Source organism: Thermobia domestica, chromosome 2, assembly GCF_964235325.1.
Source record: "Thermobia domestica chromosome 2, izTheDome1.hap1.1, whole genome shotgun sequence".
In the NCBI taxonomy this organism is placed as follows: Eukaryota; Metazoa; Arthropoda; class Insecta; order Zygentoma; family Lepismatidae; genus Thermobia; species Thermobia domestica.
The window spans coordinates 323,541,208-323,612,559 of record NC_137455.1 but is presented as its reverse complement, the minus strand read 5'-3'; the positions used below and the strand labels follow the sequence as shown (position 1 = coordinate 323,612,559).

Below are 71,352 nucleotides of genomic sequence, written 5' to 3'. Positions count from 1 at the left end.
CATTTGGGATCTGGTAAATAATTTGTTTAAAGTGGTATAACCTTTTATCTTTGTTGCTAAATTACCTTATTCTGTTGTTTCTTGTTTACTATGCTATTTCTGTTTTCTGTTTACTACTAGCTTGTTATTAGTTTTATTGATGTTATTTCTTGAAATGATTGTGATTTTTATTGTTTTGAAATGTTATTCTTCTAAGTTCACATAATAGATGTTCAAGTTGTTCATTTTAATATAAAAATGACATGAATTAAAATGAAATGCTGCGTAATGTTCGGAAACATTCGTTTAAGTTCGGGACAAATTTTGGGTTACGGGTCATAATTTTTAATTCATTTTCATGTTAAAAGATTTTCGTTAACACATTATTGTAACGCGCCTGGGTACGCGACTTTCAAACACTAAGTACGTCTGAGTACGTGATTTCAGACTAAGTGCGTCTGGGTACGAGATGTCAGACCCAGTGCGCCTGGGTACGAGATTACATTCTCAAAACACGGAGATTACATCCGTGTCGTGAGCCGGCGCAGGCAGTGTGACCACTGCTAGTACTTTCGTATTAATCTAGTACCTTTTATAATATTTTAGTGGTTCTAGTACGTTCGCCAGCAAATATAGTACTTTTCTTCTTTTCTGTGAGTTACAAGTAAAGTGATACTATAACTTATGGTGAGACTAAGTTAAGTGATAAATTAACACATCTTAAATAATTCTGGGACTTACGTGGACAACTGAGACTTGATGGATCAGCTGTTCGATTCATACAGTGAGCTGTTTTGAGTTTTGCTTTTCATATTAAGGGTGTCGGGAGGAACAGATCAATTTATATCGTTTTTGTGCTGTAACTTATAGTTCATTCTATTGGGGAAAATTCGAAGTACAAAAGTGTCAAACTACGAAGGGCTCAAACTAATAAATGACCACAATAAACAATATTAGGCTACATGTTTGGTGATCCATTTAAGCAATAGGCTAAATAGTAGTAATTAAAACTCAATTACTCTATAAGCCCATTTTATATTCCTTGTTTTCTGCCGACATCCTCTATATTTGTCATGCTTGTGTTACTTTAGTGGCTTTACAGTGAGTTCTAAAACGACAGTAAAGAAGGAATTCCGCCATGAATTTTAGTTTGCGGGTGTAAAGTCAAAATTGGGAGAGTGTAAGTGGTTTACACGGTTTGTATCGGATTTTCACAGTAAAAAATTTAAAGTTGAGGGTTGTTTTAAGAATGGGTGTCCCTCCCGTGCCCATAAGAGAGGGTGAGCCACTGGAAACCTTCCAATAAGATAATATCGTAAAACGTCATAAATAGGATCAAACGGTAGCAGATAAAATATTAGTACTTTTCCCAAAATCTAGTACTTTTTTCTGCATAGGTTAGTACGAGATATTTTTGATGGGTGGTCACGCTGGGCGCAGTCACTATAAGACTGCTGCAGTGAAGACGTTCCTTATTGTGCTTTGCATGTTAATTGTAAACATACAACAGCTAGATAAAAATTAGTCATTTAGCGCTATCGGAAGCTGGATTTCCTGATAATGTTTGAACTACACTTACACTTTCGGTAAACTGAAAAAGTTACTGAGTTACAGTTATCGGGAAGCATTGGAGAGTCTGCCTAGTTAACCATATCTTCGGTAAACAGTGTAATTACAGGATTGATATTTTAGACAGTATCGGAAATCTTCGTGTAGGATTCTTGGAATGTATATCTACGACTATATAAGAGAAGTAAAACTGGGGGCGGCTCAGTAAAGAAATCTTATAGTAAAGACGTTCCTGATTGCACTTTACGTGTTGTGGTCATCACTATTATTACGGGACATTGTGAATTGTTATCGGAAAGTAGTAAATTATTTGTCGATAAACTAATATATAAACGGTAAATTAAAAAAAATATTTGAAAAACGGAAACTAATTTTTATCATTAGTGAATAACATTAATTATAGTGCAGTTGTGTTAGAATATTTAATTATATAAGGAAAATAACTGAAAATTAAAACTACGTATTTTATTTAAACAGCGATTGAATATAAACAATGGAAGCGTGCAATCTTATTTTCACCATGCTGGCCGCCCAAGAAGCGCGTGGATATGATGCAGAGGAAGTCTTCACATGGGAAATGCTGACGGAATGCCATGCCACGGGTGTGCGGGTCAACAATGAATTATATGCAAAGCTATTGCTAGCGTTATTCATGCATTTTGGCTGTATACCGGCTATTGTATTGAATAGTTGTAAGTCGCAAAATATACTATTGATTTGTATCGTGTGCGCTTCTTTCGTCAATACAATATGCTGGAAGTAGCGCGTGAAAAATTTAGGGAGTTTGTGTCCGTAGGGAAAACAACCGTTTTAACTGCAGATGATATCGACGAGTTATTGGGTTTCTTCCATGGGCTAGTACGAGTTCTGTACCAGAACACAGTAAATGTTCTACATCGGAACCCACATTGTATGGTGCAAGCAAAGGGGATTTCTTTCGCATTGTCAATAGAACTAAGCACTATCCTTATTTTGGTCTGCGTAGGAGTTACCGTTGAACATTTGCGCACTGCTGGAATCAATGACCCCAAGTATATATTCAATCATTATTTGAATTTGTACAAGAACATACACTATATGACGTTGAGGAAATGTATATCGGTATCACAATTGAAACTGCGTGGAAATTAAACCGGTGTACATGTCATGGCGTCCAAAAAGTAACTGAACCCAGATATATTGTTTTGTACCGTTGAAAATGTCTTAAATAGTAATGAACATTTTCTTTTTGGAAAGAAAGTAGATTTTAAGATCCATATTGCTAGTCCACGTAAGGGAAGGAATCGAAACCGTGGAACGGCCAAGTATGAGGATTATATTTCTCATTTGGAAAAGTGTACCTTCCCGATGGAAAAATTTCTATTTTCTTCCCAAGGATATCATCCTCGGTGAGACTAGGGCAGATCAAAATCGATCTCAAGTATATAAATTGAAAATTCATCCTGAGCGATTATTGAAGCAGGCCGAGAAATTATATGATACTGATGATAGCATTGAGCATCAAAATGGTTGTACCATTGCTGATACGAATAAGTTCCAAAATAAACTAACCCCAGAATATCAAATTCTCATCTATGAGAACAAAATGACTTGAGAGTATATATATCCGGGAATTCATACAGCCAAACGTTCACTATTAACATCGTTTTGGACAAAAAAGGATATTGTCAGTACTGCTTTCAAGGGGATGATGAAGCATAATATCACAAGTGTGAACACGTGTCCTATGTGTGAGAAATATATTTGCCATAATGGTATTAAACGCGAATGTCATGATTGTTTTCTTCGCATGAATGTTGCCAAGCATAAAATGGTAATTGCACGCGGCAAGACAATGTGCGAGTTAGTTTCTCCCGATTGAGGTGATATGGTTAACATGCGAAACAGGAAGTCTGAACACAAATGTGGTGAACATTTCTCCAAATCATGCTACATGCGTGTGGATGGTGACCATCTTTATTTTGTTCAGGCTGCCAAAGTAGAGCGTATTGACAACTTGTACATCTTTGACTTAAAGATGATGTTATTACCCAAGAATGAACGAAGCGAACAAGATCATGTAAATTTCGTGAGCTGTATTAATATGTGCCATAAATGCAGATGCAAAGTTGAATGCTCCCTGCTTTGAGTGGTGATAAAAATGGATCCCATGAGTTTAATTTCCAGGATATTGACGGATTTATTAGTCACATGCTACCAAGTCGGCCAATGTTCAAAAAGGTCATGGTACTTTCTCATAATGGAAGTACCTATGACACGCAATTCTATGCAAGAACCTTAATAGAAAAATACGATCTTGTACCAGATGTAATAATGACAGTAAAAATTATAGAAATGAGACTTGGTAAGATCTATTTCCGTGACACATTTGTATATGGGAGTTAAACTGTCCAAACTCCCAGAAACAGCTTAAGTTTAGCAATATGCGGAAGGGATATTTCCCATATTTGTTCAATACATCCGAAATTCAAAATTATGTAGGCAAATTTGATCTTTACAGTATTTTGATGCACTCAGCCCGAAAAAACGTGGCACCAAGAACGTGCTTTAAGTGGTGAGGAGTATGATCTCCAGTAAGAGATGATGGAATACTGTAGGAACGATGTTAAGATTCTTGCAGAATCTGTGATTGTTTTCGAACTTAATCGAGGAGAAAACTAATGGTATCCAGTGTTTTATCTCGTACCCTACGATTGCAAGTTTGGCAATACTAACCTATCGGTCCTTATATTTTCCAAAAGAGGTTATTCCAATTATTCCGCATTATGGGTTCGATTACCGTGACCGGCAGTCAGAAAGCTTTGAATTGGTTACGGTATTTGGAATGTACCAAAGGGAATAGAATTGAACATTCAGGGAATGGCTTGGAAAAACGTATTGTCAAATATAAAGTCGATGGGTATGATAGTAAAACAAATAGTTTACGAATTTCATGGGTTTTTCCACGGCTGTAAGCTTTGTTTTACAGCGTTGCGCCACGTCAATCTCGATTCAACCTCTAAGGATAGTACATCACTAAAAGACCGCTACGAAAATACCATCAAAAAAGCTAATTACCTCAAGAAACGGTGTTAATCTTGTTGAAATGTGGGAATGTGACTGGGAGCGCATGGTGAAGAATGACAAGTTTGCAAGTTTATTCACACTCAATGTAACGACCTTGTTGATCACCTTGTACACAAGGACGGTTTTCATGGTGGTCGGACCGAGTGCTTCAATGCTTTGTACGAATGTACTTCCGATGAGTTCATTACGTACTATGATGTAACATCGTCGTACCCTTGAGTAATGACACGTAAACCGGTTCCTGTAGGTAAACCAAAACATACAAGAGGTTGGACTTCCCAGATGTGGGAAGTATCCATGGGATGACTAAATGTACCATCTTCCCTCCAAAAGATCTATATTTTCCGGTGCTACCATATACATGTATCGGTCGACTTATGCTTGGCTTATGTCGCATATGTAAGGCGGAAAGTATTGACAACTACACGCATTGCGACGCTGAGCGTGCTTTAACAGACACGTATTGTACCCCAGAACTACATAAAGCGTTAAATGCTGGATATAGAATTCTGCAAATTATTGGTATGGGAATTCGAACTGTGGATTTGAGGACAATTCGGATAGTCTGTTCAAAGACTACGTGAATTCCTTCCTGAAAATGAAGCAGGAATCTTCAAGATTTCCTGCTTGGTGCAAAACTAAAGAAAATAAATACATAACATTCCCAGACAGCACAATGCACGTACAATACCCGTATAGTACATGTACAATTGCACGGATGCAACACTGCATCATCTGTATAAATGCACGGCTGTACATGTGATGCACATATACTTCACAGGTCCTATTCAACCTCACTTGCACAGGACATTGTGCAATGTACATGTACACGTCCTGCACAAGTGATTTACATCTACTGTGCACGTGATTTACATGTAGCACCATTCGATACGCAGTACACAGCTGATTTACATGTAGGACAGAGATGATTTACACGCAGTGCCCAGATGACTTACATGTAGGTCAGCGGTGATTTACACGTAGCATACAGGTGACTTACATGTAGGACAGAAATGATTTACACGTAACACATGTGATTTACTCACAGTACCCAAATGATTTACATGTAGCACAGCTTATTTATATGCAATACCCACATGATTTACATGTAGGACAGAGGTGATTTACACGTAGCACACAGGTGATTTACATATAGGACAGATGATTTACACGCAGTGCCCAGATGACTTACATATAGGACACAGGTGGTTTTCTCGTAGTGCAGAGGTGATGTAAAAGCATATTCGAGATGCAACGAAAAAATTTATATATTTATTTTATATATTTATTTTTGGTGCCTTACGCAGTAACACCATCTATAACACGAAAGACATCACCTTCAAAGTATATCAGAAGTAACTAATAATTGCCAGTGAGAATTTTACTTTTGGAGTTTATTTGCAACGAGCAAAATTATAGGTAGTATCTTTGACATGTTTGCCAAGTAACAAATAACATGTTCTACTGTAATCGGTCACGAAAATAATTTTATAAACCTATGAACTGTCTGATAGTAACATCAGTACAGTGCTGCCACCTGTTGATCTTGTATCCTAGCTCAGTGGATGTTAGGGATTTTTTACAATCATTCAGCTGTCATTCGTCGAAGTCTTTATAACTGCCTGGAGGAAAATCGACACCTACCAAAAGTGGAGGTTATTTTATATTGTTGATGAGAATGGAAGTAAAAAAATGAAAGTAAAAGTATACACTTGCACGGATGTCATAGACATGTGCAGTAGCCGTGCAAATGCACATGTGCACACAACGGCTTAACCCCTTCAGTGCGTAATTTTCAGATGCGAACCGCTGTAAAAAGTGTAGTTTTTTGGGGGAACTTTGGATGTTGATTCTAAATCTGTTTCCAAATCACTTACATCAGAATCACTAATTAATAATTCTTGCTCGATGTCAGCATCGTTGAAATATCGTTTTGAAGCCATTATTGTGCTGTCTGGTCTCAAACAAAACAAAGAATGAAAACTGTATTTGACGAAGCCCAAACTCTATTTTAATTTCTTTCTTTTTCCTCTTCTTCTTTTAATTAATCAACAATTGAAACCAGCTGAGCGCAAACTAGCTAAATATTGTCGGGATAACATTACTCATATTATAGGCAAGTATATTCGCCATACGCAATACAAAATAGCCAAAGCAAAATGAAAGCGTATATATAGAAAGAGAAAACAGGCAAAATTACGCTGGCTACAAAATCCGAATGAAATGACTACAAAAAATTTCGCAGATATCAGGCGGGAAACTTCCAAAACTTTTAGAACAAAGAAACGCGATTTTCTGAAAGCTAAAATTAAGGAACTTGAAGATAATAGTAAAAATAAAAACATCCGGGACATGTATAAGGGAATCAACGAATTTAAGAAAGGCTATCAACCTCGTGCTTATATATTAAAGAAATCTGACGGTACAGTTCTCACTGACACGGATAGCATCTTAAATAGATGGAAAGATTTCTTTCACGATTTGCTTAACACGGAACCAAAAACTAGTGTGCGTGGAGAAAAGGAGATACACACCGCAGAACCGTATATTCCAGAACCCAACCGAATAGAAGTAGAAACCGCTATAAAGAAATTAAAGAAACACAAATCTCCGGGTGTAGATGAAATTCCGGCTGAGTTAATTTTAGCTGGAGGCGAAAAATTGTGGAACAAGATACACAAACTCATTCTCCTTATCTGGAACAAGGAAGAATTGCCACAAGAGTGGAAAGAATCGATCATTTTTCCAATCCACAAGAAAGGCGACAAAACTGACTGTAATAATTATCGAGGCATTTCTCTTCTGTCAACATCCTATAAAATCCTTTCAAATATTCTGTTAGCAAGACTGACCCCATACGCAGATGAAATTATTGGAGATTATCAGTGCGGATTTAGACGAAATCGATCAACTATCGACCAAATATTTACCATTCGCCAAATACTCGAAAAAAGTGGGAATACAATACCCCGGTACATCAATTATTTATTGACTTTAGAAAGGCGTACGACTCGGTTAGGAGAGAAACATTATACAACGTTCTTGCAGAACTTGGAATACCGAGAAAGCTAATTAGATTAATTAAGATATGTTTAAATGAATCCCAAAGTAAAGTCCGGGTAGGAAAATTTTTGTCCACGAGCTTTCACGTCGAAAATGGCCTGAAACAAGGAGATGCGTTGTCGCCATTATTATTTAACTTCGTTTTGGAATACGCTATAAAGAAAATCAAAGATAGCAACCAGAGCTTACAGTTGAACGGTATTCACCAGGTTATGGCATATGCTGATGATGTAAATTTAATAGGGGATGATAGGAGAACAATAGAAAGAAATGCAGAGATCTAATTAAACGCTTGCAGGGACATGGGTTTAGAAGTAAATGCAGAGAAAACTAAATACATGGAAGTGCGTCGGGACCGGAATACAGCAAATTATGAATGCGTTAAAATATTAAATAATACTTTTGCTGAAGTGGATACTTTCAAATATCTAGGATCAATATTAACAGAGGAAAATCATATTCACGGAGAAATTAAATGTCGACTAAAAGCAGGGAATTCGTTTTACTATTCGGTTCAAAATCTCTTGTCGTCGCGAATTCTGTCGAGGAATTTGAAACTTAAAATATACAAAACGATAATCATGCCTGTAGTTCTGTATGGCTGCGAAACATGGTCACTTACTCTGAGGGAAGAACATAGACTGAAAGTATTTGAGAACAAGATCCTGAGACGAATATTCGGACCCAAGAGGAACGGGAATGGGGAATGGCGGAAGCTTCATAACGAGGAACTACTTAATTTATATGGTTTACCCAACATTGTTAGGGTCGTCAAGTCTAGGAGGCTTAGATGGGCGGGTCATGTAGCTAAAATGGAAGAAAGTAGAGACGCTTTCAAAGTCTTGACTGGAAGACCAATCGGAAAACGACCATTAGGAAGACCTAGGCGCAGATGGGAGGACAATATTAAGATGGATCTCGCCGAGATTGGAATACAGAGTAGAAACTGGATGCAGTTAGCTAAGGATAGAAGTCAGTGGAGAGCTTTTGTGAACGCGGCATTGAACCTACGGGTTCCATAGGCCATAGAGTTAGTTAGTTTTAGTTATATATATATATATACGCCACCCACACTGAAGGGGTTAAGCACGAGTAATCACGCAAATGCACATGTGCACATAACGGCTTAGGCACGAGTTATATGTGTGCTTTATCCATGCAAATGCACATGTCCACATGCACGACTTAGTCACGGGTTATGTACGTGTGCATAATCCACGGAAATGCACATGTGCACATACACGGGTTATGTACGTGCTCCATCGATGCAATTTCACGTGTACAGCTTATGCATGTGTTCATCATCCACACAAATGCACATATGCACATGTACGGCTTATACATGGATAGTGCACGTGTCGTACGGGTTATTATGCCCACGAAGGCATAGAGTTAATGGAAGATAACACTGGATTGAACCCTGATCTAAGGTATATTTCTAAAATATTCCACAATTCGCTTTATGGGAAACGGGGACAAAGAACGGACTTGTCGCAATCTGTGATTCTTGACACACCAGAAAAATGTTTATCTATGGGCACCGCAATACGAGGTGCAAAACGTATTGCCAATCGGAGATAAACATCTTATTCTTACGTATCATAATACGAATAATAAGCCTAGGAAATTCTCGAACGTTGTTCTTGCAGCATTCATTACGTCCTGGGCGCGGTTAAAACTGTATGACTTGATGACAAGTGAAGAGCGTGGTAAGGTGTTGTATTATGATACTGATATTATCATGTTTATACAACGCCGTGATGGGAAATCTCCACTTACTGAAAGAAATTAGGACGGGAAAACTAGATTATGTATATAAGATTCGAGGAATCACTTTGGATTATAGAACACGCGAAGAAATTAATTGAGCATTTTTTATTTAGTTCGCGGAAAAATTGAAAGAAAAACGATACACATTACAGGTAGGATTGCCCGTAAGCAGGGATTTGTCATCGTTTCAGGTCCTGAAACAGACCCATCAAAAGGTAGGGAACAAAAGACAAATCCTGACAGCACGACCGAGTACAGGACATTACCCTTTGGGTACTGCGCTTAATGGTTGGCAAATGTGTGAATGAGTGTATGAATGTAATGTAAATATTTGTATATATTTTGTTAAAATGCAAGAATAATAAACATATAGAGAACTGTAAATAAAATGAATGAATGAGGAAAATGGTATGAATAAAAGGAAACACCTTACAATTATACACTCTACCATGTTATTCCCGGGTGTTATCAAATTCTTTAAATCTTTCACAACCCCTCACATCCTAAGATCTACAGCTTCAGGAGTAAATAATATTTTTCAAATAATTTATATTGTAAATAGTATTTTCATATTATGTATATTTTAAGTCATATCGTATTGTATTTTGTATATATTATTGTAGTTTTCATATATTTTATAAATATTAAATTGTATATCGTAAATAGTATTATCAAACATTAAAATTTTATATATTGTAAATAACGTATTACGCATATCATATTTCACATTGTAAATTATATAATAGTGTACATATACAATCAACTATAAATCAATGTATAATAAATATCCTTTTACCTATTTTCAAAATACTTTATTTTTATTTTATTATTTTTTAAAAACATTTTTTCAAATTGCTAATTAATTTTTTAAAATTAACATTACGGCAGGGCCGCCCACAGGGGGAATGTATGGCGCAAACTGCGCCATTGAGAACAATTTTTGGGGGGATTTTACTCTACTTTCGAACTAGCAATTTTACTGTCGGAATAGCATTAAAACACGATTTTGAGAAGCTAATTTTCAAAAATTTTCCGGGGTGAACCCCCGTATCATCTGCTTCGATACTCGATGAAGTACCGCGCAAGTAGCCGTATGAAAGGAAAAGTTGGTTCGTTTTAAGAGAGAAGGGCCGCCCACAGGAGGGATGAATGGCGCAAGCTGTGCCATCGAGAAAAAAATGGGGGGAATAAAAAAGTTGGGGAAGAATTTTACTCTAATGTCGAATAAGTAATTTTGCTGTCGTCAGAATAACATTGGAACACGATGCGATTTTTTTTTTTTAATCTCGAGAATGAATCCCCCTACCCCCTGCTTAGAAACTCTATGAATGAAGTACCGCGCAAGTTGCTATATGAAAGGATGGGCTGGTCGGTTTATCGCTTTGTGTAGGTAATTTACCCATTTTCTGCTGGAAGCATTTATTTATTTCTTATTTATACCATGTACGACACTTAATAAGTAATGCTGTTCAATTGCTACATGATGTATAATAAATGAATTAATGATAATATTTTGTATAGTTTTCTGTTTGTGCGATTACATTTTCCACTTAATTAAAAAGAAGTGAAATCACAAAAATGAGCGCCAAGTTCTGGTGAACAACAGTTACAAACACTCAAGGAATCACTTTCAAATTTAGATTTGAAACTTGCCTATATTGTCTGTTGAAAATTATAAAGTAGTTTGACATAATTGTGAGCTAGTGGTAACCATACAGACAACAGCCAAGTTTCAAATCTAAATTTGAAGTGAGCCAGTGAGTGTTTGTAACTGTTGTCCACCAGAACTTGGGTCTATTTTTGTAATTTCAATTCTTTTTAAGGCCACTCGTACTTGGCTCTTTTACAGGAATGTTTTTTGTTGGATATCACTTCTTTTTGTAGGCTAATTTCGAGGATAACATTTTCTTTTGGTATCAAACTCAATAACTTGTAACTTGCGTCTTACTTTTCATGTACAAGGGAATTATATCAATATTTTGTAAAGAAAAAATAATACTACTAATTGCAAAAAAGAATACCTGTACCATACAGTGTGTGTAGAAGTTTTTATACCCTTCAATATCCTTATAGAACATATTTAGTATTGTACACTACCAAGACTACTAATAAAAGTAATGCCATTTTTATAATTACTACTGCCCCTACTACTACTACAAGCATTCTATAATACTACTACAGGAAATAAAAACAACAAAAATAACAATTACTAGTACTATAAAAACTACTGCTACACTGGGCAATTGTTTTTAGAGGACTTGAGTTTTGAGGAGGGAAGAGATTATTAGTTTTGGGGGGAGTGCGCCATCAGCTTTTGGGCGGATGGGCACCCCTGCATTACGGTATTTTATTTCTACATCCTGTAAATTTAGAGATAATCATGTAAGGTAGTTAATACAACGTATGTGTTTTCTATATAAGATAAAGGAGGAATACATATGCTTCATATAGTATTATGTAAGTTTATTTACATGTATTAATAGTACACTGTTGCCAGAGCTACTGATTTTGCAGGAAATCTCCTGCTTTTTTCACGTTCTACTGATCTACTGCGAACGAAAATGAAAAGTTAACAATCTCCTGCTTTTTCCTTATTTCGAGAAGTTAAACAAATATATTATTATTAATATTGAATTTTCATTTTTTCCCTTTATAAAAAGATTAAATTTCTCTGTATGCATACACAAAGATCTGTAGAGCATATAGTTATAGAGCTTTGCTGTATATAATATGAATACAAGGATACAACTGTACGTCAGCTTCTGTATGTATGATGGTTAGTGATCTTTGACTTACTGTAAAATTTATGAGTACGTGTTGTTTAGATTGGGACTTGGGTTGGAAGAGTAGCTTAGATCACCTCTCCTCGATCGTTTGGGAAAAATCATCTTACGTCATGATCACGAGTGACTGTACCGTATAGCTATACTATCGCTAGGTGCATGATAAGACAATTTCGCACAACACTTTGCTCTTTCACTACGTCTTACTTCACACACATGTGTATCAAACATTATTGATATAAAAAGGCCATGAGGGTCTTTCTACCTCCAAAAGATTACCTAATCATCGGAAAACATGAAATTTAAAATTCAAATTTGTTTTGTATGTATTGTTTTATTTTGAAATGAAAGTAATAATGCATTCTGGACTGCTTGTTTTGACCACTGTCCCCTTAATAGTGGCAAATTTGTTTGCTCTCCCTGGATTTGCACTCAAATGACGCTTCTTTATATGTCTACTGCTTTCTCCTGTTTTTTTATCTTCGAGTCTTCTGCTTTTCCATCTAATCGGTCTGGCAACACTGTAATAGTATAAGTATGTGTATTTTGTAGAAGGAAGAACATGTATACTTCTTATCCGCAAAATAGAGTATCAGTTATCGTTACGTAATCATTAAAGACACGATATTTTGTTTAATTTTAAATTATATCAAATTCACTAAATTACTTTATTAAAAGTAACAAATATTCTAAACAGTACGGTTTACAAATATAACCGTCAGCCATGAAGGTTCGAAAACTCTAAATCTTTTCTATATCATATATGAAGTAACCGCCGAAGAAATGAAAGCAACCAATCAGGAAACGAATTTTTGGCGCCAAGAATAAATGTAAGGTAATTAAACAGTACTATAAGGTAATGACGTCACGTGCATGATCATATGCGATTAAATTAATTCTAGCAAATCACCTTTGATTGAATAAATTAATAAGTATTTGATTAAAAAGGTAATCAAATTAATAGGATTTTGATATCAAATCTAATTATCTTACAATGTTGCCTAATTTACGCTATAAATATAGGGAATTTCAACCCTTTTAGGGTCAAATAGCAACACCGCACTACTACATGCCCGTAATAAACGTGATTACAATTTAATTAAACGGCCGCCATCTTGAAAAGCCGACAAGTGGTCCAATGGCTACTCAACAACCACCCACAGAAGTTTGGGGAGCATAAATGTTAGGGAGGCACAAGTCATGAAAAATTTTAAACTGCTCTACACAAATACATACTAAGGTTTTGTACGCGTGGTAACCATAATTTTAATTACATGCTTTCACTCATGCGACTTACTATTACTACTACTACAACTAGTATATTATTATTATTATTATTATTAATAGGTATTTCAAACACGTTTAGTAATTCATACAAGAGCTAACACTCCTGATATGTGTAGATTCCTGGTAACTTCCTATAATGAAATTCTATCTATTGGAATATGTTTTAAGTAATTTAGCATTTTAGTAGTGTAATGAAACTATTCAAAAATTCAGATTCCGGAAACTTTTGACATTTTATCCCCGTTGATGAGGCTTTATTACCTTGTATGTGTGTGTACAGGGTTCCGTTCCTTTCGTAAGATACGGATACATTGATGCATTCTAAAATTTTGGGTGTACATAAGACCACCTCAAATTTGGGAACCATCAAAACGCAAAATTTGGTAGATGTTCTCTAGGACCGTAATATATACCTCTGAAAATTTGGGTGGTCCATATTATTCACTTTTATGGGTATACAATTGCCGAAAATTCTATGTTTGGAAGTTTTTGACCTACCTTATTCCTTTTCATGTGGGTTTATCACGTTATACAGCTATATAGGTTAGTATATGAGTTCATTCTCTTTTATAAGACCTGACTTCGGTGCGACCCGTACCGGTGGGGGCCCTCGGACGAAAAAGTGTTAAAAACCTTTTTCAGGCCAGCCATCCTCAATGAGGTTTTCCTCATTCACACCGGGCAATTGAAGGGATGGTACTTAACATAGGTCCCAGGCCGCTTATTTCCCTTTCCCCGGATAGTGTGCTCGCCGAGGAATGTCATCCCTCAAACGTTACGGGCTAAATGGCCATAATGCTGACAGCCCAGAAATCTAAATCCATCTTTTATAAGACATGGGTATATTGATTCACTTTCAAATTTTGGGATGGTAACAGAGATCCACTCCTTATTTGGGAACTACAAAAAAAAAATGATAAATGTTCTCTAGGATCTAACTACATACATACACCACTGTAAATTTGGTTGGTCCTGCCTACATCTTTTGAGTAAAAAAAAATCCAGATATCAGTAGTCACGTGATCACTTCCTGATCAAATTTTTCTTTGACGATGCTTCGTTATATATATATATATATATATATATATATATATATATATATATATATATATATTATGGTTAAGTACAGGGAGTCTATTCCCTTTCATAGGACAGGTACGTTGTCGTATTCTTAAATTTGGGAGAGGTATATTCGCCCATCTTTAAATTTAGAAATTGTATTTTAAAAAAATGTAAATCTTTTCTAGAACTCGAATATTCTGTAAATTTGTATGGTCCAGCCTAATCTCCTTCTATGGGTAAAAAATAAAGAAATTTAAGATTTGAAGGTTTTCAACATATTATTTCATAGGACAGGTACGTTGTCGTATTCTTAAATTTGGGAGAGGTATATTCGCCCATCTTTAAATTTAGAAATTGTATTTTAAAAAAATGTAAATCTTTTCTAGAACTCGAATATTCTGTAAATTTGTATGGTCCAGCCTAATCTCCTTCTATGGGTAAAAAATAAAGAAATTTAAGATTTGAAGGTTTTCAACATATTATTTCATCTTTGGTGTATTATATGCTCACATACATGAGTACAGGTCAATTTGCTTTCATAATTCATAGGTACAATGATGCTCTTTCAAAATTTGGGAAGGGTACATAGGACCACCATATAAATTTGGTAATTTAAAAAAAATCAGTAAATGTTCTCGAGACTTGAATATATAACTTTGTAAAATTGGATTGTCCTATTTATCTCCTTCTATGAGTATAAAAAAAATACATATCACATGGTCTGTTATTGACCTAAGTCATCATCCTAGATCAGACTTTACTACAACATAACGTTATATGGTTGAGTACAAGGGTCAATTTTCTTTCATATTATATTTAATACATGCTCTTTTAAAATTTGGAAGGATACATTGGGGGTCCACCTCGTAAACTTGGTAATTGTGAAAAAATATGTATTAGTAAATGTTCTCTCGGATTTTGATATACACCTGTAAATTTGGTTGAACCTGCTAATCTTTTATGGTCTGAAGTTGTCAATAACATTGTCAAATTAACACATTTGGTGGGAATTTTAAATTTTGGAGCAGCAATAATTCAGCCAATCACATCGCATTAAGAATAATTTTCCACAAATGACAGACTATGAGCCGTGATTAAAATACTAAGGTTCAAAAATTTCCAAACAAAATTTTACACAACTTTTCAAGAAGTTGAAACAATATTTGAAAGTGAGTAGCCGCTCAAATTGCACCACAAATAACTTTGTATAACGATAGAGTGAGTCGTAACTATAATACTAGAGTTGAAAACAATTTCCAACTAGAACTACAAAAAAATCAAACAATGAGGAAAAGAAATAAATAAAAAAAAAAAAAACCTTTTCAAAACACTTATGAGAAAAATAAACAAATGTTTGAAAGTGATTTGCCAATCAAATTACATCAGGAATAACTTCCCACAAATGATCTTAAAACTGTCGCAACTAAAATTCAAAATGTGGAATTATTGTTTTATATCAATTGATTTCAATAATTACCTATTAAGTTTCAATTCCTAAATTTATACACCAATAAGTTTAGAACACGAGTTGTCCCAGGTTTCAAAGTGTGATGATATATTAGGTTAATATCCCCAAATTGGAATATTGGCAATTTTTAACTCATGATACGACACAAATTGGAACATCTAAATTTATCCGAGTCCAAGAAAACAAATACGATTTTTTTGACAATTTCAAAATTTAAGAGTGGGTCAAATATACCCCTCTCGGTCTCACGGTATTCATGTCAAATAAAGAGACAATGAAACCTTGTATTCATCCATATAATTATCTTAGTGACTACTAAGCATAACATTAAAAATTCGTGCCTCATGCTAATTAAATTTTCCAGCCACATTTAAAATTCCCGTCAAATATCAAGTATTATTTTTGTCGAATTATTAGCAATTTTATACCATAAAAGGGGATAAGCAGGACCAAACCAAATCTTGAGAAGTATATATCCAAGTCCTAGAGAACATTTATTAATATAGAATTTTTCACAATTTCGAAATTTAAAGAGGTAGGCCAACGTACTCTTCCAAGTTTTACCAACATCCTACAAAAGAAAATTGACCATTGTGCTTAACCATATAACCTTATGTTGTAGTAAAGCCTCACGTAAGAAAATACACAGATATATGTTGTATGAAAGAGAATAGACCCTGTACCCAATCATATCATCATATAACGTGTTAAAGCGTTATCAAAGATAAATTAGGTCAATAACCAATCACATGGCAATACTAATATATGATTTTTTTTTAACCTACAAAAGGTGTAAGCAGGCCAACCAAATTTACAATCGTATATATAGTTCGCTCCTACATGTTTATTAATTTTTTTGAACAGTTCTCAAATTTAAGGAGGACTTATATTCCCATTCCATAATTTAAAATGGTGAATCATACCCCTTATAAGAAATGGACTCATATACTAATGTATATAGCCATATAACGTGATCAACTCACATCAAAGGGAGTAATTTAGGTCAAAACTTCCAAATTTAGGATTTTTGGCAATTGTATACCCATAAAAGTGAATAAGATTGACCACCCAAATCTTCAGAGGTATATATTACGGTCCTAGAGAATATATACCAATTTCGTTTTTTGACGATCTCCAAATTTAAGGGGTGGTCCTAGGTACACGTTCAAAATTTACGAGAAGCACATCAATGTACTCACGTCTTATGAAAGGGAATGGACCTCTATACTCATCCATATAACTACATAAGGTAATTAACCCTCATCAAAGGAAATAAAAATATCAAAAAACGCCGTAATTATTTTTAAAAATCCATGAAAAGGAATGAAATTGATCATCCGAACTTAGAGAGGTACATACCTCAGTCTTATACTAGCATACCTAATTTTTAAATTTGGCAATTTCCAAGATTTAGAGGGGTAATCCCAGGTACTCGTAGATCGTTGTCCTGGGCCAAGTACCATGGCCCCTGAAGCAGTGACCAAGAGGCACAGAAGTTTGCCAGTCACTAGTACTACTGCTATCTATATTTCTTCATTTTGTAATTTCTTAAGAGATTAAAATGTATTTAAAATTATCTTTTACATATATCTAAATTGTATTTTTCCACATAGACAATAAAAGTTTACCAGGTAGGACCAAAAAATTGCTATTTTTCCTCTCACCTTTTTCTATTGTCATTTTCTAATTTTTAAGATTGGGTAAAGTTCACTAGTTAGTGACTGGAATGAAACCAGCAATGTAGCACTTATGATTGTCCCGAAAATAACTGGATTTCGGACTGATAGGTATCAACCGAATTTAACCCCTTAAATGAAATGAAATCTTTGTTTAACGTACCACGATTATTCCCGTTATGCTAAGGGAGACGGATGATTTCGGCAAGTGGGTGGAAGAATTGGTGGAAATAGAATGTGGGAGGAAACGGGAGTACTTAAAGGGAAAACGCACGGACACAATACTGCCTACCACGAACTTACTTAGCCGGGGATCGAAGCAACGACAACACTACTTCTTAAAATCAGACTTTAATCAGCAAGTATTTTGAAACCAGAAACATGATTTAGTTCTTGGAAGTATTTATTATAACGGGTTACAACTAAAAACCTGCACAAAATGTGCGGATTCATAAAATAAAACCTATTGACACAGTCATCTCTATTCTTTGGTATGTTGATAGTACACTCCTTGTCTAATTTACAATATGTTTGCTTTCTTTCAGATGCGAAGTAACTGGTAGAAAATGGCGTCAAAGGAAGAAGCCCTCCGTGCACGCATTGTAAATTTCCATGAAAAACATCATGAATTGGGGAAATCATATTTTGTGAAACACTTTGCTGCTGAAGGTGTGCCAAAAAGATCAATTTATGCGATACTTAAATCCGGAACAATAGAAAGAAACGCAGGAAGTGGTTGAAAGGCAGCAATTATGACGAATAAAAATAAACAAAGACTGAAAAGGATGTTTGACAAGAAAGACAACATTAGTCAGAACGACGCAGCAAAAACATTTTACTGTTGATAACAATACATATCTAGAACATTAAAATCAATGGGAATAAAAGCATGCAAAAAGGAAAAAGTTCCATCTTATACAGACACGCAAATAAAAACTGTGAAATCAAATTTTCGTTGGATGGTCAGAAATTACAAAGGAAAATCGTTTGTTTTGGATGATGAAAGTTACTTTAGCCTTTCTAAATCCCAAATGCCCGGAAATGGCATTTATTATTCCTCAGACAAGCAACACACTCCTTCTAATATAAAATATAAAGGCACGCAGAAATTTGAAAGCAAAGTGATGTTTTATTTAGTTGTATCGGACAAAGGTGTGTCGCAGCCATATTTCAAGCCTAGTGGGTTAGCAATCAATCAAGATGAGTACGTGAAGCAATGTCTTCAAAAGATCTTAGTTCCCTTTATACGAAATAATCATTCTGACAATAATTTTATTTTCTGGCGTGACAAAGCCAGCTCTCATTATGCGAGAAAGACTCAGGAGTACCTCATGTCCCAAAACACCCCTTTTGTGCCCAAAACTAAAAATCCAACTAACTTGCCCCAGTGCCGCCCAATCGAAGATTTTTTTAACAATTGAGTGACAAGGTGTACAAACATAATTGGAAGGCAAAAACTGTTCAGCAGCTTCAAAGAAGAATACGCAAATGTTTAAAAGAAATTGACCCAACTGGCGTCCAAACAGCCTGTGCGTCTATTCCAACATGTTTGCGGACTGTAGCTGATCACGGACCATTTGCAATGTGTCATTAGCATTTTCTTCTCTGCCTATGTAAATACTGTAAATAAACGTTAAAACATAGTTTCCATTTGTCATCTGGTTGCTTTTATCTTACCTCACATTTTGTGCAGATTTTTAGTTGTAACCCGTTAAACTTTATACTTCCTGTGCGAAGAAGGGGGATTCTGCTAGTTAAGTACAGTAATAACTTCACTGTGAAAATATTCCATGTATTTCTTTATTTAATCCAAATATAATCACAGTCAACGGCGCTGACTTTCCAAAATTTATGTGGGTGCATATCAATGGCGGGACGTGTTATATGTTTTCAGGAAAGTCTCCATATTTTTTGATTGATTTCCTTTTACTTAAAATACTTTATGAACACTGTCATAAAGAGCTGTATTATAATAAAGTAAAATATATAGGTACTATAAGGATAAGTTGGGGCTGCTCTAGCCCAATCGTTAACTTGATTGACTTAAACGCAAGAGAAACGGGTTCAAACCCGAGATAAGTTATTGCAACGAATATTCTCAACACACGTAATCGTAACATTAAGTTTATATTTTAAACAACTTACATGATACACAATGATTGCAAGATGAAATTATATTATTAACACGTTACTAAAAGAAAACATCACATTCATAAGATTAAAATAGAAAAAAAAAATCTTCGCAATAGCAAATACTTTTAATCGTATTGCAGAAAGAATTTTGTTGTGAACATGAACTGCAAAATGACTGCTTGGGCGCCTATGCACAAGAATTTTGTTGTGAACATGAACTGCAAAATGACTGCTTGGGCGCCTATGCACAAAATCATTTGAAAAGAACAATTATGTTTTAGAGATTAGAAATTTTAACTTCCATCTCAATGTTTTAATCGCTAATTATCTTTTGATAATGACAAGTGAGAAATATTTATTTTATTTTATTCTATTTCTATCAAACTAAATATCTTGTGGATGCACCGCACCCACAAGAGTATTTGTGTGAGTGCTGGAGCCCCGGAGCACCCACGCAGTCGGCGCGCATGATCACAGTCACGGAGTTATTCATCCTTAAAACAAACAACAAAGTATAATCATAACATTTGCCTGATGGTAAACACGGGAAATTTGCTTGAATCTCGGCTACAGAATCCGAACCCAGAATTTTTTGACTGCAAAGGAAAACACCGACTTTTCTCTCGCTCGGTAAACATTATATCAAAATGTTAAAGAATACTGAATCCTTCAGAAGTGTGTTTCCTGATGAGATAGGTTTTAAGAAACTCAGCAACTGAGTGTAAACTCTAAATAAAGAATGTAACCAGGATTGTAGCACACACACACGTATCACACATATGAATGAAACACATCTATATATATATTATATACACATTTTTATTGAGCGACAACATGTTCGCATTTATTAAAAAAAAATTTTGAACATAGCACCAATACAACAATAGTGCCTTACTTCTACACACTAGACTTTATGTAAAAAAATATATATACACATACAGACAAATTATTCATTGGAAAACAGGTTAAAAAAACATACTTTATTTTTTAAAAAAAACTTTTTGAAATCACTATTATCTTAATTTCACTGTGTTTTACTCTTGAAGATTTACTTTATATAAATACGATATATATATATATCGTATTCAAGTTTAAAATATCCAGCATTGATTATGTTGACATTCATTTGATTTTAACAATTTAAAAAACGCAACTTGAGCATAAAAACTATCTTTAAAAAAGTCAACTTTCGTCTTCAAAACTGTTTTGTTTCTGACAAAGTTTCTTTACTGGGAAATTTCCTTTAAAAAGTTCGTTCTTCCTTCAGTGACTTTCGGTTCTCACTAGGAATACTTGCAGAAGGGGATTTAAAATTTAAATACTGTTAGAACAGGACGTACATATTTATAATGTAGAGGGCGTTTTATATGCCCCGGAAACAAAAATGTATCAATACGTTCACTTACTAACATACCATAAATCATACACCTGACAACTTATACGCCACTAAAACAATTACACGTAAGATTCACCAATCTGTACTAAGGTGGTCACAACAAGTAAGATTTCTATCTATCTCAGTTCAGGGCGGGAACCATGAAGTAGTACATATGTAGGGAGCAAGCATGATGCAACGGTAGACATGTGCGTAACACAAGACAAATGTAAAAACACGCACCAACCTGTCCTACGTGACCACTACAAGTAAGTTTTGTATTAGAATTGGATAGAAATGACCCACAATTTTCAATGCTGTTTCCATGTATTCAGATGACATATCTTTTTCGCCCTCATAAGTTAGTTCCTTACTACTTCCTTTCTGAACTAACAGAATTTACCCGTAAATTTTAACAAAATATCCCTGTATTCTTAATCTGCACCAAGGATGGATTGCTCTCGATGTAGTTTAAATAAAGTTAGAAAGCTTTGCTTGACCCCCATATTGCAATTCTTAACTTACACAAATAACTAATTAGTATTCATTATAAGGTTCGGACTCCAAGTTGAGACCCCTCATGACTAAGCGGTTAGCATACGCACCTTTGGTGTGGGAGACCGGGATTCGATTCCCAACAGGAGCTCATGGGTTTGGATTCCACGTTAATCAGTAGGTCCACGAATCGCTCGCTGCTGAAAGGGACGCTAAACTCTAAATTAAATCAACTCAACTCGGATTCCAAGTTAAGGGGTAAGCTGACATATCCTACAGCCTATGTGCTGATAAGGGATGTTAAACTCTAAATAAACAAGCGAAAATACTTTGCACTGTAAATTTAGTTGATAATGTAATGGGATACACTAGTGATAATAATAATGAAAAATACTGAAGTTACATAGCAAAGTTGGAAGGGTAAGGGTAGAGCAGATTCGAGTTTTTCAGCAGGAGACAATTGGCCGTAAGTGCCGAATACAATGTAAATTCAAAATGAAAATTTTAGTGTGACGCCCCTCGGTTATACCTTGTAGGTTGTTTCTGACGAGAAAGAAAAAAAAGTAATCAGAACTGCGTACGAAAAAAAAAAATATCAAAACTGATTTCTTCTACATGGTTTTAGTTTCCAATTTTATCCCGGTACTTCAATTTTCTCTTCGTTCACAATAAATGTGTCGAACGTAACGGAAAAAAAAACTATTATTTTGCAGCAATGATCTGCCTTCTTTTCAAACAGCCTTTAAACACGAAATGCATCTTTGACCTTCGGTGGGGTAAAATAATGGCACCATTCCCGTTATATCCCCGATTTACTATCCGACACAAAACAGGACAGTATTATTTAATGAACGGTGTTTACAATTACTAACTACATTGTACGATTATAAATAAGGCACAAAATTACCTTATAGTGAAATCATTTCGAAATACGGTAATAGTTAAGAACAGCTACTTCTCATCTCCCGTGCACGAGGATACATCTTACTGTTGCACTACCTAAACACCCTAAGTACAAGGGCAAGAACTCAGTCTATTACCTACTTTTTAACATCCTAGATAGTCATTGAATAATTCCTGAAAGTATGGCGTTTCTCGTCCTTCCCTAAATGGGAAGTACGGCTCCTTAACTATAACCCGAAATACTTCACCACTGCTTCTGAGTGCCTTTACGGAAAACTGATCTTCCCTCGATAGAAGCGCCGCAGTTTCGTAAGATTATCGCTCAGTATACGAGCGAAAACACTTTCTTCTATCCGCTCTGCCAATGGGTTATGAAACAAATCCCCTCATGCAAATATACCTAGGAAATGGAAAGTACCTGGAATAGAAGTTTTCAAGGCGTTAAAGGGACTCTAAGGCACATAAGGTATCTAGTCAACTGACTCATTCTTGATCCAAAAAAAAAGACAGTTTTTAAAAAATACAGCGCTATGCATACCAGAATATTCTCTATCTGCACGGAAGAAATAAGCAGAAGAAGTAGGCTTTACATTTACAAAAATATTAAATATAATTACTTATAATCCATCTCTATCTTCCTCTATGCTTCTCTTCAAATACACTATATTGACAATTTCTAACAGCCTTTTTGTTCGAGGAAACGGTTCAGTTCTTAAGGACAAAGGTTTCACTTTACGATGAAGCAGTACCAACCTTACCAAATCACTAGACGTAAGCTCTGTTAGGGGATACCATACGAACATAACCATTATTTCATAAAATAAAGTACATTTTCTATCTTGAAGTGCTTCTAAGTACTGATTTTTCTTTGTATTGGATTTGAAAATAGCTTCCTCGCGCAGGCACCAGCTGCATTTTCTTTCTTCATCTTCTTGATCGCGAAAATCCATCAGCTCTCGCTCACTTCGGTTTCCATTTTATATACGCAAATATTATGCATATTTGTGCACTATCTTTTCTACATTTCAACTAAATAGTTCGGATGAACAACAAGCATTGGATCTGATTCATCTGGACCTTCTTCCTCATCCAGGCCCTTACGCACCAACGCAATCAACACATGGTCCTACAAAGACAGAAAACAAATTATTTGTACTAAAAGGGTACTAAAGGCAACATTATTATTGTAATTAAATCCTGAACAGAGTTCCCACTCAAACTAAATAATCGAATTCACGACCCAAATTACTTCAATTTCACGGTCGGAAAATTTATCGAATAATCTTTACTGACTCCATAACAATAAAAGCAGCCCGGTGCGGAGTCCTCAGTCTTTTCTTTAAAGGGACCCCGTCCCCCCTCTACTCCAGAAAGCACCGTTCTGCGAGTTGAAAAGATCTATATTTTCTTCCGTTAAGTTTTTCTATTTAAAAACTAAATTAGAGTGTAATGGTTTCGACAACTTAACGTTGTCTTCATCCGACACTAACTCCCTGTCTGAGTTAGTGTCTGATGAAGACAATGTTAAGTTGTCGAAATCGTTACACTGTAATTTAGTTTTTAATAAACAAGTGTATATACTCTGGTCAGAAGTGTTTATTATTTCTAAAGATTTTCTAGATATTTAAAGTTTGATAAGCAGAAATTCACAGTTGGGTGAGCACCCTGTTAAAACATTCAATCACATCATTAAGATGGTTAGAATTATATATAAAGACATAAGGGCATACTCAGGAATATTCCAATCACTCACTTCAAATTTAAATTCCGAAAAAATTCAATTCTACAGTATTCGCTCCTCTCGAGACTGGAAATGAGATAAAAAAATGAAGAATAATAATAATATATGTATTCTCCGGGAAAATTGTGATGTTTCTGAGCGTGTCCTTATACTGTTCAAAGTTGACATATTACTATTACAAGTGGACCCATGCAAGTTTGAAAATAAAAATTAGAATAGAAGTACTCGAGTAACATGCAAAAACATGTTCCTGAACTACTCGTTCAAGTTGTGAATTTGATACTTTTTACTATTATTATTTCCTACATGTTATTGCTTTCATTCTTTTATTCTTAAACCTCCTTGAATAAAACTTCACGGAGGAATTAAAATGATCGACAACTGAAAGTTTACTACTCCTCGTGCCAAAAGATACAAACATTATACATATTCACAATACTAAGTATTCATTGTTATGATGCGTAGACAATCGATGTAATATGAAAAATCTGAATAATAGTAAACTTCAGAGAGTTAAATTTACACAAATATTTTCGTCTGCAAAGTTGCAGGTGTCTTCCTTAGTAAGAATATATTTTACGAAAAAATCGTGAAGACGTTTAATAACACTGAAACAAATGAGAACATGTAACCTACTATAAGCATGTACAAATAAAGAGAACTATTTTAAACAAACGAACGCAATTTTGAAAAAAATGTTGCCGAAATCTCCTTGTAAAATAGTACAATTACCTTACTTCTTCAGCTTCCCATTTTTATAATGTTTGTTACAATGTTATTAGACTTAACGATTTCACACTAAATATTATCTTACTAAAGAAGTCTGTAGCTGGGCAAAAGATGAAAGTTGTAAAGATGAAACATTGTAACTACATTACCAACTTAGGAAATTAAATCTTCGTAAGTAGTTACATGATTTTTTTAAAAACAATATATACTTACGACATAAATAAGTCTATCAATAACTTTTTCTACTAGAGTTTTCCTATCAATGGCTTCTTGTTCTGTTTCAATTTCATCTTGAATTTCACGCAGATACCAATCCACCAACTCACTTCTTCTAATTCCTTCTTGAGTACTTCCTATACAATAAATATTATTTATTAGAATATCAAACAAAATATAAAGTTCACTTACAGAGACTAATTTACTTAACGCATTTATTGCCCTGCCTTGCACTAAATTATTACAGTGCACTAAATCACTTACTAAAACACAAGAGCATAGATATAAGTTGAATCCAATGAACTGAGATTCTTACATTAGTAGTTTGAATCCATCCCATTTTGATAAAACTATATAATTTTAATTTAGTTCAGATTATCCTTAACAACGTGAAAAAATTGAGGAGTGAACATGTCTTAAATGTATAATATTTGGTATTAACTGTGTCCTCCATACAATCACGTTATTTTTTTTTTTTTTTTTTTTTTTTTCTCAATAGCTTCTACAATTTGAATCCAGATTTCTATTCATTAAAGAAAAGTGATCTACATCCTCACTTCTTTGCCTACAGTTACGTTCAAACAATTAGATTCCACAAGTTCTGTCTGTCTTGTTGAATCGTCTATTAAAAGTCAATCAATTAAATGTTAAGTCTTTTCTTAAAACTTAGTTTCTTACTGTCTTAGAAATTATCATTACATCAATTTTATCCCGAAATAACAATGGTATTTATATCTTTTGTGAATAAAATTTTATTGTGCGCCTTAAAATGTTATTTATATCTTATCTTGATAGATCCTTACATCATACAGGGTTCCCACTTATTTGATGAACACGTATTCCCTGACTTTTCTAGGTTTTCCAGATCACGATTTCCAAATTTCCACGTTTATATGTAATGTAAAAATATAATATTTTTTTTCCGACCAAGGGGTTCCTCATCTAAGTACATATACATATAGAGTGTGTGTAGGCAGAGAAGTTTCGCAAAACATTATTTTAAAAAAATATCCCCTACCGAAGAGCCAAGTAAGAAAATGAAATTATATCTTTCAGTGTAACGTCCCACGATTATGCCCTTTAGGTTAAGGGAAACGGATGATTGGGCAAGTCAATGATGATGGAAGAATTGGTGGAATGAGAATGTGGAAGGAAACGGTAGTACTCCAAGAAAACCTGGAACACGATGTCCACCACAAACTTACTTGACCGGAGATCGAATCAGGGACAAAACGCACCAGAGGTAAACACTGAGCTGCCATGTCCCCTCCGGACCGGATAAGAGAAGTTAATCAGACTTACAACGCTCAAGTATTCTGAAAAATAATCTGTACTTAAAATTCCCTAATTTTTCCAGGTTTTCCCGGCCGGTGGGCACTCTGTCTATTTGTATCGCATTGTTTACTTGGATGTTCTTTTGTCCAAATTTAATATTGGGTCCTTTGTAAGCAATGGCGATTTCTTAACGTTACCGCGTTTACCGCCGGCAAACAAAGATCAAAGCATAATTTCTTATAGAAACTTGCTCAAAGTACAAGTTTAAATGTGTCAGTCTTCTTCCATTATGTCCTTGACGGTTCAGTCCAAGACAGAAAACAAACACTTCCTAGCACACAAACACTTCATCGACGAACGTTGCAGGAAATTTGCTAGCACGAATTATATTCACCTCTATGATCTCCTCCAGTACCCTGCAGGCGATCTATAACTACAGCAAGATAATGCTCCAATCCACCGCTCCCGCACTGTGGCCGTCTGGATGAGCACTCCATGGATGTAAGGATGATCGATTCCTTGCCTGGTCCCCAAGGAACCTCGACCTCAATCCTATTGAGCATATCTGGGATATTGTTATAAGGGAGTTACAACCAATCTTCGTCGAGTAAGGGAGAATATGCACTACGGCTCATCAACCCTTCCGAGTTTTGTGGAGTCCAGGCCACCCCGAATCCCTGCCGTCATCAAGGTAAAAGTGGGTGCTACACGCTACTGCACAGGTATCTCTAATCCGATTGGTCACGATAGTGCTTTCGATATTTCAGAGAACATCAATGAAAGGCAAAAATAGAATGCGAAAAATATTATACATTCTAATAATAAACTGCAAACGTCTCAGTCTATGCGTCAAAATAGTCGTAATAATAAACAGTACGCTAATAATGTCGCTACCTGTGCTATCGCTTGCCTGTATAACGAAACATTTGAATAATTGCCTAAACATGGTATAAAGGTCCGGGTGGTCAGTGGACAAAATAAGTGTTAGAAGTGGATAAATCAAAGCTTTTAGTTACTCACGATTTTAACCTATAGTGTACAATGAACCGAAAACATCCGAGAACAACTAATATGTTTAATTAAAACGCTATGGATATAGATTTCTATTGGTGACCGTATAAGACTAATTATAAATAGAGTTTAGATGAAATATAACCTTTCCCTTTCATTATCGTGAATTCTTGTTAATGATGCTGAATACATGTACAACATTCACATGGAATTTTATATATATATATATATATATATATATATATATATATATATATGTCCCAATAGCTACTCACGTGGGTTGCTACCTATGCCTAACCAATACTTACAAACCCTATTTATCACTACCTTCATATATTATCTGTCGTAAAAGTACATATGTAAATTTGATTTCTCATTTGGAAGAACCGAGCAAGTACAGTTTGGGCACTAAGGGTTGCAGCCTTCACTATGAAACTACCATTCTAATATACAAATATGCATCCAATACTTCATAAGTAATAATTGGTTTTAATGTCAGTAATATATTACAATAATCATTATTCAGAAATGAGAAGTTTGTGAAAAGTAATTTTGTATTCACTTGTATTTGAGTTTGAATAATCAGATAGCCTCTTGCGAACGAGATGGCGTTAGTATCCCAAATCTCAAGAGTATATGAATTGCAGCTTATTCATCAGCTGATAGCTGAAGCTGGTAGATGTGCAAAACAGTCCTGGAATTCTTACAAAAGACGTAAGGTATTGCGACGTAAAGATGAGTGAACGTTCCGCAAACCTGCACTACATTTTAGAATAGTTAGATAAAGGCGTAAATACTGCGACGACCCGTAAAGAAATTTGTGCTGTTTATGGATAAGATCAATTATCAACAGCAACATCAAAAGATGGTTCAGTTGCTTTTGTTTTGGAAATTTCGATGTTCAAGGTGCTTTCCATAGTGGTTGATAAATCACAGAAAAAGTGGAGGATATTCTGGCAAAAGTCCAACGAGACTAGCATGTAAGCAATCATGGCATAGCCAATTATACCGAACAGTGCTAAAACCATTTGAAGAAAGCTGGCTAAAAAACCCTCATGTTTGGGTATTACACGATCTGACTCAAAAACATTTACTCAATAGAATCGTAAAATCTCTACTGAAACACAACAAATTTGAGCCATTTCAGAAGCGGAGTGATGAAAAGTAGATAACATAAGATAATGTGCGACAAAGATCGTGGTCGTGTAGAAGCTCAACAGTCTGATGGAAAGCTCACATTCACGCCTAGGAAGGTTATGCTATGCGTTTGGTAGGGCTGAACAGATATCGTGGAGCATGAGCTACTGCTGCCGACCAGACCGATAGACTCGAACCTGTACTGTCGACAATTAGCGCGGGTGCAGCTAGCAGTTCAAAAGAAACGGCCAGAACTGGTCAACAGAAAGGATGTCCTATACCACGCTGACCACACCAGACCAACTACATCTTTACCGATCTACCAGAATTTGAGAGAACTTGGCTAGTAGATTTTAAAGCATTCACGGTATAGCCCGCACCAATCAGCTGTTTCGGTCTAAGCAGAAGTCCCTGAAAAGTATTAAAAGTTAGTTTCAAAAGAAGAGGTCTGTGTAAACTACGTTTCACAATTGTTCCATAAGAAACTACAGAAGTTCTATAGCGACGAGCTTAATATGTTACCCGAGAAATGCATATCATCGAACAAAATGGTGCATATTTGGTTTTCCATAATACTGTTCTCAAATCACAATAAATGTGTTCTTAATTTTGAACTCCAAACGCTCAATACTTCTTAGATATAATAAATTTCTTTATTCCGATACTGCATATTTTAAGATTATTATTATTTTGTGTTTCTATTACTACTGAAGCTTCCATATTTACCTGCACGTTTGTTGTTTATTCAAGTAACTTGGGCAGCTGTATGTACTTAATAAATATATCTTGTATTTTGTGAACTTCAGAAGTTTACTGTGTGAAGTCAGAAGTTCAGGAGTTTCAAGCATTTTAATAACGAATACGTTATGTTAACAGCGGGATTACATGCTATCAAGTAGGATCAAATTTACGCCCTAAATAATCCTTACACATCAAAAGGAAAGTCGTATGATGTAGTTAAAATAAACACGCAATATATGTATGTTTCTTATTGTTAACTACTACTTTTTTCGTGGTGAACATGGGAATTTGTTCCCTTTTACAGAATGTGGCTCAACTGAGAATCCATCTTCATCCATAATGAAGGTATCGAACTTTACAAAAAAAAAAAAAAAAAAAAAAAAAAAAAAATCCTGGAGCAACCAATCTCGAAGTATTACAGCCGTCAAGACAGTGCAAGTTCAATTGAGTGACGAATGTTCATCGAATCGGTTTCTAACGACACTAATTGTAGCCTTCCAGAGTTCGCTTCTTTTTCCTTCCAGTAGCTTCCCCTTTACACACGATGTTGGATCAAATTCGACAATTCTCTACTCACACAGGAAGTGCAACCCATGTAGACATGCGTTATACAAACTCGGGACATCAGTGCTAAAAATGCAGGGTTCTGAAAGATATTAGATGTTGCCATTTACCGTTAAAATAACATATGGGTCGCAAACAACTGGGTGAAAATATACTGAAAAATATAAATAACAGAACCTTACCCTCCTCTTCCATTTTCAGTTCTTCTTCCTTCATGTAGACGATGAGCATATTGGCTAAAGCTTTGTACTCGTCATAGGACAAAGTCATCTTCTTCTTCTGGATTTTCTGAGATTCTTTGTCTTGCTGATTGTCTTCCTTATTAGGACTTCCATCCGTAGGAACTGTAAAACAAAGGCAAATATCCATTTACTTAAGTATTCTATCGTTGTTGTATTACAAAATACTGATTAATGTATATACTGATCATACAGAGTTCAGTATCTACAGACAATTACATTCAATTCATAGCAATGGATATGGTAAGTTTGAAAAAGAGAGTTCTTAAAATATAATAGAATAGGTTCGGTCAGGAGTAATGTTTAAAGATCAATGAAAACTCCGGGTCGACTCGGCGCAGTTCATGTGGTTCAGTTTTCACTTTCTTTTACGTACGAGGCTGAGAGAGATTATGATGATGATAATGAATGAAATGATGAAATTAAGGAAGTAGGAACAAACCGAAGAACTCCACGAAAACCCACGCATACTGTGTCTGTCCACCTCAAAGTGCACTTGGCACGAGCTGGAATGGAACTAGAGATCCTATGCACAAGAGGTAAGCGCTTTCCCACCGAGCCACCTTTCACATCCATGTCTTCTATACTCTCGGTACTGAAAAGGGCATTATGTTAGAATAGCCACTATATGCACATGAACAGTTACACTTCGTAATCGGGAAGTTCTGGATTCGAATCCAGTCGTTAACAATCTTAGCTAAAATTTTTCTATCGATGTATGTTTTTTACTAAACATCACACGCGAATATTGGGATGGAGCATTCCAGTACAGCATCCTCTCCAGTTTTGGTCTTAGTCTCTCAACTGTACGTACTTCAAATCGATTCCAGATTTTAAATGGTGAAGAGTACAATGAAATTCCAGAAGATAGCTCAATTTCAAATTAGGTTAAACTCAAATCCCGGAGAGAAAATATCTGTTTAGAAAGCAATCGAAGTGACGAGAGGTAAATCTGAGCTCAGTAGCAGAAACAAGCCTATTACTAAAAATAGTGCTGGACAGAGAATTGAAAATGAAAGAAAAGGTAAAGAAACGTATTAGTGTTTATGACGATAGTCATGGTAGAGGTTCAGCCAATTTAATTCAAGAAAATAACTCATTAGTGTCCGTAACTGGATATGCAAAACCTAGTGCTAAAGTAATAAAAGGTATTAATTTACGCGAGAGTCCTTCTAACAGTATAATTATTATAAGTGGGCCAAATGATGCCCATAATGAAGAAAAGCAGCACTACTTTCTACTCAAACGAAATTAGAAAATGAAACCGTTGTTAATAAGAAATGCCAACAACAGGATCGAAAAGATATATAAGAACTTCCAAATGTAGTTAAAAATACATGGAATCAATCACACACTGCGCACAACACCTGAATAGAACAGGTAAGAACGTTATGGCTAAAGTTCTCCACGCTTTTCAAACAAACAAACAAACAAACAAAAGTCAAAATGGAATATCTCTCATCCCTTTTTCGTGGCATAAACAAAGGAACATGTACATGTCTCTGAGCTCAATTCAGAGGCTTGAAAACCAAAGTAATTCAGATGGAAATAATTTGATTTTCAGTTTAGCGTCCTTGCAGCAAGGGGGCTATATAAGACATGGACCTACAGCTTAACGTGGGATCCGAATCACATGAGCTATGGCCGAGAATCGAACCCGCGTCTCCCACGGCACAGATGAAATATATTTCTGGTTTCGATTAAAAATAAAAAGTTCAACAAATTATTGCTTGCTCCATCAAAATATATAATCAGCTCGGAATAAATAAATTGATCTGGAAATTATGTTAGAGTTATATGATATACATGTATTATGTTTTTCAGAATATTGGCTTGAGTCAAATAAACAAATAATTATTCCTGATTATAATTTGGTATCTAGATACTGTAGAAATACGATTAAATGTGCGGGTATTGTTATATTAATAAAAAATACGGCAAGCAGTTCACGTTCCACAGTAACTGACAAAATAAAGAGGGTTGATAGACACTTTGAATATATAGCAATAGAATTAACAAGCAAAGCAGTTAAGCAAAAATGAAAATGAAATCTTTAAGTTTAACGTCCCACGGTTATGCCGGTTAGGCTAAAGGAGACGGTGATAATGAGAAATGAGTGAAATGGTGGAATGAAGAAAGTGGGAGGAAACGGGAGGACCCCGAGAAAACCCACGAGCACGGTGTTTGTCCACCACAAAGTCCACACGGCGCGAGCTGGGATCGAACCAGGGACCCCAAGCACCGGAGGTGAACGCTCTACCACTGAGCCACCGCGCCCCCAAGCAGTTAAGCAAATCATTAATGCAGTATATTGCACACGAGTCTCCAAAGTATTTTTGAAAATATCGAACAGGTATAAATTATACGATTTAATAAGGTCAAGATTATAGAGAATTTAATAGCTTATTTATTATTAAAATTCTTGATAACCTTCAATTATTAAACTAGAACTAGGGGAGGCCGGGGTAATAAGAGACATGGCCAAAAAATACCCTAAATATCAAAGCAAAAATATTAACAAAAATAAGTAATGGCAACGTCAATATCTTTACTTACCTACCCCGCTGGCACTTATTCTTTGCACAGCATTAAAAATTATACTTTTTGAAGCAAGTTTAACACTTACACTGTTAATAGTGTCCTTAAGAATTTTCCTGAACGGTTTCAACCACTTATTATGTAGCCTTTTGACAAAGTTAAGAGACACACATGCAGATCGAAACACTTTATGGAAATATTTTGCACTTGAAGTGTAAGGGTTTCAAATTGAAATAACACCTCGAGAAATTACTTCTGTATTTTTCGGAGACTAGCAAAGTTAAATGCAAAACTTATCGCCTTAAAATATGTACTAAAAATGACTGAATTACTACCGTATCTTTAATTAAATATGTCCCAGTTAGTAATTCGTTCAGTTCATGACAAAAGAACCTGTAAGACGTGTATACCTATTTTTTTCAAGTGACTATTCTTGCTTAAAATATTACAACTGAAAACATAGAAACAAAAATATTCAGTTTAAAATTGAATTTGATATTTGTGTATGAAAAAGAAAGGAAGACATTCTACAAAATAGTACATCTAGAACAGAAATTTCTTATTTAGAAGTGCACATTACTAACTCAAAAATATGTGTATATTAATACTTACTATCCATATCACCATTCATTCCCTCTACATCACCATTCGGCACTGCAGCATCATCTATATCCATTAACTCCTCCTCTTCTTCATCTAAGTGGATATCTGGCTGTTCTACACGGATGATGGATTTGTTCAGTAGTCTGTACGCTTCCCTCACATGTTGTGGTAGAACCTGAGAAGTAAGTAAGTAAGTAAATAATAAATAAATAAATAAATAAATATAGTTGCGTATATCAGGGCGGACTATTTATCTTCAAACCCCCTTTGTATAGTTTAAACTAAAAGAAAATGTATGAAGCACATTACATCAAACAACATACAAATTAAATAATGATGCTATATAATAGTACAATACAATTTCCCTGAATAGAAGAAAAGTTTGATCAATAATTTTACCAGTTAAGCTGCTGTCAATTTCAAAGATAAAAGTACTAGGAAAGTATGATCAAAGACGTTAAGCTGGATTAGATGTAAAATAAACATTAAATATATAAAATATACTGGATAAAATAAATTTAAGACCAAATTCTGGAGCTTGTATAATATAAACATACCGCTTTAAAACTTCTCTACTCCTCTTAAATCTACTTTCTATTCTTGAAAATGACAGCAGTTTTACCGTTGAACACGGCACTAATCTTTATATTTTGAAATTACTGCATGTATTTTATCTTAGATATACATCTTCCAATTACAGTTTTACAAGCAATAACGATGCTATACTCTAATCTTACTTATTTTTGTTTTCTTTCTCCTACTGAAAATGCTCCTCAAACAAATTTACCGACTTGCATTTCAATGGCAAGTATATTGTTTTTACTATATTAAATCTAGAAAATTAATTACCTTTTTTCAGCCTCAACCATATTTTATGTATACCATTAAAGGCATTTTCAGAAAGACTGACCTTGTTCCCATTTTCTCAAATAAACATTATCCATATACCTCTAGTATTTAGTAAATTTTTAGACAAGGCCCTTGAAAAACATTAGTTCAAAATGATACAGTACGCTATTAGCAAGGAATGGGGATAACGGATTCCCCAGTGCCATTTCAATTTGCTGACATTAAATATTTCTTTGAAATCAAGTAATTATACATTTCACACAGCTTCAAGAGTTCGATAATTTGATCTTCTTACCACATACAGACCTTAATGATATATACACAACTTTTTTATATATAAAGCACATTCGTGGCCAGATTGCGCAGGATCAAGAGATAATCAATGATGTCCAACGAAACTATTTTACAACTATTAGCGTTAACCACAGTTCATTTTTACCAGCCATTTGGAAAACAGTAAGCTGAATGCTTTTTATCGGTCATTATTGGCCTGAGGTGTCTCTCTTCTCTATGGATTTTCTGAGTTCCTTGATTATAGAAGAGGCTCTTTGAAAAGGAATTTAAACATTCGAAGAAGAAAAATAGTATCAGTTAAAAATGGAATTTGATCTTGGGCAACGATAGTATTGTAAAACAGCTTCAAATTGGACATAAGTAGGTATCCCCTGATTCCACTCGATGTAGCTAAACAATGTGCTTTAATAATAATAATAATAATAATAATAATAATAATAATAATAATAATAATAAACCTAACATCTATACATTTGAAACAAAGCAAACTTCTGAACTCCTGAAGATGTATGTAACATAAGTATCTAAATTCGATCGAGGGAAGATTTACCATTGACAAAGTGAATTCATTATTCACAGTCTTGCAAATAACATACTAATCAATTTGAATCAATGTTTTTCAAGGGCTTTGCTCTAAAATTTAGTACACACTAGATGTTCATGAATGTTTTATTCATTTAAAAAATGAAAACCATTTAATCTTGAATTTTGTCTACAAAACCATCATACTGTGTTGATGAAACTCTTCATGGAGGGCAAAACAGTGGGTTCCTTAATTTAAAACCGTGTAAACACCAGCTTAAAATAAAAATAGGACACTGTAAATATGACACTAGCAAAGTCCAGGAGGAATACTGAGTACAAAAGTTAATTTACCGATAATTTATAAAGCTAGGGTATTCCATCCAGGCCTCCTGTTCACGAAATGTTGCGGTGGAATTGAGGCGTACTTAAGGAATGTAAATAATGATCAACAAACCAACCTTCGTGCTTTCACATTTAAAATATAATAAAGATAATTTCACAAAAGAAAGTAAAGTATAAATTCAACAGTAATATCGATTTACAAGAACTAAGAATCCGCGCTTGAATCTAAACAGGAGACAACTGGACAAGAAAGATACTGTATTTCAATTTGTAGATGTTCTGGCGAAATAAAGGAAACTTCCCAATGAATTAGTTACTGAGGACCTAATCCCGACCTATATATGATGGGAAGAAGGTAAGCGGATAGTGAGTATTGGTTCTTGTAATCGGATGAACATAAAGGTATCCATACGAAATGATCTGGGTATAGAATCGTCTGAATTAAATTAAATATCTATAGAAGTTATACATCTTACTTCCTAACGACGACGGTGTGCATTGACTAGTTGAATAAATATTTATTTGCACATAATTATGATCTTTTTCTTCTTTCAGAAATGACTATGAAAACGTCAATACTGTAAAATCAGCTCTTCTCAAAGAAGTATTCTACCCCTTCATTTGAAATGGAAGTTTAGTATTTGACGTTAATAATTGTCATGATACCATCCATAGCATCGCAAAAATTTGACTGTATCAACTTGTTAGAATAAATAATAAATAACGCAGTAACTACTCTAGTGTAAAAATATGGAATTTCACTAAACATCTTAACGGTATATATAGTAAAGTAAGATGCAACTTAAAAATAGATTAATAATGAAAAAGAAACATGGTACTGAAAAAAAAAATGTTCTCCATTTCTTCTGGTAAGTACAGTTTCAACAAGCTATCGAAAAATTTGATCGAATACGGTTTTTGCTGGAAAGATGTATTGGAATGTTAGGTCTTCTTCAGTATTGATGCAATATAAGATGTGGAGGCAAAGCTTTACATGGGATCCGACCTAAATGAACTCCCACCGGAGATCAAACCCGGGCCTCCCGTACCAACAACAATTAACGTTAATCCTTTAGCCACGAGAAACAGAACTCTGTCAAATGGAGGGGATGTGTTTATTGGCGAATAATAGAGATCAGTTTTCAGTTTTACAAAATATAACAAACAGGATGCAGGCTGCAGTTTCACGGACAGGTAAACCCACAAAAATCGGAACTATCAGGAAGTGATCCTAAAATGTTTCAAACTCGGAATATTTCTTGAAATAAATGAACTTTTTAACTAAAAATTACCTGCAATCAAGTACACATATACACTAAAGAAACTGGCTGGAGCTGCCGTCTACTAAAGTCTATGGTCGGTTAATATATGTGGCAAAATCAATGGCATAATTACCTCATCAGAACATTCCAATTTTGCTGTAGCTTCCGACAACCGAACCATACTCTCCAGTTGACGGACTGTAATTCGCCATGTTGACTTCGTATTACCACTGGAATCTCGTTGTCTAAGATCGGTATATTTATCCATGAGTAGCTTCGCTGCTTCCTAAAACATATGTATGTATATCCGAATTATTGCATTGTAACCAAAATCTTGGAAAGTATACTTTTATATGTTTCTTTTAAAAAATTTTATTGATCATGAAGAAGAAAAAAAAAAAAAAAGAATGAACGGAAAGCACTCTTGGTGATAAAACATGGTGCGTGGAAACAATGACTGTTCTAATCTTCTTATCTTTTTCTTTTTACATTTCTTTAATCCAATTTACCCTACAATTTGTTTCATCTATATTATTTATTGATACATTTAAATATACGTACCTCACTGATCACTGGTTTGAACTGTCTTGCAAAACTAATGTATCTTAAAACATCTTCTTGAGAATATACTCTCTGAACAGCTTCTTCGATGTTGCTATGTAAATCTACTATTTTCCTGGCGATAGCATAATCTATTACCTACAACAAAACGAATGTATTACTTTACTTAGTATGTGAACACATTTAGAGTCCTCGGAGAAAATAAACTAAACTAAAATAGGGACATACTGTAAAACAAAGTTCCCTAATTATGAGACCCCAAGCGTCACCTGTTTTGGTACCGAGAATGGTAGATGAATTAGATATTAAGTATGATGTTTGTTATTCTAAAACAAATGCGTACAGTGTGAAATCCAAAAAATACGACGAGAGACATGTATCCAGTAAATTTTAACGTATTTCTATACTGGAGCTTATGGTTCTTTTAACCTTGGCTATTCTTGAATTTCAATCGCTACTTTATTTTCTTCGAGGATTCCACTCCAGATTAAGTTTAGAAGAAAATTATTTTTGTGTGTTATGGGTTAAGGGTTGTTTTTCAGTAACTTTTGTAAACTGAATTATTTCACTTAAGGAGTTATCAGTTATTCATTGGTACTGTTATCTAATGACATCAAGGGGATAGAGATTAAAATGAATAGTCTAACAGAAGCACAGTGTGTACGAAAAAAATAAACTCAAACATTTAGAGCACAAGTAAATTGTTATAAAACATATTTTCCTGTAAACGTTACATAACAAAACCTGACTATCATTAGTTCCACTGGAAAGTGGCCAATTTATATAGATAATAATTTGAAACAAAACTATAATAGATCAAAATATAAATATTTTTAATGCAGTAGTTAATTATAAGATTTCAGTTTGTATTTCATAAATACTGTGCGAAAAATTAATTCTGAATTACAGAATCATCATATATAATATCTATCTATCTTAGTTTGCCATTCACACATTATGATTTAAATCTAATTTCAACATGTTAATTGCCTACAAAAGGCTACGGCACATTATATATACTCTTCTCTCTTCCATGTACGAAGAAGATACAGATTAGATCTCTTCCAGGAAATACTCAAAACATCCATACCATCTTATTCCTCTAAGTAGCCAAACACCACAGTCAGTCATGTTATGCACTTAGAAATAGTAGCTACATTAACTCTGCTAATGATGTTACCAAGGTTTATGACTAGAAAGCACCTGAACGAAACGAAGACTTGGCCTCTATCTTTTGTATTCTTTTCCTTTACATTTTACAACATTCATCCGATCGTTATTTGTTGTAACTTCCCTTCAAGTTCCCTAGAAGGAAAATAATTTGAGCGCGTGACGTTACGAAAGGACAACTATTGCTCAAAAAATCCTTTGGACTGAATAGGTCGCATGTCTTGAAATTGTAGAATACGGATAGATGCTGTCAATCTGTCCATATACAAAGGTTGTTCAGCCTACGTTTGGTCGATTTCGTTCCCCCTCCCGGGTAGAATGGACTCACTCGAGCTGGCTCGTGGCGTTCTGAAGTGTTGTGCAGTAGCTTCCTGGGAACGGAGTTGTTTTTCCGCGCGGACGACAATAACGCACAAAACAGGACCATTGTTGTGAGTGTTGTGTTAAATTTGTTTCCAAGTGTATGGGTTTCCGATCTGTGACCAAAATGCCGCCCAAACTAAGCCGGTTTTGGGAAGGTTATGTTGCGGCTCTTTATGACGCCCACTGTATTGTTTCTGTCATTAGAAAACAATACAAGAAGAATGGTTACAACATCAGTTTAAGTGGAATAAAAATGTTATGAAGAAGTACAAGGGCAACGAAGCTCCACCATTTGGATCACCAACGAAATTGCCTAGGAAGCGGCAATGCACCAAGGCCACCTCCACCATGCAGAGGAAACTTCGCAAAATGACAAGAAAATCCGCCAAAACAAAGATGTATGGCTAATCGTCTTGACGTGTCTTTGAGGACTGTGAGCCGGACGTTACACCATCAACTCAACTTGGAAAAAGTCATGAAAGCTCGCGGCCATCTTCTCACAGATACCCACCAAAGGAACGAAAGTGTAACGTCCGGAAGCTGTACGAACGGCATCTGGCAAAACAAAGGTCGATGTACGTCGTAACGCTCGATGAAGCATGGATTTACCTTTCCGACTGCGGCAAACCGAGAGCCATCATGTACCGAGAGAAAGGCGCCAAAAACTTCAGAAGGTGGGTCCGTGTCTGAAAAGAATCCTTCCCAAAAGGGTTCGTGGTCGTTACTGTCTACTGTTACCGAGGTAAGCTGAAGATTCGTAGGGTGGTGAAGAACTACAAAATAAATTGGCAGTATTTTCAGAAGCAGATCATGCGGCCGATCTACGAGCATGAGATTCCAACAATGTATTGGAAATGACGCCAATCTGGTGCGCATTCACATGGACAAGGCCTCATCACATCTCACGATCTCCCTCGCATTCTATAGGGAGATGGAGGAAGCAAGTGGTATACAGGTGATACCTTTCAATGAGGTACCTGTTAAATCTCCAGATGCAAGTCCTATGGATTATTGTGGATTTGGATTACTGAAGCGGGCTTTGGGAAAATGGCGTGTGGCAACTGTGGAAGGACTTTGGAAAGCTGTGCAAAGGGAATGGGACAACATTCCCCTCCCAGCTCTTCAGAGAAGAATATTACAGTGGAAATTACGCTGTCGGGCTATTTTTATGAACCAAGGGAAACACATCGAGCACTTACGGACCTGACGCTATGGATTCTTCTAAATTTTTAGGTAAGTCGAAATTGGCCAAATGTAGACTGAACAACCTTTGTATTTGACGACACAGTCTCCTGCAGTTTATTTATTTATGGGCATTATCGGCATCTAAAATCTTAAGCCCGTCACATATAAGGAACGACGTTCCTTGGCCAGCACACTATCCGGGGAAGAGAAGAAGGAAGGACGTGGTTTGGGACCTGTGTTAGGTACCATCTCCGCATTTGCTTGGAGCGGTACTGTAGCCCGGATGAAGATGTCAGAAGACAACAAAATGATAGGGTAGTAATAAAACTAATAGTAATAAAACTCCTAAGCTAAGATGTATATAGTACTGTAATTTTTATATTTCTTTTATCAAGTACGCATTATACAAGCATGGAAAATTTACTTAACTGTGATTTAATATCAATCTGTTGAATCGCCATTAAAGGAACAAAATTCTATTTATTTATTAAATATGTATTTTCTAGCATCATAAGTAAACAAATATCGATTCACTAAATTAAGAACAACATTCGTAGTCAAGAACGAAAAATAGCTCGAATTGTTTCTACGGTTCAGGGTGGATGCCAATAATGTAATTCTTAAACCGACGTTGATTTTTGAAGAAACGTGCTGTTGAAAGTCCAAGTCGTTAATGAAACGCCTACGGTCAAGACTTTCTAATTGCAACTTATGGAAATACAGACTTCATTAATACAAATCACACAGTTAAATGTTAGTTAACTGACCGTTCTGAGCTCGTCACGAGCTGCAACGCACGTTATTCGATGTAACCCGCGAATAGAAATGCTAAGAAAATACTGATGTATCACCATTAAGTATTAATGCACACAAGCCCTCCGTAACAAGTACTACGCTCAGACTTTCGTAAACTTTCCTATCAACCAATTTCCCTGATTCTCCCACACTACAATCAGCGGAGTCTCTAAGGACTAAAAAACCATGCGTTCTGTATGAGGAAATTGTTATACAGTCACTACTTATCATAGGATATAAGATCAGCATTGAATCTGAAATATCGGACTTAATCCGAAACTAACCGCTGAATACGTCATTAAATTGAATTACTATTAGACCTTCGATAATGCCAGCCGCCAGACACGCTACTGAATGAATGGGTTTATTTTGCTCTAATTCTCTTTGATCTGACCAGAAATCGTGAATTCACTTAATAATATGTACTTGGGAATAGAGATGCAAAAAAGCCGGCTTTTTTGAATCGATGGTTTTTTTCACATAAAAAGCCGTCTTTTTTGGGAAAAAAACGAGAATTTTGGAAATTTTGGCTTTTTTCATTTTCATGATTTTTCTATCCAAATAGCTTTCTTATAGTATATTCTATAGTTAGATAAGAATTCCAGGACCTAAATGCCATATTTAGCTCTAAAATTCACCATCAAGATGGAGGGAGCACATGTTTTACGAATTAAAGCTAACATGAAGAATGTAGTATTTGAGGGCAATTTTACAGGCTATTTAACTTTATTTTAACTTTTGAGTTATTGACATTTTTTTCTTCTCTAGATCATTTTAGTTTGTTATCCGTGTTTCATTTCTAAGAGCTTAGTACTCTAGCTTTTAGCACAAAAGTTAAACTTACGTTTTTCTATATATTCGTCAAAGCATACGTTTTTCAATATGTCCGTCAAACCGTACTTCCACATTTCTGTTATACTGTAGTTGTGCAATGATTTAGCAATAATTTTCCGGATAAACCTTGAATACAAATTTATACAAATAATCAGTAGCGGATTTAGAAAAGTACTTTGGGAGGGGTTTCTCTGATTGTTTCGTTTTCTAAAAAGTCAATTTTATTTGGGAGGTGCTTGAAGTTTATGAGTACAAGCATATTTCGTTTCGTTTATATATTTAGCGATAATCTTCCGAATACAACCCTGAAGATCATTTTATACTGAGAATCAGTGGCGAATTTAGAAAAGTATTTTGGGAGGGGTTTTCTTACTACTAATGTTTAGTTTTTCTAAACATTCGTAATTTTTATTTGATGGGAGCTTAAAGTTTATGAGTAAAGGCATAACTAATAGATATTTCGTTTGTTTTAGACATTCCGCAACTTTGAGGAACAGGCTTCAATCCGAAAGACCGACCTCCTAACCTTTGCAAAACCGTCACTGCTGGTAATTAGTAATAATAACGATTTAAAAAAAAATAAGAAAGGAAGTCGGCCAACTCCTACACTCCTAGTCGGCCAGTACACGCACTATTTCTACTGAAGGAAGATGGAATGAAGGAAAGCTTTGTCAGAATGGTCGAATGCTGGGTTGAATCCCGGACTTCCCGATAGAAGCGCAAAAGCCAAGCACTCAGTCATGTTTGTTGTACTTAGCTTAACTTAAATATATTCCGTAGTCCTTTTTTTTTGGGGGGGGGGAGTTCCGTAATGATATGTTGAATCCCTCTTGTTAAAAATCAGAAAACTTGAGGACTGGGTAAACCGTGATGATGGTCAAGGGCGCCCATGTTGTGGTTTCCATGGGGGGGGGGAGGCAAGTATAAGCGTCGTTTAAAAAATAGTTTCAAATTTTGCTGTAACTAATGTAAAAATTCTATTGGATTTTCGAATTCTGAAGTACATTTTCCTCTAGGGGGGCCAGCGCCCCCTTTGCCCCCCCTGATGGGCGCCCTTTGATGGTGGATATAAAAAACTTAACTGTAGAATTTTAAGAATATACAGAACCAAAAGTTCCAGATGTGCAGCCTTTAATTGTATCAAATAAATCTAAGTATTTCTCTTATGTTGTATTTTAATTTTATTTTGTTTCAAAAAGAGGGTATGGAATATTTTGAAGTAAAAATACTACGTACGATTTTGGTAGTTATTTGTATATTTTTTTTTTTTTTTAAAAGAAGTTTTTACTTTTAGGGTTGGCCCGTTTACACCAGCTTTTTTTTTTTTTTTTTAATAACTGGTTTAAACCAAAAAAATAAAAACAAAAACGCAAATCGTTGAACTTTATGATGACGTTTCCACATGTCAAACCATCTGCATTAGTCTTATTTCCTTTTCACCTTGTAATCAAGGTGTCCCATGTTCAATTCTCGGTCAAACCACAACCCTTCTTTCATGTGTAAATCAAGTAGCGGTTCGGATGTCACTTTAAGCGAAAGTCTTCTCCTTGATAGCCTCGGTATTACGTAAGGATGTTAAGCCTAAACATACGAAACGAAACCAAATTATATATTTCTGCATGCCTGTTGTTTTATAAAGAAGCCAAGGTTGCTTAAATATAGATTGAAATTGGTAAAATTTATCGATTGCCTACGTAGCTTCCAACATTAGCTTGGATTGGACTTTTAATGATATCTACATACTAAATTTGTAATTTAATACCTCAGTTTTAGCGTACTGATTATAATACGTTAAAATATTATATTACATTAAATATTATAATGTAATATAATATTTTACATGGAAAGCAATAACAGGATTTTCCCGATGGCTAGGGCGGGAGTTTCTCAATTTGAGAAGTTTACTGACCGGACTTCTTTAAGCTTATGGGACCTCTTCCAGCATAACCCCGTTGTTGCATAATAACACCAAGGCGAAACAAACTTATTTCTGTGAATATGTAATATAAATATATAAAGCAAAATATCTAAATCAAAATATCTGGTTTAAACTGCCCCCAAAAAACGGGTTTTTGGCATTTTCAGAAACAACCATGGTTCTTGCCAACTCTGCTTACTTTTGTATGTAGGAGATTAATTTTTTTTTTTTATTATATACATTGGTTAATCCTTTGGAATTCATAATGTAAAAATGTTGAAGTAAAATTGTTTAAAATATATTTTCGAAATTTATGGTTTATTTTCGAGGTTTTATATTATTATCGGCATCAACCACTAATTAAATGATTTTTTGTGTTATAGAGAAGCGAAACAAAGTCTGCTGTATCAATTAAAAGCAGAATTTTGAAAAAAAAAAAATCCCAAGCAAAAAAGCGAAGCAGAAAAAACCGAGTTTTTTTCCGAGCCCTTGCATCTCTACTTGGGAACACTTTACATTATCCTCACCTAAAACTGCTTGAAAAGTAGTCAGTTTGGCATTTTTTTTAAATATATACTTACTTCATTGCATTCATCTACTAAAATGAAGAACAAGTCAAATCTGGACATAATAGGAGCAGTGAGGGAGACATTTTGCTGTAAAGATTTCGCTCTATCGTATCGTCCTCCAATGGGATTAGCGGCTGCTAAAATGGATGTACGAGCATTCAATGTAGCTCTTACTCCTGCCTATAAACAAAGGAAAATTCAATTCATATACTGTGTGCAACCTGCTATTTAATTTTAAATGTGCATGTAGAAAGAGTGAAAAAGATAACGTGTTTAAGGAAATATTTTCCTCCTATGTAACTTTCACCCATGGTCATAGTATGTTGTGGAAACAATATCAAGAAGATATAAAAAAAATCCTCTCGTAATCTTCTACCTCGTCTACCTTGACTACGTATAATTTCCGTTTGTAAAAGAAAGGAAGATAAGTTTTCTAATGCACTAAATATTTCATAAATTACGTATTAATACTACAAGTCAATCTATAAATGTATGTATTACTGTAAATGTTATGTCCGAAATACAGTCGGAATTAACTCCTTTTGTGTATCAACGGATGAATAAATAATACTGATATAGCAACAGAAATAATAAAACTGTTCTGTAACAGGTCTGTTGAGTGATTTGGAGGATTTACTCTTTTACATAAATATAGATCTAAGAACATTGCGTTTAAGAGATACAGAAGTAGGAAACGTCGGTGAAAATTTCGAAAGGCTTCAACTTCAAAAGATTAATAATATTAATTTCATAAATATCACATTGAAAGAAACCTAAACACTAGCTGATATCAACAGCTCTAGAAACACAACTTTCTATCTTTCAGTAATTTGTTAATCTTCAATAAGAATTATTATTAAGATAATTTGAAAATACAGTAGGAAGTCGAAAATCCGAACTAATTGGGACCACAGGTACTTCGATTTTCATATTATTCGGATTTTTGAAAATGACCAAGAAAATGCCATTTAAGCTTAAATATACTGTACGGTATGCTCTTTTATCGATACGGTGGTTATACAATAAGTACAGTAATTACAATATTGTACGTAAGGCTACTTACATTAAATGTTTCTGAAGAACCTGCTCGTACACTAGATTACACTGTTCTTGTAACTCACACTTGAAACTTAACTTGTATAGGCCTAAGGGAAAATAAAAATATGTATGACGAACAATTACACATAAATGAGCTTTTGTAAAAACATTAACTTCACACAACGCCGACGGACAACTCTACTGTTTGTTTACCGCTAGCGCTAAGACAAAATGATAAAAACTTATAGGGACCGCGTTCGGATTATCGACGTCCTACTGTATATTTCCTTCTGAATACCTGAATGCTCATCAAATTCATCGTTTTAATTCCCGTACCTTCCTATGGCCGTTATTGTGCAATTGCAATTCCCGTTATTGTGCATCAAAATGTATCAGACACTATTCTTTTACTCATTAGAAAAAACTACTTGGTTAAAAAAAAGTGAGGTACGAACATATTGTACACTAGCTACCGACAAGTGTTACTGATTACGATCTACAGCTTCTTTTGTTATGTTAGCAATTCACCTCAACTGCATGACTTTGCAAATACTATTTATGTATAATGAACGTTTATAAATTAGGAAAATAAATTTACCTTGGCAATAGATATGGTTTGTTGTTCCATAGCTTCGTGAATGGCTACTTGATCTCTTGGATCCATCTTGTCAAACTCATCAATACAGCAAACACCATTATCTGCCAACATAAGGGCACCCGCTTCAATCACAAAATCTGCTGATTCTTCATCTCTTACAACCGCTGCTGTCAAACCAGCCGCACTGGAAGCTTTGCCTGATGTATAAACAGCTCGAGGACTAAAGTCTGCTACCTAAGTTCACAATTATTAAGATGTAAGACATACTTCTTGAAATTGATTGTTAATATGATAAGCATGTTTAAAATCTCAAATTGCAAAAGTTACAATTAAATACCGTATTTACGCAAATCTAAGACGCGCTCAAATTTTGTAAGATGCACCCCCAATTTTGAAGGAAAAGCTTAAAAATCCTCGAATATAAGACGCTCCCTTGGCGAAAACCTACACTGCATTGATTTTAAAATATATATATATATATATATATATTATTTGGGAAAATAAAGAAACATTGAACTTACTGCTGGAATTTACGGTATATTCAAGTCATCTACTGGTACTTTTTTCCTTCCTAATGTAATTACAGTACAACACTTGCTTATATCAGTTTTATACAAAAAATAATTATTCAGCAATTATTTAAACTTGTTTCTTTTCTTCTGTTTTGCACTCATACTCGCAAAAGAAACAATGACAAGTTACTGCTCATCATCTGTTCGCTCATCGGCATCACTCTCTTTTCCAATTTTTCCACTTTTCATGGCCAAATACATACAAAATATACATTCTTTACAGAATCATGACTAACGGAATTAGCAATTTTTGGCAAAACTCAATCTAATCTGACCTAAATTTGCATAACTCAAATCCAAGACACACCTTGATTTTGGAGGCAAAAATTCAACAAAAAAGTGCGTCTTAGAATCGCGTAAATACGGTAAATAGAAAAACTGGTATTATGTAAGCAGACACACTGCTGTAGCGTTACGATCTCCATTTCTGTTATATCACAAAAATGATATACGGTCACTGGTATTGTTAACTCAAAAATAATTAGTCCGTTTTAATAATTTAACTATTGAACAAATCTTGTAATAATTCTGCGCTTGAATACACGAACATAATTAGAACTTAACATTATTGGATTATTACAGTTAAACGTTCCTTTCCACAATGAGCATATATGAGACATGTACCTACAACTTAACTGGGAATCCGAAACACATGAACCCCCGCCGGGAATCGAACCTGGTTCTCCCGTGCGGAAGACACTTACCCGCTAACCATATAGACAATAGAGATTCAGAAAGAAACTGACATGAATAAGTCTGTGTTAATACATGAATTCAAGCGCCAATTCTTGTATTTTTAATACTAGATATATCAACTGAAAAACTCCAAATAATAGTATCACAATAACACTATCTGATACTAGAAGAGTCGTACGTAAAAAAGAAAGACAGTTGATGCGAAGGATAAAATTGGTAGCTTGTTTGATCTACATGTGCGTGTGTATTAATTGCCGACTTCTTCGTTTGGTTGGCGGTATATATACCTCATTGTATTCCAATAAAACCCTTTAGTAAAGTAGTTTTTCCAATGCCAAAGTTTAAGTTTCATTTAAAGTTTCCCCTTTTCGTTATCAAAGAAAAGCCATGAAAAACGAGGATGAGATCAGTCGAACCATTTAGAAGACGATAAACCGAAATTGACTTTTTCGGAACTTCGCTCCACCAAAGTAAGGACTCACTGCCACGTATTCCTCCATAAAGACACTACTGCATATTACATGCACTCACACGTTTTTATATAATTCCCTAAAATATATTTTAATTAACAATAACTACAATTAATACCTGCCCCTGCTCCTTCGGGGCACTAACCCTCTGTGATGCTCGCCATCATATTTGGTATCACTTCCTCCAGTTCCTACGCTTTTCGGTCACGAAGAAAATACACTGAGAAGCTTACATGAGTATGTTTATGCTCCTACGCGTCACTGATCTGTATGGTAGAAGTGGGCTTCCTTTCGGAGATCTCCCCAATGTAGTTCAACCGATCTTATGTTACTTGTTTATAAATTTAGCTTTAAAAAGAAAGAAAAAGTCTTGATGGTCATACAAAGTTCATCAAGACCCGTTACACGCAGTCCACAAGAAAGCTTTCTCGAGACGATGGAGCTTCGCTCAATTATAAATTCTCGATTTTTATTTAAGTTATTTTGCTGTATATTTAACCTAAGTTTATAAGTAAAACACAACTTTTGAAAAATGCTTCTCTCTATATGCGTGAGATTTTCTGGCTTAAAATTCTTGAACTTGACTGATTACACGGTCGGTTTCCAGTAAATGTTTTGATAGCCTGCAGAAATTGACGTATTGCTTTTGGCATCCCTGATATGTTCCTTTATCCTGCTCATATATTCCTGTTCACCACGCTCATATAAATTTCATCTTCCCTTCTTAACGCTTAACACGAGTAGCACTTGGATCTGGTAAATAGCTCTTCCATGTTAGTAAGGAAAAACACAGAAATACAACGTCACTGAGATTTTTTTTTTTAAGTTGAGAGTTTTTTTTTAAGATGAAATTATCCTAATAAAGTAGAACCCCTCCTTTTTATTATTATTATAACTATTATCCTCAGCCCTAATCAACTCTTGGCATTTCTGTAGTTTCATTTTATTCACGCTGAAACCTATGTTTCTTCCTATAAAATGTACTGAGAACATTTATTACTGGATCTAGTAATTAACTGATTAAATTAATAAACTTTTTTTTTTTTCGTGTTCAATGTGCAAGAGATGTCCGTATTTGGAAGTGTAATTTTTTAAACAGAAAATCAAACTATTTAATGGGCTTAAGATCGAGTTATCCTCAACACACATAAATACCGAACATACTGTAATTTTCGTAATTCCGTGAATTTTGATTAAACGTAATTCAAAAATATCTTCACTAGAAATACACGGACGACGATTACCAATTTTACATGGAATGTCCTTAGTTTAATGTCCACGATTACTCTTATGTGCTTAACGAAAAACAAAAGAAATTGAATCAATGATAAAGTAAAGGATCTCAGGGAAATTAATGGACATACTGTATGGTCACTACACAGCCCACATAGTTTGAAATCAAATCTACCCTCAGAAACAGAACACACTACAACAAGGTCATCACATCCCCCACCACATGTGAGTGGGAAGATTGAGGATGAAATCTGATAGTACCTGCTTCAGAAACTGTGATTTTGCTGTACTTGGATCACCTACAATACAACAATTAACATCTCCTCTTAGTGTTGTTCCTTCTTCCGTTGTCTTCGCAACGCCACCAAACAACATTAACAGAATACCTAATAAAAAATTAAAACCATTATATAGCATTCACTTTTTTTTCTGTTGAATTATAATCATTATCTACTTTCTTATTTACAAGTGTCAACTTCATCTACATTCATTCATGTGTTGTGTTCGCATCTTTTAGCACATAAAATACTACAATATACGAATTCAGAGTCACTAACAAAAAAAAAAAAAAAAAAAAAAATACTACGTCTCAATATCTACCTCCACTCTAATACCTGAATCCCAAGCTTTCCACATACAGTTTTGCTTTGCAGCGAGGAAAAGAAAAAGAAAAAATACAACCTAGCTAATATACTCGTTTAGCAGACGCGTTAGGGGAAGTGAGTAAGAACTTGCTTTTCATTCGGACAATTTAAGATATTTAAATTGGATTTTCCTCTTAATCTGTACTCCTCTTGCTGATTATAGTCTATTTAAGTAAGTTAATCTGATTTTACTTTGGTTTCCAGAAATTATAGTATCTTCTAAAAATAATTAACTGTACATGTTTCATATTTATTATTACGATAAGGAAGTCGGAAACACTTCTGTACTCTATTTACTTATCATCATCTTATTGTTCTTCTTCCTCTCCACCTTTGTCAATTCTTAGAAGACTAGCCACGCTCCTTACAATACACACGGCAACATTTTAATATTAAACTACACATCTGTCAAAGATGGGAGAATGAAACTTTAAGTATACTTTAAGGTGCATGTCTTAGAAATAATTCATTGTAGAAACAGTCTATTCTCAAGTACCTATTAAAATCGACCATAAACGAGCTACATGCTCGAATAGCTATTAAAATGGGACACAAGTGTATATGAACTTCTTTATTCAGATTAATTACACTATTCCTTTCAAATCGTTTCTTATAAAATCTAAAAGTAATAGCAAGTACAGTTAGCTGTCGACTTATGATCCATGTGACTTACGACCACACTCACTTAGACCCTGTAGTAAACGTTAGATTACGTAGGTTATCACCGACCTAATAAGGGAAACAACGGTAATATCAATAATAGCAGCGTACATATTACTAATATGCAAAATATACTCTCTACTCTTTCGTTCTTTCTAAGATTATAGAAATATAAACAATTATGCATATAAAAACATTATGTTCACATTGTGATTTGAGGAAGAGGAGAGTCATATTTCTAAGCATTCGGAATCCATGGCCATTTTAGCCTGTCACGTATGAGGTATGACGCCTCTCGGCGATTCCACTATCCAGTGAAGAGGGGAAGGAAGTAGGCGACCTGGAACCTTTATGTTAAGTGCCATTCCGTCATATACCTGGTGTGAATTAGTAAAAACCCCGGAAAATCTTACTCAGGATGGCTGGCCTGAAAACTTTCATACTTTTCCGACCGGGTATCTCCGTAGGGAATCGAACTCAGCATCGCTAGCACAAAAGGCGAGAGCGTTAGCGAGTACGCTACATAGAGCCATGACATTTGATTTGAGAGACAAATACACTTCATTTTATACAGTATTATATAGTAAGCTACTACCTGACCCACTAGAACCAAACTGTCGTAAATTGAAAGACTAACTATATAAATTACAATTACCAATTAACGTAAGTAAACAATAGTTGTCAAATCGACTTTTCATACTGTTTCATCGCAAGGTAAGATCGTATTTAAAATATATTATGAATACGCAAAATATATTACTTCAATTATTGTTTCAATGATGCTATTTTTACTATTACCTCTTTTGACTTCATCGTTGCCGTGAATTGTTGGGAAAAGGCTTGTGATTAAATTTTGATAAATATTTTTGTCCTTGCTCATTTCATACACTTTATTCCATTCCGCTTCCGTCATCTGCTTTTTCATAGCTTCAGCAGATACTTCCCCCATCTGCAGCTCCACACCGCCAAACTGAAAACAAAAAGATTCTCTCATTCTTCGCATAGGTTATTTTACCTAGAATCCCTGTAATTTTTAACTCATTCAATTATTCATATGCTATGTTCGGCATAATATCATTAATCAGTTGTGGAAAATTAACAGTAAAAATACAGCTCGTAAAGCAATTTTGCAACCACAAAAATTAGTAAAAAAATACCTATAATATTCTGCTGATGATAGTGAGTGAGATAAAGAAAAATTTACCAGACTATTTCAAACTACAGTCCAAAGTTAATTTAGAATGTTCTGACCAAAGTTAATGATGAACATAATTTGACTAGTAAACATATTAGCGTAATCTTGTAAAACAAATGATACTCTAAGAATACACAGAAGACATCGTCGTCTTAGAAATTGTATTTTTGCGCCATGAATGCAGAGTTTAACATCCCACGACTACATTTGTCAAAAGAGTTCTTGCGATATTAATAATAGTCAAATTAAGACAGCTACTATTACATTTGTCTTCTAAGAAAGCTCACTTTCTTGATTAATAGAACATTCATTGATAAAAATCTAGTAACTTACTGTTACTTACCCGAGGGCTTGTAGGTGTAATACTGCAAGCCAAAAAAGCTAGACGATATTGCAGGTCACGAACACCCAAAGCTTTCAGTCCCCTCACACCTTCATTTTCGTTGGCACCTTTATGGCGAACAGTTAACACAGCCCTGTTTCCTGGCATGGAGAGGGCACCCACATCTGGGATCACTATCAGCGTCCCTGTGAAGTCATATCGGTCGCCAGCTTGCAATGACTCCACTGCCTCGGCTCTTAAAATTATCTCCACGCTAAAATCAGGTTAAAAAAAAATCAATGAAAAATTCGTGTTAATAATATACGTCACAGACTATGTATCACATATGCTGCTTTCAATGAAGAATGATCCTTCGTATGTAATACGCAACACAATTTAAATATACGGAATTTTCCAAGTAGACATTAGCTGTTATGCTGTTGCTACGTAAACCAACCCGGAATAGTGCGGACTGATTCTAATCAAACCCGTAAGCGTGATTTGCATTTTCGCTTGCTGGTATCCGAATGTTACATTTATACCCTGGCCGGTGAACGATGATTTCTGATAGCTTTGCACAAAGCCATGGCGAGCGAGCAGAAGACAGCAGGTCAACCAACCCTACGCTCAGAACCTGTCGCGTCTCCATTGTAACCACCGCACACTGCCAAACTTTCACTCACCCTCTCCCTCCCTTTTGCCGTCCATTGAGTCGAGTCCCTTTGCTCATCTTTTGTTCAGAACTTCCGCTTTGGCGAGCTGTGTGAATATTGTGTAGGTAAGTTAATTTTTGTTGTTGATTCATATAAAAAAAGGACCTTGAAAGAAAATGGTATCTGCAAGCAGAAAGAAGAAATATGTTTTAAATAGTCAATCTCGGGGACTTGTGTATAATTTGCGGAAACATTTTGAGACAGAAAGGGAAACTGGAGGGACATTACTTCCACTTTCTAAGGTTGTGGGGGGAGAGAGAGAGAGAGAGAGAGAGTGTGTGTGTGAGTGAGTGAGTGAGTGTGTTTGGGGGGGGGGGGCTCTGCATATCGGAAGAGCCACGGTGACAAGGATCGCTAAAGAAAAGTGTCCAGAAAATTTGAATGAGCCTTCAGGGCTATAAAGAACTCCGGGGGGAAAAATTAAAGAAAGACCTTCAAGTGTGACAAATCTAGATGCATTTCAAAAAAGATGCCATCCGCCGGCATCTTTATGACTACTAGCATCGAAAAGAATTTCCCACCCGGAAAAAACTACTTGTTTCACTTAAGGATAGTGGTTTGTTCGATGGGTAAAACTAGTTTATCGTTGGTATTGAAGGGTCTGGGTTCAAGTGGAAGAAGCATTGTGAGTGAAAAGTTTTGTTGAAAAGAACAGATGTTGTTGAAAAAAAAAAAAATGCCAGTTTTTGTGGGACATTTTACAAGAGCATCACGAAAACGTTTATGGATAGATGAAACATGGATTAATGCAAATCATACCAGGTCGCAGGGGTGGACGAATGATACCATTGCAAGCACAACAAAAACACCTCTTGGAAAGGGCAACCTGCATTCTGTTACATGCAGGTTTATATAAGGGTTTCATACCGAATGCCTTCCTGCTATTTGTTAAAAAAATGAAGAAATGACCGGGGGAAAATTTTATGATTGGTTTGTCAATTCACTCCTTCCAAACATAAAGCCGAACTCCGTCATTTTGATGGACAATGCGTGCTATCGTTCAATACAACTTAACGCAAAGCCCCTACACTCAGCAACAAAAAAGCAGGAATTTTAGATTTGTTACAGAAGAATAATATTCCAGGTTTCAACACAATGACAAAAGTCGAACTTATTCAAATAGTAAAGTTTCATAAATACACATGTACAACACTCAATAGACAAAACTAAGGATAATGAGTAAAAAGTAATTAGGATTCCTCCGTATCATTGTCATTTTAATGCTATTAAATTGATTTGGGGCCAAGTGAAAGACTTAGTAGCAGAAAACAACGAATTGTTCACGTTAACATCTGTGCGAAACCTCGTAGAAGAAGCTATAAAAAAAAAAAGTTTCTCCCGAACAGTGGCGAAAAGTAATTGATCATACATGGGGTGATATAAAAAGAGCGTGGGAATTGGAAGGTATTTTGCAAGAAAGAGTAGGCAGACTTATTGCTGTTATCGTATATAGGCGATCAAGACATAATTAATATTATACAATATATTGTGTTTTTCATTCGTTGTTTCATTAACAATTAGTACGGAATGTTAACAATCCCGCCGCCCGCATTGTCCGGCCGCCCTCAGCGAGGAAGCAGACGATTTTCCCCTTGCGGCAGAAGCATATGGCAACACCGCACTCTTCAGTCGTCCTCGCGAGCTGAGCTGTCAGAAACCATCGTTCACCGGCCAGGGTATAGTTGTTTAGCAAAGAAATAAGTGGTTCGATATATAGCACTACCTTTTCTAAAGTGTATTATGCATATGAAATAAGATATTTAAAAAAATAAATAAAAGAAACTACGTAACACAAATTGCTAGAAAACTAGCATATTAAAAAAATCACTAATTTACCTATCGCACTACTTATTGCTTAAAAAAAAGGCTTGGCATCTATCGGATATCCGTGATTTTTTTTTCTTTTTCCGTATACGCGTGAAGCAAATATCATAGCACGCATTCTTCCAAACACGAAGGACCGTGGAGCTTGAGGTCCCGAGCACTTTCGACTTCTCGCAGAAGCATTCCATGTCTACTGTTGTCATGTCTTATCTTCTGCCTACTTTGGAACCACCTTGAAACCTAAGAAATCTATTGAAAGCAAGTCTGGGAATTAAACCTGTAGGGAATCCCTTGCACACCTATTGCACACCGATGAAGTATGTTTTTGAACTGAGTATGTATGACTTTCTTTACAAGCTGATATAGACCGCCATTTCACGGTTTCTCGAATTCGAAATAGCGCATGTTGAATTTGAGCTTCCTCCTCCCCTAACCCCCCCCACACAGAATCATATGAACTTTTATTATGATGTGAGGAATCACTTCTTACAGTTTGTCGATATAGTTCATTAACATATATATATATAGCAACTACGGAAAAATGAAAAGCACATGTGACCTCGTATCTGTATACTATGAATTAAGTTTACATAGGTGAAATAATTGTATTTCTTTTTAATTGTAATACGTAAAAAATTAGTATAAATACTTATTTGCATTCCTATTGGCTTGTCAATACTGTCAAGATAAGTATGCATACAATAAAGAAAACCCCATAGGAACCTGAGTGAACATGGAGTAATTCCTGAGGTGAATGCAGTGAAAGGAGGAAGAAAAATTTTGGAGTATCTAGGCCAAAATTTTAAATTTCTTGCTGATCCCCGTTTTGAGAAATTGGACCTTGAAATTTTATTTTCTGAGCCAAAAATTGGCACGAGGGACTTCAATTCCAGTTATTTCACCATTTCTGAAAACCGTTCCAGCCGTAGTTGTTTTTCAGAAAAAACCGTCCTGTGATTTCAAGTACTTTGGATTTTACATGTTTTCGAAGTTGGCAAGTTCTCTACTTTTGATGATTGCATTCCGTATCTTGAAAATCCCTTTTACCGAAACATTATCCTCCCTTTATATACGTTTTATAAAAGACCATCGTATCTGCTTTAAAGTGGTACATACAACCCACAACTTTCTATCTTTCGTAATAACCGTGCTCCAGCCTGTTATTTTAGACCACTGCAAAACCCTTTATTTTCATGCACGACATTGAAGAAAAATGAGTCTAGATCAAAGATTGTGGCAGACGAAGGGTCTGATAATCTTTCTCCGCATGTGAGTAGTACGATGACCTTTGGTGAAGCCATCGAAAGAATCCTGATGGTTGAGGAACCATAATATCTAATGTGGTAATTTCATATAGAATGGATCTTGAAAAATAAAAACTTGTACATCATTTAAGAAATTTTCTGAAGAGCAAATGCGTATAATAGGACTTAAATTATTAACATTTTCATATTGCTTGCCCCCACTTTTATAAAATGTACTTAAAAAAAGTAAAAGTTTAGTTTACCCTTCTTGTCCGTATTGTTTGTAATTTTATGTCGATAATTTCGGTATCATGAGTTTGTGATGCGTTATTCTGGAACAGCAATAAATGAATGAAATAGAAAATTTAATCCCATGCAACTTTGTTAGTTATCTTTTTTACAGAGCAAATTGGTTAGCTATCTTTTAAGTTAGTGTGTCCAGAATACGTGAGAAATTGGTGATGCCGAAATTAACAAATAATACATAGAAGAAAAGTAAACTTTATTTTGTACGCTCTTTCTAACCTTCGGAACCGTTCAGTTTCCATTATAAATAATAACACAAAATGATGATAATAGTAAATATACAAAAACGTGTGTGTGTGTGTGTGTAAACAGATTTGCGCATATAAAGGAGTCACCTAGAAACAACGAATTTTGTACATAAAGCTTCATTAAATGTATCGCAGTATTTCTTCGATTTTCGACTTGAGGGAGAATTGGGAGGAGTCACACGTTCTGGAAGTTCAAAAAGTATAGTACCTCAAAATCTCTCAATTAAGACAAGCTAATTACTCAACTGTATAGCGCCTGCAAAGAACGTGCACTTGTGCTAATAAATAAGTAAAAATAGAAAACACGAAGGATGGGTGGATTTTCTAGACCCCACACTATGAAATATGATAAAACTGCAAAGCCTTTCAGCATTTGACCTTTTAATAAAGACCAGTACTTAATGTACAATAAGTACTTAATTTATCTTACCTGCGTGGGATACAGCCTCGTGGCAACTCAGATTGTACTTCCTGGATTCTAACTTTCTGGAAATCCACAAATCTTGATCTGTCCATTTCCAAATTAAATCGTGACCTGTTGCTGCACACTGGGTTTCGACATATTGATGGATAAGTGAACTACAAGGAAAACAATATCAATACGCAACGTTTACCATTATTATTACAGAAGGGGAAAAAAACACAAAAATATTTTTACATTCACTCGAGAATCAAATGTTAATTTCTAGGTTGGCAATGCCTCAGCCTATCTCACAAGTCACCAATAAGAATGTGTTTACCCGTCCATGTAACTTTAGAATTAATGGACCGATTTCGATAGTTTTTTATAACTGGAGAAACTCAGGTCCTCTTTAAGTTTCTTTCTCAGTTTCGAAATTTTAACAAACAAAACTGCCAAAAAAAATAAATCCGTTAACATCCAATATTATACATGTTGAAAGCAACTACTACGGACTCAGCCTGGCAACACAAACCAGTCAAAATAGCCTCTTCTGGCCGGCTTACAGGACACCCAGAAGTAAGCTATCCTTTAAGAAGAGCCAGCCAAATCTTGCTAACGTATCTTCAAACAACTTTTTTCCTTCCTTATCAGTATGGATTAGGTTAAACGTCAGTGCAACAAGATGCACAAAATGCAAACCGCTACAGTATTCACTTCAGAAAAACTAAATATTACTGCAGCTAAGCAATTCATCATCATCATCATCATAGGTATTCTGCCCTTATTGGCAGGTCATTTGCCGCAGCTGAACAGCTTCCACGGTCCTCCGCTAACCTCTTCGTCTTCACGTATGATCTTTGTTTTCATATAATCCATTAATTGTAGTCTCCTTCGCCCCCTCCCTCTCCTTCCCGCCACCATACCCTCTAGGACGTCCCTCATGATACAATTTCTTCTTAGGAAATGTCCCAAACAGTTCCTCTTCCTAATAATATTTAAAAGTGTTCTTTTCTCACCCACCATTTCTAACACCCTCTCATTCGTTTCCCGCTCGATCCAACTAATTCTTTCCATTCTTGTCCACACCCACATTTCGAAGGCTTCCAGTCTTTTTCATCACTTTTACGTAATGTTCATGCTTCCGCCCCATACAGTACAACACTCCACACGAAGCATTTTATGAGTCTTTTTCTCAACTCTTTATTCAAAGTCCCACAAACCAGACTTTTCTTACTCCTAAAGGCTTCTTCCGCCATTTCTATCCTTGCTTTTATTTCACATTCGCACTTCATGTCATTACTAAGAATATTACCCAGATATCGAAAACTATTCACTTGCTCTATTTTCTCCTCTCCCACTTTTATATTCGACACAGACCGCTTCGTTCCAATCACCATGGCTTTTGCTTCTCTAACATTTATTTTTATTCCATATTCTTCAAAGTCCTTCCTCATGTTTTCTAACATCTTATTGATTTTCTTTTCAAATTCTGCAACAAGTGCCATATCGGCTTCAAATCTTGTGCATCAAATCATTCTACCTCCTACTGAAATGCCATCTTCATCATGTAGGCTCTCTTTCACTATCTATTCTAGATAGATATTAAATAGTGGTGGTAAGAGACAGCACCCTTGTCGAACTCCCCTTCCAACTGCACTCTCCTCTGTCAGTCCTTCCCCTATCCTAACACTTACTTGTTGGTTCATATATAAGTTTCTTTGAGTCTTCGATCTTTCCATCCCAACCCAATCTTCTTTAAAACTTCCAACAACGATTCCCAATTCACGCAATCAAAAGCCTTTTCTAGATCAATAAATACAACATGTACCTCTTTCCTTTTTTCTATAAATCTTTCACCGATCGCCCTTAATAAATCAATAGCATTTCTTGTGCCCTTATCTCTCCTGAGCTCGAACTGCTCCTCCTCAACTTCTTCATTTTTTCTTCCATATAACCTTTTGTTCAGTATTTGGAACAGAATTTTAGCTGCATGAGATATGAGACTAATAGTTCTACAATCCTCACATCTCCTTGGGTTCGATTCCGTAGCCATCGGTATCATGATCGTCTTCAGGAAGTTTTGTGGCCACTCTCCTGTTTCATATATTTCACTGCATAGTCGGAACAATTTTTTCTTCCCCTTGTCTCTCACGTTTTTAACGAATTCGATTGGTATATTACCTCGGTTGCCTCTCCATTCGTAATCTCGCATATAGCCTTTTCAAACTCATCCCGAAGAATACTAAACCCTTTATCATCCTCGCTTACTTCATTTTCCTACTCTTACATAAGTCTTCCACATATTCTTTCCACCTTCCTATGACCTCTCGCTGACTACCTTCCCATTCTTATTTTCTACTGCCATCGAAATACCCCTTTGTTCCTCCGAAACTCCATAGATTTCACCTTCTTGTACATTTTCTAATATTTCCCAACTTTTTAAATTCTTCTATGTCCTTGCATTTTCTTTGTAGAACTCTTCCCTTGCTCTGTCTGTTTCCCTTCGTAATTCATTATTTAACTTTCTGTACATTTTTCTGCCCTTGGACAAAACAGGAATAGTAAATTACATCCGTCGGATGTAATTCTTTAACAGTTGTCAAATAGCCAACAGTACAAAAGAAAACCATACCTATACTAGTTTTTAATGTAAAGAGCTTAAAAATGATTTTTTTTTTATCATTACTTTTTAAATCGAGATATGAAGTAAAATTACTCCACTAATTTCCTATAAGGCCAGTTCACATAATGAAGTAGCCCATAATGCAGGAAGGCAACATGCAAGAAATAACTATGAACTCAAATTTATTATTCTTACCTTGAATTGTTGTTCTACTCCTTTAATAACTGTTTGACAATCCAAACACGTAAACGTTCCTTGCACTAATTCCGGGTGGACTGGATGAGTCCTTACAACTTGGCCAGATATACGAACAAGTGTTCCAATCTTTACAGTATTAAGATCTCGAACTTTATGTCGAGTAGTGACATCAACAAAGCTAACATAATATAGCTTATCAGGTGAAGCATTCGCTCGGTCTTTAGCAAAATTTCTCACTGCCTGACAAAGGTACGGATAGATCCTGAAAGAAATCGAAAAAACTAAATGAGGATTTACAATGAAATAGCATTATCTTTCACATATATTACTTCTCTTGAATATATCTAGCCTTCGTCCAAGGATCAGGATTCTTAATACTAAGAAGTCTCAGTATTTGGATAGGCATTACTTGACGTCTACAAAGACTATCTTTGCAATTAAACTATACTTACACAGTCACTACATACTTGGTACCAGAATTGTAATTTTCGATCTATTCTATTACTCCGACTCGATAATTTTCTATATAGTCTATTACACTGTAGAGAAGAAACTGATTGCCTTATCGCTATCTCAAGAATTAATGGCCTTTCTTGCTACTTGGTTACATGAAGTAGAGCCTACGTTCGGATAATTAAAAAAAAAAAAAAAAAAGCATCGATCATTTCAACTAAGTGTTCACAATTACAGAAGTGGTTACTGTCCGTAATTTCACAAATTGTAATTCAAGAAGAACAATGCAACAGTGGAAACAAGAATCAATCAGTATTTTTCCCCACGCTGCAGAAGACAGCAGCCGAGCTGCACAAATTGTTGAGAAAAAAAAAAAAGCCAACTTTGGAACACGCAATATTAAGCTCAATATAAAACTTGATGTGTTCTCCTTGCGTTGGCTTTCAAAAGGAAAAGACATTATTTGCCTAAGGCTCACTGCTTACACAAAAGCTACGTCCTCAAAACTATGATGCCCCATCTTAAAAAATCTACAGAAAAAAGGACTAAGTATGCCGTCACCCAGGTATCCACATGTACGTGTTCAACAATGACTTCTCTATTATTTCGTAACGGCATTAATCCGTCAGGAGTCCTGTCGCGTTCAAAAGATCGTGCTAACAATTATGCTACACAGATTACAAGTCCAACACCCACCTACCTTCATGTGAACTCATGCTCTACAGAGGTTCTTCAGCCTACGTTTGGCCGATTTCGTTCCTTCCCCCTCCCGGGTAGAATGGACTCTACCGACCTCGCTCGTGGTGTCCTGCAGTGTTGTGCAGTGGCTTCCTGGAAACGGAGTTGTTTTTCCGCGCGGACGACAATAACGCACAAAACAGGACCATTGTTGTGAGTGTTGTGTTAAATTTGTTTCCAAGTGTATGGGTTTCCGATCTGTGACCAAAATGCCGCCCAAACTAAGCCGGTTTTGGGAAGGCTATGTTGCGGCTCTTTATGACGCACACTTCAGTATTTCTGTCATTAGAAAACAGTGCAAGAAGAATGGTTACAACATCAGTTTAAGTGGAATAAAAAATGTTATTAAAAAGTACAAGGGCAACGAAGCTCCACCATTTGGATCATCAATGAAGTTTCCTAGGAAGCGGGAATGCACCAAGGCCATCTCCACCATGCAGAGGAAACTTCGCAAAATGGCAATGCAAGAACATCCGCCAACACAAAGGTGTAGGGCTAATCGTCTTGACGTGCCTTTGGAGACTGTGAGCCGGACGTTACACCATAAACTCAAGCTGGAAAAAGTCATGAAAGCTCGCGACCATCTTCTCACGGATACCCACCAAAAGGAACGAAAGTGTAACGCCCGGAAGTTGTACGAACGGCATCTGGCAAAACAAAAATGGATGTACGTCGTAACGCTCGGAAGCATGGATTTACCTTTCCGACTGTAGCAAACCGAGAGCCATCATGTACCGAGAGAAAGGCGCCAAAAACTTCAGAAGGTGGGTCCGTGTCTTTAAAGAATCCTTCCCAAAAGGGTTCATGGTTGTTACTGGCTACTGTTACCGAGGTAAACTGAAGATTCGTAGGTTGGCGAAGAACTGCAAAATCAATTCGCAGTATTTTCAGGAACAGATCATGCGGCCGATCTACGAGTATGAGATTCCAACAACGTACGGAAATGACGCCAATCTGGTGCGAATTCACATGGACAAGGCTTCATCACATACCTCACGATCGTTCCTCGCATTCTACAGGGAGATGGAGGAGGAAAATGGTATACAGATGATACCTTTCAATGAGGTACCTGTTAAATCTCCAGATGCAAGTCCTATGGACTGTTGTGGATTTGGATTGCTGAAGCGGGCTTTGGGAAAACGGCGTGACAACTGGGTACTTTGGTAAGCTGTGCAAAGGGAATGGGACAAGATTCCCCTCCCAGTTCTTCAGAGAAGCCTACTACAGTGGAAATTACACTGTCGGGCTATTGTTAGGAAGCAAGAGAAACACATCGAGCACTTAAGGACCTGGCGCCATGGATGCTTCTAAATTTTTAGGTAAGTCGAAATTGGCCAAATGTAGACTGAACAACCTCTGTCTCTTACGAACAACTCTTACGAAAAACAGATGTATGAAACATGTTGCTTGTGGCTAGGGACGTCCCGTGGGTGAGCCAAGGCCAAGTAGGGCAGATGCCCCACGTCCCGCGTCAGAGGTCGGAAGAATTAGGGCATCAGAAAAAATAATGTACTATTTCTAATTAATTTACGGGATGAATCCCTATTTTGTAACATAATGAAGACATTTTTAATGTCGTGAAATCCATTCATAATCTTTCATTAATATAAAAAGACAAAGCTGGTGCAAAACAATTTATTCATGTTGATTATAGGGCTTCCGATCTACATCACTGGTCCCACTAGCCGATGGGGTGGCCTGATGGCGGCTAGCAATGTACTTGGAAACAGTGCAGCAGAAAACCGCACCCTTTGTCTAAAGCTATGGTATAAATTTTTCTTTGCCCGATCCGCCGTATTCACCAGACCAAGCACCTTTCGATTTCTACATTTCTGCTTATTTAATGAGCCGATGGAGAACTCAATTTTAAGGGCACGGTCGTTAAATGTGTGGCTATTGGAGCGGGATACATGGAGAAGGAAGTTCTAAAAAATTTCAAATTTCTTGCAAATCCGAAACAGAAAGAAAGAACTTTTGGTCTTTTCTCGAAAAGCGGTACTATACAAGATGGAACTCATAACTCCACACGCCACGCGAACAGACTGACTGTCTTCCGTAACGAGAAATTATGGGTTGAACATGGCATAATCAACTAAATCAATCTTGCCTCTTAAGGAACCCGAAGATTGTCGACTCATAAAAAAATAAAAATAAATAAATAAAAAAATAAATAAAAATAAAAAAATCATCAATTGTTCCTACGCTAAGCCGCGCCAATTCAATGAACATTATTACTGCTAATTGAATTCAATATGATGCATGCTAAATATTATGAAGATTGTGCTTACGAAAAACACACTGATTTATTCAACTATGTACGTTTCAGATTTTTTTTTTTTTTTCACCTTCAACATACATCTTTCCAGAAAACTAATACTGCTTGAACTACATCACCGTCGATTTCCTTCTCAAGTATCCTTAACTTTGGCAATTTCTTTGTATTTTCAAGACTTTTCTATGTACTTACTAACCGGTATATTGTAAAGTTTGTGATTTGTTCTTAAATTTTTCTTTGAAATTTATGGATATAACCATTTGGCGAAACGTATAGACTTTAGTGTGTTTTAAGTACAATTTTAATTAGTATTTAATATGCATCCTATTGAATCAAACAGCAATAACAATATTCACGTAATTGGTGTGGCACAGGACAGGATCTCCATTAGCAATTATCCGACAGTGAACCTTAACATTATTTCACATTAATGATGTTTCCAGAAGAGAACTAGAAAACGTATGAACTACAAATACACAAAACCTACCTGAAATACTCTTCTATAACCAATTCAGCTAAAGTTTGATTGTATTGTTCAACATCATAAAAACTAACTTCAAGTGTATTTCTCTCGGGCCTCTTAAGAGCTTGTGCTGCTTCAAGATATTTTACCTCTCCTTCCTCCTTGAATCTGAAAATAAACACGTTATTAAGAACATCACAACGTGAAATAAAAAATTTCATACTAAGTAATCAATACATTGATTACTCATAGACCAAGTGGAAGAGTTCACTCTGGAAATTAGTCAATCATCCTGAGATAAATAATAAATGAATACGCATCTGAAATAGGCTATACGTTTATTGGCAACTCAACGTGAAATATTGATGTTAGAATTTAGTAACGATAAGAACAGAATAAACCTTCTTTCTTTTACTCACTAATATTACATCCTGTGTACCTATGAAGTGCGCCTAGCATTCAGGTTGTACAGAATCCTTCTTCTCGGTATTTAAATGATTAGGTTGATTACTAATGACTAAGCGGCAAGTAATAAAGGGATCAAGCAAAATATAAGTTCAGTGCAACTCAAAAAGGTAGCTGCATTTGTTACTAACTACAGTGCAAGTTAATAAATAAATAAATAAATAAATAAATGAACGAGAAAACAAGTTTGCAACAACGGAAGTGTCCTGTTATTAATATTAGAAAATTAGAAAATGTGGACCATATGCCTTTTACAAAATAAATAAAAACTGGCGCTAACTTCATATCCGCCAAGGATAAATACGATCGGTCAGTGGTAAAGTCCTCAGTTCTGGTGCAAGACATCCGATTCCACGCAACGTGCGTTTCTGGTACACAACATTGTGTACATGAGTTTTCTTGCGATTTACCTGTTACCTCCTACATTCTTCGAAACCAACTGCTTCATAGTCTTCACTTGCACTAATCATATGCATTCTTTGGCCTTCAGAACTTAGTCGCGGGATGGATTTCATTCAATATGGATAATGAAAATAGAGGGGGGGGGGATATTTTTCATTATCCAAATGTCTTGCAACAAATAATCTTCTGAGGAATCCACAAGAAAACATATTACTAGGTAAGAAATTTACTGTTTTTCATGTAAAAATGTAAATGATGCGTCGTTTTGCAAGCACTTCGGTAGAAAAAAAAAGTTCGATCACACTTTAATTTTACACAATCCTTGTAAGAAAAATCCATAGATCAAAAGTCTAAGAGGTCACGCTTTCCAATCTTGACAGAACAATTTCAAATAAGCGATCTGAGGGTTCCTACTGATCTGGAGAAATCTATTTCCCTGACTTCTCCCTCACCTCTGGCAGGAAATTCCCTGACTTTCATGACAGGTGTCGGATGCCGTTGACATATACATAAGGAATAAATAACGCTGAATATTTATATATGAGAACATCTATTCCATAGACAAATAATCAATTGCTCATACGTACACTCATGTGCAAAATGATTGTCGCATATCTATAACTGTCTTCTTGTAAGAATATCATTTGATAATGATTTTGCAGGGTACTTTTAACACTGATACTATGTGTATAATTGGGAAATGTACATTTTGGTAAATTGCATAGGTAAAGAATTATAAATACGAAAATTAGAATGAGTAAAACAAAAGGTTGCTAAATAGACAAGAAAGATTTTCGTTTTATCGTTCTTATTTACTGCTCTTTTGACATGAAATTTGCGGCATACATGTTTTTGCCGATTATACACATACTAAAATTATAAATACCGGGCGAATTCGTTATCAAATTAAATTCCTACAACAACATATTTATAGACATGGGACAAAAATTTTGAACATGAGTGTACATTTCACTTACCACCCATAAAAATCTGAGCAACATTCCATACCGTGGTCATTAATGGTTGGCTAAGCTGAAATCTGTGTACAATTAATGTTAGAAAAAATATATTTTATCAAATTTCCCTGACCAATTTCTCTGAGTTTCGCCTGACTTCTCTGACGAGTAGGAACCCTGGATTTACATTATCCTGTACACATTTTCTTAATCACTACATTCTTCTCACGTAAGAAAGAAAAAAAATACAAAATTATTCAATATTTTAGATCAATATTACGGCATTGTTATCTCGAAATGCGAAAAAAAATAACTTAATACAGGATCATTCCATATCAAATCATCCACAGAAACAGGCATTCTGCACCCGACCATCTTAGAATTGAATGAAAATTGATAGACTGTTGGATCCTGATTCCAACGAGCCCAACGGTTTTGAAATCGGTCCACTGGTTCAAAAGTTATTAGCTTTTGAAATTTAAGCTTAAACTGCAAAACAGCAGTCGCGAATCGCATTTTTTTGCTTCAAGGTCATAGAGGAAAATGGGTATAACTTTCTTTGTAATAAAGATAGAGCCATGATATTTTTTTTTATTTTGAACTCCTACTTTCCGGCACTTAACTCCTATTACCCCCCCCCCAAAAAAAAAAAAATTACGTTCCGGTATGATTAGGGCTACTAACATTATGGTACACTGAACAGTATCTAAACTAAAATAATGTGTTCTATAAGCTAAAAAGGATGAACCGGCAACGTTCTAGATTACTGGTCCTTCTTCCCATTGAGCAGTAATAGACAAAAAACAACGTGCCCTGCGGGGCTCTAACCCGCCTTCACTCGCTAACGCTCGCTTGGCAATACTGTGTAAATTAAATGTATAACCACCCCGCTGCCTGGGGGACCAGCAATCTAGAACCTTCCCGGATGAACCGAATTTACAAAAAAGCCAACCATCATAATCAACTAAAAATTTAACCCTTTTCGGATTTAAAAAAAAAAAAAAAAATAGTTCAGAGATTCAGAAACTGATGTGCTATGTTCATTTTACTGTGAGATAGGCTTTACCAAACTGAGGTCGCTTAATTTCAAAAATAAATTTCTGAATTTCACCATTATTCCTGGCATTCCTAAATTAACAAAGCACAAAAAAAAATCTACGATCAACACCCAAATTCTTTACCATACGTCCCTAAACATTATCGAAGTTAACGTGGAAATAAATATTTGGTGCAGTTTTACTATACGGATCCACAGATTGTAAAAGGCCCAAAAAAATTTAGGGAAGTTATTAATTTGCCAATTTTATGTCGAGAACAGCACCTAAAGAACCCCTGAGGGGCTTCTAGCCCGTTTCTACTCCTACTGCTACCCCTACTTCAACTACTACTTATATTATTGATCTGTGAAGTAAAACTGTACGAAATATTTATCTATAGCATAATTTGAGATCTTATTATCAAATTTCAACCACCTATTCCTTACAAAGATCTTACGAGAAATTCCTTGTGGGCATAGGAGATATAACTTTATATTATTTTACTTACTCTTCCAAAAAATCTTGAAATAATTTTTGGCATCTCACTCCTAGATCGTCTTGGACATGTATCTGGCCTGTTTGCACATCAGCAACATCCATTTTTCACAAAAATAAAATAACAACACTTCAACAAAAGCAATAATTCCTCCGGCAAGCACACTAAACAATTTGGCGGGAAATGATCAGTGATGCCAGGTTCACTTAGATAAAAGAAAATTACTCCAGTTTCAAATATCCCTTATAATCGAAAAAATCCCTACAGTCAGTGTTAAAAAAAAAAGTTTTTTTAACCCCCTTCAAGAAATACTGATGTCGTCACTGGGATAATGTGTTATATAGCTGGACATACCACTTGGAGGAAACCTGATGTCGATAAGCCTTAACGTCAATACTACTATCTATTTCTCATTATGAATCTTCGATCGGAAGGCAAATTTACTGCTTCTTGAAGAGGTTCTAAATTTGTTTACTGAAGTAAACCATTCCTTTTCAGCACCTTTATTCCTTTATGAAATAAATATACTTTTCAAGCTAGAATCCTAGTTAAAGTAATGCCATCAAACTTTATTGTTGTATCAGAAGGTACGAAGACATCACTGCAACCCACTAACTACTGGAAGGGCCAATAAATCCTTTGGGCTAACGAAAGTTGCTATGGAAACATCATAGGTTGTGGGGATGACGGCTCATTTTGTGTACTTTATGGAGTAAAGACAATCAACCAAATTACTAAAATTCGACACCCGAACCTAGATACTGAAAAACAAAATAAAGAAATTTTCGATAGTAAGGGCCTTATGCAGATTCGTTCCGACACGTGATTAGTGCCATTAGGCACGTAGCCAGGATTTCGTCATAGGAGGGGGCCGTGACGAAATACTGTGGTAATCACACCAGGGGCTCGATCATTCTAAACTATTTTACTGGCAACATATATTGGTTCGTTTAGCCAAGTTTTCGTAATGGGGGGCGGGCATGACATGAAATACTGTGGTTACACACTGGGGGCCGATCAATCTAAATATTTTACTGGCTACATACCCATATTGGTTTCTTAGAACAATAACATGAGTATATGTTAATAAGTATTTTAATAACAAACTATGAAGAAATCTCGAGTAAGAGAATATTAAAAAGTATTGAAAAATATATAGTCTTCCGAAGTCATTTGAACTCGGTTCTTCTTGACTTCTTTCTTCTTCTTTCTCTTATCTTCGTTTAATGCTGTCAAGGATAGGAATGAAATCTCTTTCGGCAGTGAAGACATCCTATAAAATGGATTAGTGTTGCTGCGAAATTGAAAATTTCATTTAACAAGTGTAACTGTAATCTATGTTGCCAGGCTCATATTATTGGTGGTTGTGGGCATTTCGTAAGTTCTGCCTGGAGTCTATCCGATCGAACCGGTTTATCAATAGTCATTTGTAGTCCATAGGATTAGCATGGAGCTAGATGGACTTCGGAATACCCCATTATAATAATATTCATTTTCAACTTGACCCCCCCCCCTTCCCGTTTCCTCCTCACAAAGCTTGTCACAAGAAAGAGTAACCAAACGCTTGTTGTAGGTTTATATTTTTAACACTAATTCTTCTTTTTCTCGTTTCTTTTTTGTTTTACCTTCCTTTTTTTTCATTTCTGGTTCTGAAGGGGGGTCCAGATCCCCCGGATCCACCTCTTGGCTACGTCCCTGGTGCCATACTAAAGAATTTGACTAACATATGTTTCCTGAACGCGAAAATCATATGCAAGAACATGTGTGAAGGCATTTTAGCACTGCGAACACTGACCCTAGATCTCATTCCGTAACGGTTTGCATTAACGCAATGCAAACTTTATTTTAGTTTGAGATAACAATACCAAATATCATGTGTATATAGGATGCCCGACAGTAATACTAAAACGTTTGTCAATAATTTAATAGCGTACGCAGGAATTTATTTCGAAGGGGTTCAAACTCAAAATACGGGTATTTTATATTTAAATTCTTAAAATTGCCCCTAAAATTAGGCTAAATTTACACAAAAGTCGAAATTTCGGGGGTAGCTCCGGACCCCTAGGACCCACCCCGTGCGTACCTCCCTCAGAGCATAGTATCTATATAAGTACCATAATTTATGAGGGCATAAATATGATAAATCCAATGGACATAGCAAGATAATTTAATAAATATTTCATAAATGTAGGACGAATTCTTATCAAAAACAAGCTAGTGAAACTAACGCGATGTAACTCAATTTTTAAAAAATGTTTGAAATCTATATTCTTAAAACCGGTAACAGAGAGTGAAATAATCATCATAATAATAGCAAATGAAAATTTTGAATTTAATTGATCCTGCTGAACAATTTGATGAACTATTATGTTGTCTGTCAAATATTTCACTCGCAACAGGAACGTTTTCTGATTAAATTAAAAATGGTTAAATTAATACATTAACAATCTGTCACATAAAAATGATAAACGTAATAAAATAGAAACCAATAGATCGATTTCATAGTACCCATAATAAGTAAAAGTCTGGAGAATACAAGGTCTGAACGAAAATAATGCGCCCATTTTTATTTTCAGAAATTTGTTGAACCGATTCGTACAATTACTCAATATTCTTCGAAATATATCCCTCCTGCTTCAACACACTTGTTCCAACGCGATTTCCATGCTTTATATGTGTCCTGGAAGTTTGTCACAGGGATGTCCTTTAGTAACCTCGTCGAAGCCGCCTTCATGTTCTCCAGAGTTCCCAAATGCTGTCATTTGAGGAATTTTTAAAACTTCGGGAACAAAAAGAATTCGAGCGGGGATAAATTAGGACTGTAAGGCGGCTGGGGGAGCATTGAGGTACCAGCCAGGTCAGGTAGTCGGTCGTCATAAAGGCAGTGTGGCTGGGATCATTGTGATGGTGCAGCTCCCAGGAATTCTTGATCTCGCGCCTGACGCGGTTGACCCGTTGATTTAGCTTTTTCAGTACTTCGACGTAGCATTTGGCGTTTTCGAATAGTTTTTTTCTTTATCTTGATTTCGACCGAACACTCACACAAGGTTTCACTAAAACAGGCACTGTGACTCTTCAGAAGCTCGGAACCTTCTGGCGCTGATCGCGCTATGTTCTAAAGACTCCACCCACCCTTCCATCCAAGCAGCAACACTGTGCAACGGATAGTCGCGGCAGAATGGGGCGCATTAATTTCGGGACAGACCTTGTAAAATGTTCAATACAGTAATGGATTTCATTCTATTTTATCCAACGCACAGTATGGTTTCTTGAAAGGTAAATCCACCGAGAAAGCCATTATCCATTTCTTGGAACCTATTTGAAGTTTTTGGATGATAAAGAATTGTGTACAAGGGCATTTTTAAATCTAACAAAAGCCTTTGATTTAGGAAATCATAATATATTGGTAGAAAAGCTGCGTTGTTATGGTATTAGAGGCCTAGCAAATAAAGTATTTGAATCGTGCCTTAAACATCGGAGGCAACTAATTAAAATTACAGGAATAATTAATAATAAAAATAAAAAAAATGTGTATCAAGCAAAGAAGATATTAATTGTGAAGTACCATAGGGATGAATTCTAGAACCACTTCTTTTTCTTCTTTATATAAATTAGACCACCCGTCTTAATTTTTGCAGGTGTACCTTGGCCTACTCCCAAATTTTAGATGGGGTGAATAGGACAACTCCCTTATATTTGGGAATTATCAAAGAAACAAAATTTGCTAATGTTCTCTAAGAATCTAATATATACCCCGTAAATTTTGGTGTCCCTGCTTATCTGCTTTTACAGGGTAAAAAATTGTAAAATAATAATAATAATAATAATAATAATAATAATAATAATAATAATAATAATAATAATAATAATAATAATAATAATAATAATAATAATAATAATAGAAGTGCTTGATCTAGTTTATGGCCTTTGATGAGGATTTATCAAGTTACGTTGTTATATAGATAAATATATTTGTCCAGTCTCTTTCATAAGATAGGTTTTATCGAATATCAAATAAGTTTTACGTAGTTCCTACCAGAAAATGCTTTTCTCTATGAGGAAGTTTGCAACACCAAACAATAAGGTTGTTTTGAAAAATTGAAGGAAGGCACATACCAAGTTTCATTAAAATGTAATAAGCTTTACGAGAATTATAGTGAAACCGACAGACAGTCAGTGGCACAACTGATGGTTTCGTCAAATGGTAGAAACTCGTTACATTTGTTTCAATTACGTGTTTATTTAGTTTCTGACGTAAGATTATTTCTACAGTTTATTATTGAATGAAAAATCTACAACCATATTTGCTGTCTTATATTATTACCTTGCAAAAAAGAAAAAAAAGTACGATAAAATATAATAGGATCAAACCAGAATCTAAAACTGTAATACATTTTATAGATAGTCCTTCCACGTAGAGAAAAAAAGTGTACTTCCTGAAGATTCGAACATGAACCTGTAGCCTTGTAGATAAGAAGGATTTTTATCTATTCAGAATATTCAAGTGCTGCATTTCTGCGATAAATTTCAACATTCAAGTGATTTTATACTTCTATTCTGTGGAACTTAATATACGAAGGTCGTTCCGAAATTAATGCATTCTATTTTTTGTGTTGACTTTGTATGTCCGTGCCAGATGTCGTTGGTGTGGTGCTAATGCTTGAGCCTGCCTTCCTCTTTTATTTCCAGCTGGTCCCGTTGTTGTGCGATACTTGGCGCCAGCATAGGAGTGTTCCAAAATGGGGCCTGATATGGACGTACGTATAAAACAACGATGTGTGATTGAATTCCTCACTGCTAAAGGAATTGCGCCGATTGATATCCATCGACGCTTGGTAAAGCTTCATGGAGACGATACAATAGACGTGAACAATGTGAGGCGCTGGGTACGTCATTTTCAAGGTGGTGAAAAGCGTATTCATGATAAGCCACGGTCCATTCAACCCTGCACAGCTGTCATTCCTCGCAATGAAGAGCGCCTTGATCAACT

The 71,352-nt window shown here is 35.5% G+C and overlaps 1 protein-coding gene across 1 annotated transcript; it reads right to left on the bottom strand.

Annotated features, from left to right (window-relative positions):
* Positions 1-20,657: 20,657 nt before the first annotated feature.
* Positions 20,658-66,549, bottom strand: Mcm6 (minichromosome maintenance 6). The gene is made up of 15 exons (XM_081749062.1): positions 66,375-66,549; positions 63,031-63,174; positions 59,075-59,339; positions 56,284-56,432; positions 51,540-51,792; positions 50,800-50,971; positions 48,959-49,083; positions 45,727-45,960; positions 44,103-44,270; positions 37,257-37,394; positions 36,829-36,981; positions 33,433-33,598; positions 30,226-30,387; positions 25,313-25,452; positions 20,658-23,755 (listed from the first exon to the last, which is right to left on the bottom strand). The coding sequence occupies exons 1-15, from the start codon at positions 66,464-66,466 to the stop codon at positions 23,648-23,650; spliced, it is 2,469 nt and encodes an 822-aa protein (XP_081605188.1). The 5' UTR covers positions 66,467-66,549; the 3' UTR covers positions 20,658-23,647.
* Positions 66,550-71,352: the final 4,803 nt, after the last annotated feature.

Bases quoted from the DNA above. Each gene is read 5' to 3' on its own strand.
- Mcm6 (XM_081749062.1), bottom strand. From the start codon at position 66,466: ATGGATGTTGCTGATGTGCAAACAGGCCAGATACATGTCCAAGACGAT. The intron at 56,433-59,074 runs GTAAGAATAATA...TTTTCCTTGTAG, and splicing joins GAGTAGAACAACAATTCAAG to TTCACTTATCCATCAATATG. The intron at 23,756-25,312 runs GTAAGTATATAT...CTGTCTTTGTAG, and splicing joins TTGATAGACTTATTTATGTC to GACCATGTGTTGATTGCGTT.